Below are 72,089 nucleotides of genomic sequence, written 5' to 3'. Positions count from 1 at the left end.
AAAAAAGAATTTGTTTTAAGAGTACTGATGAGCCAATCAGACAAAAGCTTGTTAAAGTGGAGCATTTTGGGGGGCGTGATAGAAGAATGTTCAAAGACAGAAAAGTATGAAAATGAAGGTTATTTAAAATAGAATAATATGCCTGAAACATAGAAAAAGAATGAAAGTGGTAAGAATGAACATTGGGAAAGCAGGCAGAAATAAGATCTTGAAGGATTTTATGTGATATACTAAAGCATTAGAACTTCATCAAGAAGGTAATGGAAAATTTTAAGGAGAAATAAGACAGTAACTTTTTAGGCAACCTGAATTCCCTTTTGGACACGGATATGGTTTGGCTCCCTGTTCCCACCCAAATCCCATGTCAAATTGTAATCTCCACGTGTTGAAGGAGGGACCTGGTGGGAGGTGATTGGATCATGGGGGTGGATTTCCCCCATGATAGTGAGTGAATTCTTATGGTATCTGATGGTTTAAAAGTGTGGCACTTCCCCAAAAATTCTCTCTCTCTTGCCCCGCCATGGTAAAGACATGCTTGCTTCCCCTTCACTTTCCGCCATGACTGTAAGTTTCCTGAGGCCTCCCAGTCATGCTTCCTGTTAAGCCTGAGGATCTGTGAGTCAATTAAACCTCTGTTCTTCCTAAATTACCCAGTATCAGGTAGTTATTTATAACAGTATGAGAACAGACTAATACAGACCCGTATACAGAAAATCTATATACAGCTACTCAATAAACAGTTTGAGCAGTCTGTAATATGTTGGATGCAATTGAAGACATGATATTGGAAAAAAGTTACTCAAGAAAAGATTCCAGAGTAAGAACAGAAAAACAAATGTGAAACCCTGAAGAACTACAGTACTGAAATGCATAAAGGAGGCGAATGGGAAGATAAATGAGAACAGATATTCAAAATGGTACAGGAAAAACCAAGAGATAATTGTTTTATAATAATACTGAAAAAGAGGTTGATGAATTACGTCAGATGCTGAAGTTAAGCAAGAACTAAGAAAAAGTCACTTCTAGAAAAAAAAAAAAAAAAAAAAAAAGGCCAAAGTACAATGTTGAGTTAAAAATATAAAGCAATAGGCCAGGCGCGGTAGCTCATGTCTGTAATCCCAGCAATTTGGGAGGCCGAGGCGCGCGGATCACGAGGTCAGAAGATTGAGACCATCCTGGCTAACACAGTGAAACCCCGTCTCTACTAAAAATACAAAAAAATAGCCGGAGGTGGTGGCCGGCGCCTGTGGTCCTAGCTACTCGGGAGGCTGAGGCAGGAGAATGACGTGAACCCTGGAGGCAGAGCTTGCAGTGAGCCGAGATTGCGCCACTGCACTCCAGCCTGGGTGACAGAGACTCTGTATCAAAAAAAAAAAAAAAAATCAATATACACACACACACACACACACACACACACATATATACACACACACATATATATACACACATACACACACACACATATATAGCAATAATTACATATACATAGGGTACTGATATGTACTGAAAGTTTGTGTCCCTCCAAAATTTCTGTGTTAAATCCTAAATCCCCAAGATGATGGAATTTGTTGGTGAGTGCTTGGGAAGTGATTGGGTCACCAGGGTAGAGCCCTCATGAATGTTATTAGTGTCATTATAGAGACACAGAAGAGGATTTTTTTTTTCTCTCTACTCCCCTGTAAGGATAAGAAGCGAGGGCCCTCTGCAGACCAGGAAGAGTACTCTGCCCAGATGTAATCTGCTGACAACTTGATCATTCACTTCCCAGTCTCCTTAACTGTAAGAGCAAAAACAATTCTCTTGTTTCAGTCACCCAGTGTATGGTATTCCATTATATTAGCCTACACTAAGACTGCTGCAATTCCTATTTCTTAAAAAAAAAAAATATATATATATATATATATATATAAAGAGTACTGATATATATACACACACACACACAGAGCTGTATAAACAAATGCAATGAACTGGAAAGAAATACCACAGCATATTAATATCTATATGCAGATTATTTTATTTTTTGAAATTGTATACATTTCCCAAAACATTATTTTAGAAAAGAAAAAAAATTCATTAAATTTTCTACTTAAGGCAGCTGTCTGCAAAATTGGAAAGAGCATTTAGTTTAGAATCAAACTTGCCTAAGCCCCAATACCAACTCTTCTGCTTATTAATATTCTAGTGTTTAAAGCCAATTGCAAAAGTATAGCAAATTATAGAATAGTTATATCTTTTTCATGAAATAGAAATTTCACCTTGTCATATTAATACAAATTTTGATATGTAGATTTTTAAAATTATTTTCTTTTTCTATTTTGTTCCATTGCACCATTGTGTAATTCTGAGCAAATAACAAACAATTTAAAACTAAGGGTTAAATGAGCCTAATAAAATATTAGATAGGGATAAATCAGCATCTCAATTAGTTTCTCACAATGTACATTAACAAAAATGTACTGTGTATCATAATCATGTTCTCTTAAAGCAGAGTCTCTAAGAAGTCATTAGAGAAAATTATTAAAAAGTTATAGAAAATTATAGAAAAAAATTAGACTTAATAGAAAAATAATAGATTTCTATAATTCAAATTATTAAACATTTAGAAAATTTATATTTATACATTATATAAAATTGTAGAAAATATAGAATTGTACAAAATACAGACATTTTAATAAAATTATAGGAAATATAATTATGAAAATTACAGAAAAAATTTAAATTATTAAAAAAATAGGGCTGGCATTGGCTTGAATAATTATATTTGCAAGTGAATAAAAATGAAGCTGAGGTCTTAAGCCTTCAGAAAATTGTGATATGTTCAGTTTTTGGTCATGAGAATAAAGTTGTGAGTAGCACAGCATAGCCAATAGCAGGAAATCTAAAGGAAAGCTGCTGCCAAGTGCCACAATAGGCATAATTAAAGGAGAAAAGATAATGAACAAGTAAGCAATTTCAATAAGAGGCAAAAATATTGAGAAAAATATTTTGAAGAAGTATTTTCAATAAGAGGCAAAAATAAAGAGGTGACCATTGGTTTAAAGTTCTTTGAAACCCACTTCACAAACCAAGCCTTCTCTTTTCTTCTTTCCTCCCAACTTCTTGCCTTCTTCCCTTTTCATTCTCCCTTCTCTTGTCTCTATATGTATCTATCAATCATCTGCCTAATTTGCTTTTTTTTTTTTTTTTTTTCTTTTTTTTTCAAGACAGATTCTCCCTCTGTTGCTTAGGCTGGACTGGAGTGTCATAGTCTTGCCTCACTACAACCTCTGCCTTCAAAGTTAAAGTGATTCTAATGCCTCAACCTTCCAACTAGCTGGTATTACAGGCATGCACCACCAGGCCTGACTATTTTTTGTATTTTTAGTAGAGGCTGGGTTTCACCATGTTGGCCAGGCTGGTCTTGAACTCCTTGACTCAAGTGATCAACCCATGGCCTCTTAAAGTGCTGGGGTTATAGTCATGAGGCCGTGTCCAGCCGTTGCCTAATTTCTGTCTAGCTATCCCTCAACTTTTGGACTACGTTTCTGTGTCAAAAAATTACTTCCAGAGGTATCTTTGTTAACAACATTGGTATTTCCTCACGTTCTTACATACACATATTTCTGGGTTTGAGCAGTCCTAGCCTGAATTACTGAGGTTACATTTGTGCTACTTGGGCTAATAACTACAAACGGAAGCCTGGATCTGTCTCAGCCTTTCCATTGCTTGCTGCTAAAGACAGTAATGCTTATAAATTGCCTAACACTTAGGAATGTTGTGGCTTTATATTTCAGAGATATATTCAGAATTTATTTTTAATTCTGAATCCCAATTTGAAGAGTTTGATTTTTGATATGGGAGAAAAGATGTTGTGCCAAAACACAGAAATGCTGCATCTTTTCTATTATATTATATCTGAAGATGGAAACGTCTTCCTTGTGGTGGAATACTTGAACAAATATACAAGAGAAAGATAAACAACCTCAACACCCAGAACCCATAATCAGATTATAGTTCAATGAAAGACATAGAGATGAACAAAGAAATTAACAAGGAGTCAATAAATTTCAAAATCTAGGGAAAAACCAGAAACCAAAAAGTGTTGACAATTAAGTAATATTGTAGATTCAGAAATCCTGTGTAAGCCTAAATTCACTAAAGACTTTCCATCTAAAGGTACTCTGGGAGATGTACTTCTGTGCAATGCCTTTTTCTTTGCCAAGTTTTGAAAGCATTATTTAGCTCTCTAATTAATTCACTTTACAAAGGATTGCAACCAATTTATATTATAATTTGCACACAGTTTTCAAGAACATATCTACTACAGAGAAATGGCCAACAAGGCAATTGGTTAAAATGTACATTTTTCAGAAAAGTGTATATATACATACATACGTATATATAAATATATATACACATACATACATATATACAGACACACACACACACATTTGCTGACTACAAAATAAAATTGGTCCTTTGATTTACTTTAACTTTTCATGAAAGTATTAATAAAAAAATTGATTATTTGGTTTGTTTTTTGGGGGAGGTGGCAGGTGGGGATGGAGTCTCGCTCTGTCGCCCAGGCTGGAGTGCAGTGGCGCAATCTTGGCTCACTGCAAGCTCCGCCTCTTGGGTTCACACAATTCTCCTGCCTCAACCTCCCGAGTAGCTGGGACTACAGGCACCCGCCACCATGCCTGGCTAATTTTTTGTATTTTTGGTAGAGACGAGGTTTCACCGTGGTAAGCCAGGATGCTTTTGATCTCCTGACCTCGTGATCCGCCCACCTCGGCCTCCCAAAGTGCTGGGATTACAGGCGTGAGCCACTGAGCCTGGCAAATTGATTATTTGGAAAAACAGTTCTGCTTGGTTTTTCAACACACATAGAAAATATGATTTAACTTGCATCCTGCTATGAAATGTGGAAAATATAATAATGCAAAGCATATTGAATAAAGCTTTAGAATTCTGGAAAAAGTAAATTATATATTTTATTTCCACTTCATCATTTAGAAAAGATGTTGATTGCAAATACACAATCTATAGCCTTTCTGATACAATTAAGTTTCTAAAATATATTCCAGCTCCTTGAAACCAGCTAAATGTGTACAGGTACTTATCAAGTTAGGCAACCCATTTAATTGCAGGAATTATTTTTGTTGTTCCTGCAATCAGTGTGCAATCAGCTAGGAGGGCTAAATATAACTTTATTGCCCTCAGTCTTTTAAGTTTCTCATTTTGGGTTTTCTTAGGTCTAACATAGAATCAGAAAATAACTTCTTTCTTAAGAAGGCACATTTTAATTAATATAATTTTAAAATATTTGTATTTCAAACATTGATTTCCTTTAATAGTTTGAAACCTAAATTCATCATTTCTTGGGATATGTTTTCACATTATTATTGATATAATGAATTTATTTTATGTTAATGATAAAGACGAAAGCAAGTACTTGAATCAAAAGCAAAATAATATCTACCATTTGAGTGCTTACAGTGAAGAGGCTTTGCATTTATTATCCTTTCACCTAAGAACCATAAATGGTGGCACAATTATTCTAACTCTGTGGAGAACCAGTGATATGAGAATAGCTAATTATACCTAAGATCACAGAAATGGAAGAAATAATTCTGGGTTTGGATATCAGGTTTATTTAGTTCTGAAGCTGTACTAAAAAATCACAGAAATTTATTACATATCCTTTATTTTCTTTAGACAGAAAGTAGTAAGTTCACAACTGTGAAGAGCATTGGTGAAACATTTTCCTTACATGAAATAAATAAATTAAATAACTATAGAAAGACTTCAATGAAAATCAGCACTTTTGAAATCAACTCTACATTTGTGCTCATGATTGTCAAGTGGGTGATTACAAATAAGCAACCGATTTAGATTTTCTGATATTAGGAACTCTGTTATACTTATTGGAAGATAAAATCACAGGGAAGTACAGAATTTGTCTGGCATCCTTTTCTGACAAATCCTTCCTGTACTTGTTCATGAAAACAGGACAAAGGATTTATTTCCAGCAGATTGGCTTGATATATATAATTATACAATCTAAGCTAGGGAAGTTTGATTCTTCATGTTTTAGGAATGGATTCTACACATCAACAAAGGATACAAAAAATGTATTAAATGCCCACTAAATGCATACAATTTGAAAGCTACAAATGCTGATTATACGCAAATACTGGAGAGATGTGTTCATTTCACCAGGACTTCTACTTGGATTTAGGTATGACATACACTTTAAAATATTATATTATAAAAATAATATGTAGTTTATGGGTTTTACTAAACAGTACTGATTAAGCATCTCAATAAGCCTTTTCTATTTTTGTGAACTTTGCCATCCAGTTTTCCTTTTGGACCATTAGTAAAACATGTTTCCTTAAGGAGCTTTCAAAAAAATATTTAAAATATAATATTAATAATTGATATCAAGTATTTTGTATGATATAAAATAGTTATATATAAAATACTTTGTCATTGCAAAAAAGCAAACATCTTAACAATGTCTATTTTTCCATGATAAGGGAAACCTAGAATTTACTTCTAAAATTTGATGGTGTGGTGGTTAATTTAGAGATGATGTGATTTTTTTCTTCATTTGCACCAAAGCAGCTGACAGTACTTCAAAAGAAGCTGTGGGAAAACAAAATGGAAATATCAACGACAAAGTAGCAAACGTAATATATATGCAATCTATACAGAAATCAGAAAAGCTAACAGAATATACATGTAATTGAATATACATGTAATTGAATAATTAAAGTGTTGAATACATGTCAAGTCAGTTAATATTAATTTAATTTTTAAAAACTAATTTTAACCTAAAGTCATCAAATATAACTTATCGTAAATTCTAGGTAATTCATTATTTCAACGATTCAAAGTAAATATATTAATATCTTCAAATTAAATCAATCAGACCAAAATAAAAAAAAATAAAAATAATTTTTTAAAATAAACAAGAACCCTGAGAAATATGGTATCATGTAAGCAGACTGATTCTATAACTCATTGCCATTTCTTAGAGAAAAGGAGAGAGAAGCAAGCAACTTGAAAAGCATATTTGAAGATGTTCACACACAACAAAACCCCTCCCCAATCTCACTAGATGGCTTCACATACAAGTTCAAGAAATACACATAATCTCCTTGAGATACTGTACAAAATGACCATACCCAAGGTGCATAGCCATCAGATTCATCAAGGTCAATGTGAAAAAAAAAAAAATCTTAAATACAGCTAGAGAGAAAGGTTGGGTCACTTTAAAGGAAATCTCATCAGAATAGCAGTGGATCTCTCAGCAAAAACCTTACAAGCAAGAAGAAATTGAGGGCCTATTTTCAACATTTTCAAAGAAAAGAAATTCTAACCAAGAATTTTATATTTTGCCAAACAAAGCTTAATAAGTGAAGGAGAAACAAAATCCTTCTCCAACAAACAAACACAGAAACTAAGGGAATTTATTACCACCAGACCAGATTTACAAGAAATCCTCAAGAGAGTGCTAAACATGGAAACGAAAGGTCAATACCTACTAATGTGTCTGGAATTGGTGGGTTCTTGGTCTCACTGACTTCAAGAATGAAGCCGCAGACCCTCACAGTGAGTGTTACAGTTCTTAAAGATGGTGTGTCTGGAGTTTATTCCTTCTGAAGTTTGGACATATCAGGAGTTTCTTCCTTCTGATGGGTTTGTGGTCTCGCTGATTTCAAGAGTGAAGCTGCAGACTTTCTTGCTGAGTGTTACAGCTCTTAAAGGCGACACATCTGGAGTTCTTCGTTCCTCCTATCTAGAGTTGTTCATCCCTCCTGGTGGGTTCATGGTCTCGCTGGCTTCAGGAGTGAAGCTGCAGAACCTGGCAGTGAGTGTTGCAGCTCATAAAGGCGGTGCAGACCCAAAGAGTGAGCAGCAGCAAGATTTATTGTGAAGAGCGAAAGAACAAAACTTCCACAGCATGGAAGGGGACCCAAGTGGGTTGCCCCATGGGGAGGCGGCTGAGCCCTGAGGAGAACTCGAATGTGGGGCAGGCAAGTTGGCAGTGCTGGGGAACTCAGCACACCTTCTGCAGTTGCTGGCCTGGATACTAAGCCCCTCACTGCCTGGGGCTGGTGGCAGTGGCTGGCCGATCGGAGTGTAGGGCTTGAATACTCACAGGGCCTCAGCTACCTCCCCACAGGGCAGGGCTCGGGACCTGCACCCCTCCATGCCTGAGTCCCCATTCCTGCCACAGGTGGGCTCCTGCATGACCCAAACCTCCCCTATAGGCACCCACCGGTCCCATTGACCCCCGATGGGCTGAGGCGTGCGGGCGCGTGGCACGGGACTGGCGGGCAGCTCCACTCCTGACCCCAGCATGGAATCCACTTGGGGAAGCCAACTGGGCTTCTGAGTCAGGTGGGGACTTGGAGAACTTTTATGTCTAGCTAAAGGATTGTAAATGCACCAATCAGCACTCTGTGTCTAGCTCAAGGTTTGTAAATGCACCAATCAGCATGCTGTCAAAATGGACCAATCAGCTCTCTGTAAAATGGACCTATCAGCCCTCTGTAAAATGGGCCAATCAGCTCTCTGTAAAATGGACCAATCAGCAGGATGTGAGTGGAGTCAGATAAGGGAATAAAAGCAGGCTGCCAGACCCAGCAGCAGCAACCCTCTGGGGCCCCCTGCCACACTGTGGAAGCTTTATTCTTTTGTTCTTCACAATTAATCTCTCTGCTGCTCACTCTTTGGGTCCATGCCACCTTTATGAGCTGTACCACTCACTGAGCAGGTCTGCAGCTTCACTCCTGAAGCCAGCAAGACCACGAACCCAATGGGAGATACGAACAACTCTGGGTTGGAGGAAGGAAGAACTCCAGACGTGTGGCCTTTAAGAGCTGTAACACTCAGCACAAAAGTCTGCAGCTTCACTCCTGAAGTCAGTGAGACCACAAGCCCACCAGAAGGAAGAAACTCCTGACACATCTGAACATCAGAAGGAACAGACTCCAGACACATCATCTTTAAGAACTGTAACACTCACCACAAGGGTCCACGGCTTCATTCTTGAAGTCAGTGAGACCAAGAACCCACAAATTCTGGACACATTTTGGTGACCCAGATGGGACTATTGCCTATCACCAAGTGGAGAGACTATCGCCAAGCAGTGAGATCATCAGCTATCACCAAGCAGTGAGATTATCACCTATCACCAAGTGGTGAGTACCATCGGACCCCTTCCACTTGCTATTCTGTCCTAGTTTTCCTTCGACTTTGGGGCTAAATACCAGGCACCTGTTGCCAGTTAAAAGTGACTAGTGTAGCCACTGGACTAAAGACACGGGTGTCAGGCTTTCTGGGAAATGGCTAACAATCCCCAACTTTCGTAGTTGGGAGCATTAGTTTGCCTGGAACCAGCTTCCTCTTTTCCTGTACTCCTGGGCTGAGCTGAGGGCCGACAGAGAGGAAAGCCATTGTGCTCCAGGGTCCCCAAAACAAGTTGGTTGACCCTGCGGCCCTGAGTGGAACTCTCAAAGGCATGTCACCCAAGCAAGACTCACCCATCTATCCTATCTAACCTGACCTTTGCATCCTATGTCCTATAATGCCTGTCAAACTTCCTCTTGCCTGTCTTCTCTGAGGCTAGTCCCACTTCTAAAAACCACTCTCTATCTCTTGTGCTTTTCTAGTTTCTCCTATAAGAAAGATTTCTAGTATGAACTTCAGGACTCTGTTACCTTCTTTAGACACCCAGGCTAACCAATCAGAAACACATACTTTTGGCCCAAAGCCCCATAGGGGGTACTCTCTGGAATTTTAGGATCACTCCCTCAGACAAGCAGGCCTAACAAAAGCTATTCCTGAAGCTAGGATATGGGGGGCATCATAAATTGTATCCTTCCTATTCATATAAGTGAGGACAAAAGGTGTCACTCGTCCAACTCTGGAGATCCCATACCTCCCTCAGGGTATGGCCCTCCACTTCATTTTTGGGGCATAACATCTTTATGGGGCAGGAGTAAAGTCCCAGTACTAACAGGAGAATGCTTAGGACTCTAGCAGGTTTTTGAGAATGTGTCGGTAAGGGCCACTAAATCCGATTTTTCTCAGTCCTCCTTGTGGTCTAGGAGGACAGGCAAGGGTGTAGGTTTTCAAGAATGCATTGGTAAGAGCCATTAAATCTGAACTTACTTGGTCCTCCTTGTGGTCTGGGAGGAAAACTAGCATTTCTGCTGCTGCTTCGGTGAGTGCAACTATTCCGATCAGCAGGGTCCAAGGACTATTGCGGGCTCTTGGGCAGGGGGAGAAACAAAGCAAAACTGCAGGCAGTTTTGTCTTTCAGGTGGGAAACAGGCATCAAGAGACTCACCCTTGAAATGCATCCTAAGCCATTGGGACCAATTTGACCCACAAACCCTGAAAACGAGGTGGCTCTTTTTTTCTGCACTATGGCTTGACCCTAATATTCTCCCTCTGATGAGGAAAAATTTCCACCTGAGGGAAGTATAAATTGCAATACTATCCTGCAGTTTGACCATTTCTGTAAGAGGGAAGGCAAGTGGAGTGCAATACCTTATGTCCAAGCTTTCTTTTCACTGAAGGACCATACACAACTAAGCAAAGCTTGCAATTTACATCCCACAGGAGGACCTCTCACTTTACCCCCATATCCTAGCCTTGCTATAGCTCCCCTCCCTATTAATGATAATCCTCCTCTAATCTTCCCTGCCCAGAAGGAAATAAGAAATCTCCAAAGGACCACAAACCCCCTAGGCTATCGGTTATGTCCCCTTCAAAGTGTAGGGGGAGGGGAATTTGGCCCAACCCGGGTATATGTCCCCTTTTCCCTCTCTGATTTAAAGCAGATCAAGGAAGACCTTGGGAATTTTTCAGATTATCCTGATAGGTACATAGATGTCCTACAGGGTCTAGGGCAAAACTTTGATCTCACTTGGAGAGATGTCATGCTATTGTTAGATCAAACCCTGGCCTTTAATGAAAATAATGCAACTTTGGCTGCAGCCCAAGAGTTTGGAGATACCTGATATCTTAGTCAAGTAAATGATAGAATGACAGCCAAAGAAAGGGACAAATTCCCTACCAGTCACTAAGCCATCCCCAGTATGGATCTCCAATGGGACCTAGACTCAGATCATGGGGGCTGGAGTCATAAAAATCTGTTAACCTGTGTTCTAGAAGGAGTAAGAAGAATTAGGAAAAAGTCCATGAATTATTCAATGATGTCGACCATAATTCAGGGAAAGAAAGAAAATCCTTCTGCCTTCCTTGAGCAGCTATGGGAGGCCTTAAGAGAATATACTCCCCTGTCATCCAAATCACTCGAGGGTCAATTGATTCAAAAAGATAAGTTTATTACCCATTCAGTCGCAGATATCAGGAGAATGCTTCAAAAGCAGTCCTGGGCCCTGAACAAAATTTGGAGGCATTACTAAACATGGCAACCCCAGTGTTCTATAATAGGGACCAAGAGGAACAGGCCCAAAAGGAAAAGTGAGATTAGAGAAAGGCCACAGCCTTAGTCATGGCTCTCAGACAAAAAACAAAACAAAACAAAACAAAAAAAACTTTGGTGGTTCAGAGAGGACAGAAAGGCCAATCAGCCAGTAGGGCTTGTTATCAGTGTAGTTTACTAGGACACTTTAAAAAAGAATTGTCCAATGAGAAACAAGCCGCATCCACATCCATGTCCATTGTGCCAAGGTAATCACTGGAAGTTGCACTGCCCCAGAGGACAAAGATTTTCTGGGTCAGTAGCCCCCAACCAGATGACCCAACAACAGGACTGAGGGTGCCAGGGGCAAGCGCCAGCTCATGTCATCACCCTCACTGAGCCCAGGGTACATTTAACCAGTGAGGGCCAGGAAATTGACTTCCTCCTAGACACTGGCGCAGCCTTCTCAGTATTAATCTACTGTCCTGAACGACTGTCCTCAAGGTCCATTACCATCGAAGGAATCCCGGGAAACCTATAACCAGGTATTTCTCCCACCTCCTCAGTTGGAATTGGGAGACTTTGCTCTTTTCACATGCCTTTCTTGTCATGCCTGAAAGTCCCACACCCTTATTAGGGAGAGATATATTAGCCAAAGCTGGAGCTATTATCTACATGAGTATGGGAAACAAGTTACCCATTTGTTGTCCCCTACTCAAGGAGGGAATCAACCGTGAAGTCTGGGCATTGGAAAAACAATTTGGAAGGGCAAAAACTGCCCCACCCAGTCCAAATCAGGCTAAAAGATCCCTCCACTTTTCCTTATCAAAGGCAACATTCCTTAAGGCCTGAAGCTCATAAAGCATTACAGGATATCGTTAAACATTTAAAAGCTCAAGGCTTAGTAAGGAAATGCAGCAGTCCCTGAAACACTCCAATTCTAGAAGTACAAAAACGAATTGTCAGTGGAGACTAGTGCAAGATCTTAGACTCATCAATGAGGTAGTAATTCCTCTATATCCAGTTGTCCCCAACCTCTATACCCTGCTCTCTCAAATTCCAGAGGAAGCAGAATGGTTCATACTTCTGGACCTCAAGGATACCCTCTTCTGTATTCCCCTGCACTCTGAGTCCCAGTTTCTCTTTGCCTTTGAGGATCCCACAGACCACACATCCCAACGTACATGGATGGTCTTGCCCCAAGGGTTTAGGGATAATCCTCACCTGTTTTGTCAGGCACTAGCCCAAGATCTAGGCCACTTCTCAAGTCCAGACACACTGGTCCTTCAGTATGTGGATGATTTACTTTTGGCTACGAGTTCAGAAGCCTCATGCCTGCAGGCTAAACTAGATCTCTTGAACTTTCTAACTAATCAAGGTACAAGGTATCTAGGTCAAAGGCCCAGCTTTGCATACAGCAGGTCAAATATCTAAGCCTAATCTTAGCCGGACGGACCAGGGCCCTCAGCAAGGAACAAATACAGCCTACACTGGCTTATCCTCACCATAAAACATTAAAGCAGTTGCAGGTGTTCCTTGGAATCACCGTCTTTTGCCGACTAGGGATCCCTGGATACAGAAAGATAGCCAAGAACCTCTATACTCTAATCAAGGAGATCCAGAGAGCAAATACTTTTCTAGTAGAATGAGAACCGGAGGCAGAAACAGCCTTCAAAACCTTAAAGCTGGCCCTAGGATAAGCTCCAGCTTTAAGCCTTCCGACAGGACAAAACTTCTCTTTATATGTCACGGAGAGAGCAGGGATAGCTCTTGGAGTCCTTACTCAGATTCGTGGGACAACCCCACAGCCAGTGGCATACCTAACTAAGGAAATTGATGTAATAGCAAAAGGCTGGCCTCATTGTTTATGGGTAGTTGTGGCGGTGGCTGTCTTGGTATCATAGGCTATCAAGATAATACAAAGAAAGGATCTCACTGTCTGGACTACTCATGATGTAAATGGCATACTAGGTGCCAAAGGAAGTTTATGGCTATCAGACGACTGCCTACTAAGACACCAGGCACTACTCCTTGAGGGACCGGTGCTTCAAATATGTATGTGGGTCACCCTCAACCCTGCCACTTTTCTCCCAGAGGATGGGGAACCACTCAAGCATGACTGCCAACAATTTATAGTCCAGACTTATACCACCTCAGATGATCGCTTAGAAGTCCCCTTAGCTAATCCTTACCGTAACCTATATATCGATGGAAGTTCATGTGTGGAGAATGGGATACAAAGGGCAGGTTATGCCATAGTTAGTGATGTAACCATTCTTGAAAATAAGCCTCTTCCCCCAGGGACCAGCACCCAGTTAGCACAACTAGTGGCACTTACCTGAGCCTTAGAACTGGGAAAGGGAAAAAGAATAAATGTGTATACAGATATGAAGTATGCTTATCTAATCCTACATGCCCATGCTGCAATATGGAAAGAAAGGGAGTTCGTAACCTCTGGGGGAACCCCCATTAAATACCATAAGGAAATTATGGAGTTACTGCATCCAGTGCAAAAACCCAAAGAGGTGGCAGTCTTACACTGCTGAAGCCATCAAAAAGGGGAAGGAGAGGGGAGAACAGCAGCATAAGCAGCTGGCAGAGGCAGCAGAAAGGAAAGAGAGAAACGGACAAAAAGTCAGAGAGAGGAAGAAACAGAGAGATAAAGAGAAGGAGACAGAGAGAGGAAGAGACAGACAAAGAGGGAGTCAGAAAGAGAGAGACAAAGAAGTCAAAGAGAAAGAGAGATGGAAGTAGTAAAGAAAAACAGTGTTCCCTATTCCTTTAGAAGTCAGGGTAAATTTAAAACCTTTAATTGATAATTGAAGTTCTCCAGTGAGCCTCTAACACTCCCATACCACCTTGTTGTCAGTGTAAACAAGATCGTAGCCCAAAAGCACTGAGGTCACTGACAACCCATAGCCTTCCTATCAAAAATCCTTAACCCAGCAGGTTTCCTAACAGGAGATCTAATTCATAATCAATTACCATGCAAAGGTCTGACCAGACTTAGGAGGAACTCCCTTCAGGACAGGACAATAGATGGTTCCTCCTGGGTGATTAAGGAAAAATACACAATAGGTATTTGGTAAGTGATAATGAAACTCTTATAGAAGCAGAGTTAGGAAAATTGCCTAATAATTTGTCTGCCAAATGTGTGAGTTGTTTGCACTCAGCCAAATCTTAAAAGTGCTTACTGATTCAGGAAGGAGCCATCTATACCAATTTTAAGTTAATACGGACTGAACAAGGTCTTATTAATAGCAAAGAATAATTGAAATCCCAAACTTACAAGGTTTTCAACAAAAGTAAATTTTACTAAAGTTAACAGTATAACATGCATTATCCAACTACCACACACTCTCAAAGGATTTCTCAGACAATTTGCAAGAAATATCAAAATCTATTCTTACTTTGCAATCCCAAATAGACTCTTTGGCAGCAGTGACTCTCCAAAACCCCTGAGGCCTAGACCTTCTCACTTCTGAGAAAGGAGGACTCTGCACCTCCTTAGTGGAAGAGTATTGTTTTTACACTAACTAGTCAGGGATAGTAGGAGATGCTGCACGACATTTACAGGAAAAGGATTCTGAAATCAAACAACATCTTTCAAACTCTTATACCAACCTTTGGAGTTGGGTAACATGGCTTCTCCCATTTCTAGGTCCCATGGCAGCCATCTTACAGTTAACTTGCCTTTGGACTGTGTATTTTTAACCTCCTTGTTAAATTTGTTTCCTCTAGAATCAAGGACATCAAGCTACAGATGGTCTTACAAACGGAATCTCAAATGAGTTCAACTAACAACTTCTACCAAGGTCCCCTGGACCGACCCGCTGGCACTTTCACTGGCCTAGAGTGCTCCCTTCTGGAGGACACTACAACTGCAGGGCCCCTTCATTGCCCCTATCCAGCTGGAAGTAGCTAGAGCGGTCATTGGCCAAATTCCCAACAGCAGTTGGGGTGTCCTGTTTAGAGGGGGATTTGAGAGGTAACAATGTGTTAGCAGCCCTTGCTCACTCTCTGTGCCTCCTCAGCCTCAGCATCCACTCTGGCTGCACTTGAGGAGCCCTTCAGTCCACCTTTGAACTGTGGGAGCTGCTCTCTGGGCTGGCCGAGGCCAGAGCTAGCTCCCTGTGCTTGTGGGGTGGTGTGGAGGGAGAGGCATGGGCAGAAACAGGGGATGTGCATGGTGCTCATGGGCCAGCATGAGTTCCGGGTGGTCACGGGCTTGGTGGGCCCTGCACTCAGAGTGGCCGACTGGCACCACTGGCCCAGGGCAGTGAGGGGCTTAGCACCTGAGCCAGCAGCTGCAGAGGGTGGGCTGAGTCCCCCAGTACTGTCGGCCCACCCGCACCATGATCAAATTCTCGCTGGGCTTCAGCTACTTCCCTGCGGGGCAGGGTTCGGGAGCTGCAGCCTGCCAAGCCTGAGTCCCCCACCCTGGGTGGGCTCCCACATGGCTTGAGCCTCCCCAATGGGCACCACCCCCCGCTCTGAGGTGCCTGGTCCCATCAACTGCCCAAAGGCGTGGAGTGGTGGACAGCTCCACACACGACCCTGGCATGGGATCCACTAGGTGAAGCCAACTGGGCTCCTGAGTTGGGTGGGGACTTGGAGAACTTTTAAATCTAGCTAAAAGATTGTAAGTGCACAAATCAGCACTCTGAGTGTAGTTCAAGGTTTGTAAATGCACCAGTCAGCACTCTCTGTCTAGCTCAAGGTTTGTAAATGTACCAATCAGTGTTCTGTGTCTAGCTAATCTACTGGGGACTTGGAGAACTTTTGTGTCTAGCTAAAGGATTGTAAATGCACCAATCAGCACTCTGTGTTTAGCTCAAGGTTTGTAAATGTGCCAATCAGCATGCAGTCAAAATGGACCAATCAGCTCTCTGTAAAATGGGCTAATCAGCTCTCTGTAAAATGGACCAATAAGCACGATGTGGGTGGGGTCAGATAAGGGAATAAAAGCAGGCTGCTTGAGCCAGCAGCGGCAACCCACTTGGGTCCCCTTCCATGCTGTGGAAGCTTTGTTCTTTTGCTCTTTGCAGTAAATCTTGCTGCTGCTCATTCTTTGGGTCCACTCCACCTTTATAAGCTGTAACATTCACCACGAAGGTCTGCAGCTTCACTCCTGAAGCCAGCAAGACCATGAACCCACCGGGAGGGACGAACATCTCTGGATGGGAGGAAAGAAGAACTCCAGATGTGCCACCTTTAAGAGCTGTAACACTCAGTGCAAAGGTCTACAGCTTCACTCCTGAAGTTAGCGAGACCACGAACCCACTAGAAGGAAGAAACTCTGGACATGTCCCGACACCAGAAGGAACAAACTGCAGACACACCATCTTTAAGAACTATAACATTCACACCAAGTGTTTGCAGCTTCATTCTTGAAGTCAGTGAGACCAAGAACCCACCAATTCCAGACACACTGCCACAAAAATACATGTAAGCATATAGCCCACAGATAACATAAAACAATTACACAATCAAGTCTATAAAACAACCAGCTACCAACATGATGAGAGGATCAGAGTTTTACATATCAATACTAAACTTGAATTTAAATGTTCTAAATGCCACACTTAAAAGGCATAGAGAGGCCAGCAGGATAAAGACAACTTTCTGCTGTCTTCAAGAGATGAATCTCATTTGTAACATCCAAAGGTTCAAAGAAAAAAAAAAAAAAAAAAAAAAGACAAAGAACTACTATGCAAATGGAAAACAGAAAAAAACAACAAAAGAGCAGGATTCATTGTTCTTATACTAGATATAACAGACTTCAAACCAACAACAATCAGGAAAAACCAAATAAGAAATTATATAATGATAAAGGGTTCAATTCAAAAAGAAGACTTACATATCCTAAATATAATTGCACCCAATATTGAAGCATCCAGATTCATAAAACAAGTTCTTTTAAACCTATGACAGTATTTAGACTGCCACGTAATGGGAGTAAGGAAGTTAAAATTCCACTAACAACATGAAATAGATAAGCTAAAACTAGGGAATATATTATGTGTTTAAACTCAACACTTGATCAATTAGACCTAATAAAGTTCTACAGAACACCCAATAATCATAGAATATACATTCTTCTCCTCTACATATGGAACATAATCTAAGATCGACCACATGCTCAACCACAAAGCCAGTCTCAATAAATTCAAAAAAAAAAATCAAAATTATACCAAGCACAATTTGGATCACAGAGCAAGTGCAAGAAAAATAGAAACTGATATCAGGAAGATCTAGCAAAAAAAAAAAAAAAAAAAAAAAAAAAAAAGTTAGAGAACTTGTTCCTGAATAATTCTTGGGTGAAAAACAAAATTAAGGGAGAAATGAAAAAAATAAAATGAAATTAATAAAATTAGAGACATAACTTTCAAAATCTTTGGTATGCAGGTAAAGCAGTGTTAAGTGGAAAGCTTATAGTGCTAAACACCTTTATCAAGAAGCTACAAAGATCTCAGATTAACAATTTAACATAATACCAGGAAGAACTTGATTAAAACAGCAAATTAACTACAAAGGTAGCAGGAAAAAAGGAAGGAAGGAAGCACGGAAGGAAGGAAGGAAGGAAAGAAGGAAGGAAGGAAGGAAGGAAGGAAGGAAGGAAGGAAAGAAAGGGCAAGGAAAGGAAAAGAAAGGAAAGGAAAGGAAGAAAGAAGGAAGGAATTGAAAAGAAGAGAAAGAAACTAAAATCAGAGAAGAACTGAAATAAATTTACATATAAAAATCCAAACAAACAAAATATCAATGAAGGAAAGGGTTTGTTATTTGAAAGAATACACAAGATTGATTGAACTGCAGCTAGATTATCAAAGGATAAACAATAAGATCCAAATAAATGCAATCAGAAATGACAAAAGTGACATTTCAACTGATACCACAGAAATGTAAGAGATCCTCACAGATTTATGAACACTTCTGTGCACACAAATCAGAAAAACAAACTCCTGGAAACACACAACATCTCAAGATTGAAGAAGAAAGAAGGTGACAACCTGTACAGACTGATAAAAAGTTCCAAAATCGAATCAGTAATTAAAAACCAAAGAAAAACAAAAAGCAATAAAAAACTACCAACCAACAAAAACAAAAACAAAAACAAAAAACCCTGAACCAGATGGATTCGTGGCAGAATTCTACTGGATGTGAAAAGAACTGGTATCAATCCTACAAAAAATGTTTCAAAAAACTTGATGATGAGAGTCTCCTCCCTAACTCATTCTGAAAGTCAGCATCATCCAGATACAAAAATCTGTCAGAGACACAATGAAAAAAGAAACCTTCAAGTCAGTATCCTTGATGAACATGGATGTAAAAATCCTCATGAAAATATTAGCAAGCTGAATCTAATTACATATTAAAAAGTCAATTTACTACAAACAAGTAAGATTTATTCCTGGAATGTAAGTTGGGTTTTAATATACTCAAATAAATACATGTGATTTATCATATAGAATAAAAACCAAAAAGCATATGATCATCACGATAGATGCAGAAAAAAATCATAAAATTCATTGTCCACCTATAAGAGAAACCCTCAACAGACTAGGTCCATAAGGAACATACCTCCAAAATCGCAAGAGCCATCGATGACAAATCCACAGTCGATATCATACCAAACAAGAAAAAGCTGAGACCATTTCCCTTGAGAACTAGAAGGACAAGAAAGCCTGCTCACACCACTGCTATTCAACATGGTACTAGAAGTCCTAGCCAGAACAATCAAAGGTGGGGGGAAAAAAGGCATCTAAATAGGAAAAGAAGAGGAGAAAATATCTCTCTTAATTGTTGACATAATTATAGGCCTAGAAAGCCCCATAGTCTTTGCCCAACTGCTCCTCAAACTGATAAATAATTTCAGTAAATTTACAGGATACAAAATCAATCTACAAAACCCAGTAACATTTATATATACCAATAAAGTTCTCAGTGACAGCCGAATGAAGAACACAAGCCCATTTACAATATCCACAAAAAAACCCAGAAGTATCTAATAAGACATCTAACCAAGGGTTTGGAAGATCTCTACAAGGAAAACTCAAAAAAAAAAAAAAAAAAAAAAAAAAAAAAAAACCATGCTGAAAAACAATACAAAAAAAAAAAAAAAAAAAAAATAGTCGATGTTCATGGATTGGAAGAATCAATATTGTTACAATGGCTATAACTGTCCAAAGCAATTTACAGATTTAATGCTATTTCTATCAAAAATACCAATGTCATTTTTCACAGATATGGAAAAAAAACTATACTAAAATTTATATGGAATCATAAAAATAGCCAGAATAACCAAAGCATTTTAAGCTAAAAACCAAGCTTCAGGCATCACATTACTGAACTTCGAACTGTATTATAAGGCTACAGTAACTAAATAACGTGGTACAAAAATTAAAAATATAAGCTAATGGAACATAATAGGGAGAGCAGAAGAAACCTGCATACCTACCATGATATGATCCTTGACAAAATCAACAAAAACAAACAACAGGGAAAGGACACCATAATTAATAAATAGTGTAGAGATGACTAGCTAGCCATATGCAGAAGAATGAAACTGGAACCCTACCTTTTGTCTTGTACAAAACTTAACTCCAGATGGACTAAAAGTTTAAATGTAAGATCACAAACTATAAGAATCCTAGAAGACAACCTAGGAAATGCCCTTCTTGATACTAACTTTAGCAAAGAATTTATGGCTAAGTCCCCAAAAGCAATTGTAACAAAAACAAAAATTTAGAAGTGAGACCTAATTAAATGAAAGAGCTTCTGTACAGCAAAAGAAATGATCAACAGAGTAAACTGACAATTAGCAGACAGGAGAAAATATTTGCAAACTGTGCATCCTTCAAAGGTCTAGTATCTAAAATGAATAAGGAACTTAAACAAATCAACAAGTAAAAAACAAATAATTCTATTCAAAAGTGTGCAAAGAACATGCAAAGACACTTCTTAAAAGAACTACCAGTGGCCAAAAAATATATTTGATATAATACTCATCATCAGTAATCTTCAGAGAAACACAAATGAAAACCAGAATAAGATACAATTTCACGTCAGAATGGGAATTGTTAAAAAATCAAAAGTAACAGACGCTGACAAAGAAAAGAATGCTTATATGCTGTTGAAATACAAATATTGCATGTACCCACTTACAAATGGGAGATAAACCTTGAGTGCACAGGGATATAGAGATGGAAACAATAGACACTAAGGAGGAGGGTGAGAGAGAAGGAGGCACAGACTGTGAAACTAACTATTGGGTGGTATTCTCATTAACTGAGTGACAGGATTATCCATACTCCAAATCTACGCATTACACAATATATCAATGTTACAAACATGCATATTTATCCTCTGAAACCAAAATAAAAGTCAAAAAAAATAATTAGAAGTTAATGTCAATAAAGACGAATAGCTCAGTTTTAACAAAGCAGAGGGGCAGTCATGTAACTTTGAGAAACAAATAAATCGAATGTTTGTAAAGTTGGTATTAACAGTCAAATCACTATTTGATTCACTGTTCTGACACATGCAACAACTGAATGGACCCTAGAGATTAATTAACTATCTCCAATAAACCATATTATATAAGGGATTCTCCTTCATGTAAAAACCATCTTTCCCCCAATTGTGCCAAATCCAAATAATAACTTTATATGAGAGAAAAAAAATGACAGAATAATAGAAATGGTGCATGAAACTAAAGAACTTCAGTTTAAAATAAAGCTCACAGTCCTTTAGAAATGTTTTTACAGGGTGTGACATTTTGGAATCAGCACTTTGCCTAAGTGTTCTCAATAAGTCTGCAACAGCTCTTGAAATGTTTACTGTGTGTTTCCAATACTCTTAACGATGAATGCAATGTGTTCTTCTTAAAGCAAATTATAATCCAGCATGTAATTTCTAAATGTCTGTGTGACCATATACAATCGTGAATAAGAAGTTATGTGTTTAATATTGGTGAACAAACATACACCCTGATTTGATGTAAATCATTAATAGAGTTGTGTGTGTGTGTGTGTGTGTGTATCTGAGTGTGCATGTGTGTGGAGGCTTCATATAAACCACTATATATTATACAAATGGTTTACTTCATCTTATAATAGAGTCTGGTTAATTGCTAGAAGAAAATAAAATGTGCTTTCTTTTTCTTTTTCTTTTCTTTTCTTTTTTTTTTGAGAAAGGCTCTTAACCTGTTGGCTCATGGCAGTCTCAGCCTCCTAGCTCAATCAATCCTCCCACCTCTGCCTCCCGAGTAGCTGAGCTACAGTCATGTGCCACCACATCTGAACATTTTTTTTTTTAAATGATTTTTGTAGAGACAGGGTCTCCTTGTATTGCCAAGGTTGGTCTCAAACTCCTGGGCTTAAGCAATTCTCCTGCCTGCCTCCAAAAGTGCTGAGATTACAAGTGTGAGCCACCATACTCAGCTGTCTTTCTGTATAAAGTTATGCAGGGTATAATTTAACTTACACTAAAATGTACAGTTTACTAATGTTAGAATAACTTTATATAGTTTTGCGTTTTAAATTATTCTTAAAATTTTTGATTTGTCACTTTTATTTCACTGATCATATATGAAAAGTGGTCATCTAAGAGCTTTGTCAATATAAATTTATTCAATTTTCATACACTTTCTATGAAGTAGTTATCATTACCTGAAGTAATGTATGAATAAACAGGCATGCAGAGAAAGGTTAAGTAACTTGTTCAGTGTTATACTGGTTGTTAACAGCTGAGATAAGATATGAATAAAGAAAGTGTAAATTCAAGAATTTGCCCTCTGGCAAGTGAATTCATTCATTTGTTTATTCTCAATCCACTATACTCATAAAAGTGACCCATAAATGAAATACTAAAGGAAGTGGAAAGGAGAGTGTATAATTGAAATATAATTTTCAAGTGTTTGCAGAATATAGAAAATAGATGTGATTGGGGAAGAAATTATCAACTCTAGATAAACGCAGTAAATAAGTATTTTCTTTCATGAGAAAACAGAAACAACTCTATTTTTTAAAAATAAAAGCTAAAAGTAGGTGGAAGATCCAAAAAGGAAAAATAAAGAAATGTAATTTAAAAAGAAATAGGATGCTCATCAGCTATAGCACTTGATTTCCCAGCCTGCCAATCTCATCCCCACTAATCCACTGACTGAGCAGGAAATGCTACCCATCAAAACACACACTTTCTACAGGACCCTTGGAGTATGTATGCGCTGAAGATGTCTGTCAAACATGCAACCTAACACAACTTACAATGAGTGTTGTCAATTTGTAAGATACTACTTTTTGATCCTGTATATTGAAGTTAGTCATGACAGGGGCAGATGGCTTTAAGGTAAGAGAATCTGAGGGTTTTTGTTGTTTGCTTAAGTGGCATTAAAGGTTTCAAGAATAAAAAGGCAACATTATTTTTCAGAGCTTTTGACATATTCATATACTAGGAAAAAAGAAAAATTACTCTGTTGAAGAAAGCATTGCATATAAACAAATAAAAAAGGATGCTTTAGTCATTCAGTTACCTGTTAATCCTAAAAAACACTACTTTTCAAGTTCTACATTAAAAGTATAAAATAAATGAATAAATAAATCATATTCATCTTAGGATTTTAGACCCAATCACATTTCAAGGATGAGTACAAAGAGAGATATCAGATATCTTGATGTATGCAATCTCAAAAAGGTTTCCCACTTAGGTATAATCACAGAGATGGGTTTGGGGAGAATTCAAGATACAATATTCTACTGACAAAATTGGAAAGTAGAGAGTACAATTAACTTAAAAAATAAATTCAGAAATAAATGAGAAGGGGGTTTACAAGACTGAATACTTGAAATATTTTTATTTTAACAACAAATTTGAGTTGTTTAAGGATAGTTTTTAAATGTAACTCCATAATGTACCACAGTAAATAATATTTACATAAGCACAAACAGTAAAACCTAGTTCTTTAAAAATACTTGTATAATCAAAACATAGAGGACTTTCACAATACTCTCATTGCAGCCTTAAATTTATTATTAACAATACCGTTGACAAAGGTGTCAAGAAGGTAGTGGGAATGTTACGTGTTCTAATTTTCTGGTATTTCATGGTAGATGATAAATGATAACATGTATAAATTTGCTAAATAAAAAAAGAGCTGATTATTCAAATCTTGTAACCACTGAAATACAAAATAATAATATAGCTAAGAAATCATATGGTAAGATAGGAAATAGAAGCAGAATAGTTTAAGTGTGCAAGATTCCTCTTTATTCATATTGTGGAGACCACAGATGTTGCCTAAGTATGACAAAGATTAATTGTTGTAAAACAAGAGGTTAGGCTACCCTCCTTGACAGACTATAAAAAGACTCTATGAAGAAAGGAAGAGGTCCAGAGACTACATGAAAGAGAAGAGAATAAATTAGTTAACAAAGAAAACTAAGAATCTAGAAATATGGTCCCAGTTAAGTCATTCCAGCTAGTCTCCATTGATTAGAGCCATCCTAGATCAGAAGATAAAGACAAGAATGAATAAACCATCTTGGATATTCCAACCTTAGTAGATACCATGTCAAACAGAGAGAGAAGTTATCATATAGAATTATGAGAGATAATTTTTTTAACCTACCAAATTTGGAGGAGTTTGTTAGGTAGTAATTGGTACCCAACGTGGCTGCTACTAAAAAGCCTATAAACATTGGCTTTAGGATTGCTTAGTGAAAATGTCCAGTGGTTCCTTGAGAAAACTATCAGTTAAGACCTGTAGAGCAGAGATGAGATGTGTTATTCAGTAAAATAATATTTGGCAGCACTTGGGACTGAAATGTGGAAAATAATACACACACACACACACACCCCTAAAGTTGTGGAATTGGCCAAGGACATTGTCAAGCAGGATATTGAAAGTTCAATATAATAAGAGGAAAGATAATATGTAAATAGAAAGATATTAAGTATAGAAGAACTGTTTAGTTTTTAATCATACCTAAATGAAACATTTTCAACACAGGATTTGCAAAGTTGCGAAATACAAATATCTGTAATTGCAAACTTTTCTAAAGAACAAAAGATCATCAAAAGAAATACAAACTTGGGGCAAGGCACATTACAAGGTGATACAAGCAAAACAGCTTTATGGTCAAGATTATATATGTGGTGTAAATGAAAGACCCTTTTTCCAGGGAACGCTTCATAGATTTTTCTAAGCTAGTAGCAGTACTTCTAAGAATCTTAAAGTCTTGCCTTGTAAACCCTCTAAGAGAGAGGAGACCTCTACAGTCTCAAAGATTTTGTCCCACAGCATCCTGACTCATGAGTAGAGATAGAGAAGGGTCTGTCTGGAAGAGATTTGGAAGTGTGGCACTTTTTTTTTTTCTCATGTAAAACTGTAAATTGATATACAGGAACCCATAACGTTTCTAAGGAAATTACATTAGCATGGACTAAAAATGTCAGTAACTTATAAAACAAAAAAGAGGCCTTTGAACTCTCAACTTCCAATGGGCAGTAATCCTGGTTTCTGAGAAATCTGAGTAAGCTACTCAAATATAAAAAATAAATTTTGTCTAATGGGAAAGAAATGATTATTCAGAGGATGTAGCCAAAATACCAGAAGAATGAACATAAGAGACACCTAGAATTATTTCTAGGAAGCAGGAGAAAGCCTTAATCCAGAAACTGGAGATATATTTCAAACTGTGTTTCTAGATCTTCAATAGTCCAGTGACTGAAATGTGCATTCATTTTCACCCTTTATGATTGGACTTATTTTCAAGTCCTTGCCTAAAAATTATATATTCAAGGAGAAGAGTATGTCCAAATAACTTGTATTTTAATTCATAGGTCTTCAAATAATGAGAAGCCTCATCTGTATCTGACCATAATTTATGTAACAAGACCTAGGAATTTTAGTATGAGCTTCATGTCATAAAATCCTGAGATCTTTGAAGTTTTGGGAAGGGTGATTATATTTTGCATATAAGAGAAATAAAAATACTTTGTGACCAATGGTTAGAATGTGTTTGAGTTAAAAATGTCATTATTGCATTGTCATTTTACTCATTTAGACATGGTGTTTATTCATTCACATTTTTTAATCTGGTATGCCTGGACTCTGCCTTTGACAAATCAAATATTTCAATTTCAGGTCTAGCTTGTAATAGCATAAAACATTTCAACTTTCTTATGAAACTTGAGCTTCTGTGGAAAATATGTGGCTACTGTATTGGTCCATTTTCTATTGCTGTAACAGAATACGACAAGCTGGACAATTTATAAAGAAAATAAGTTTATTTAGCTCACAGTTCTGGAGTCTAGGGAATCCAAGAGCATGGCACTGGAGCGTTCCTGCTGCATTATGACATGGCAGGAGATAACACATTGCAAGACAAAGCAAGTGTGCTAGATCAGATCCCTTTTTCTCTTCATATAAAGCCACAATCCCATCATAAGGTTCCACATTGATGATTATAGACAATCCTAATTATCTCCTAAGCTCTTAGAGAAACTATGTGAAGAAACTTCTTGGAAATAAAAAGATCTGTATACTATATGGAGAAAACTGAGTAATTCAGCCACTAGTGAGAACTAAAAATCAAAATATGATCCTAACTGAGTCATCTTATCCAGCCCCCAGCAAGTAGAGTCACCCTAGCTAAAGTGCCATATATATGATTGAAGACATCATATTGGACTTTCAGCCCTAGCAGATATTATACAGCAGAGAAGAGCTCTCTTCTATGTGGCCCGTCCAAATCCTCAATCAAGACATTTATAAAAAACAAGTCAATGGTTGCTATTCAAACCTAAGTTTGAGTTAACCTAGCATCAGTAAATAACCAAAACTTACACAGTACTTAAATATATAAGTCATTTTAAAAATACTAAAATTTCTGAAATTTGAGAATGTTTGTTATGAGGAGAGGTTAGCAGAAAGGGTAAGACACAAAGATTATTATTTTTATTTTATATATACTTTGACTTTTTTATGCCAATGTGCTTTATTTTTGATAAAAATGAAATAAATTTACCTGTATTTGTACAGAGATATGCCAATAACAAAGTGAAGATAATTAACAAAAGTAGACTAAAATGTGTTGTTCCTTTTCCTCCACTCAAAATACTGGAAAAAATTAAAAAAAAAAAAGAAGTAGAAGGAAACAAGTGCTAACCAGTGAAGTCTAGTCTTGTAATATGCACTTACAGACTTCTCAATGTAGCCTACTGAAATAAAAATTATCAATAGGGAATTTATTTTACTCAACAGGCAGAAAATATGACAAATAATAATATTAACTGTTAATATGCTGCAGAAGAACTGGTGGTCATTATTTAAATGGGCACATACTTTGACTGAGTAATTCCCACTTCAGTGTATCTGATGTTGTTATTCACCATTCACAAATATTCTGTTTCTCCCCTTTAAAGGCATATGGCAAAATTTATTTTCATCACCCCTTTTAATGATAGACATTACCAAATAAATTTCACTTATAAGTGAAGTTTCAAGAGCTTGGGTATAATGTATTACATTCTTTGTTTCTCAGATCAATTTCCATCATTGCCTCAGATGGTGACTTTTGCAATACCTGACGGAATACTGAAGTTATTTATGAGAATAAGAAGCCATGCTTCATGCTGACAAAAGAGTGTGAGCTACAAAGTAATCCTTATGGTTTACCTAGGGAATTTCAAATTTCTTTCTTATTGTAGCATAACCTAATCAAACCTGACTTAGAAATTCTTATTTTATAAATAATTAAAATTTGAGAATAGACATACAATTCTTTATTTCTGTTTATAATTAACAGGAAAAAAATAATCGAAATGTCCTCCCATTGGAAAATGTTAAAGCCCAATATGTTATATAAGTGTCTAGTACATATGTAACTATTAAATTACAGCTTAGAAAATAATGTACTGAGATTTAGAAGACGATGTGCATGCATTAAATTATGTGTAAAGTATATAAATACTTAAAACTAAACAAAAATACTAGTTGTTATATGTACCCAGACATATGTATTTAAAACCAGAAAGCAAGGTTTGTAAGAAATACAATTTTAGGAAGAAATAAAAGACATATTTATCTCAATTATTGATCATTGAACCTACTGTTTGTATTGATCCCGTGTAATTAAAATAAAAAAGTAGATGCATTAGCACATATCAAAACCTACCATTTTAAATTAATCAATACATACATAAAAATTACACAGGTTTATGTTATGTAGTTTCAAAGAGAGAAAGAATTGGAAAGCATTTAATAGAAGTGCATCTAGAATAATCAAATAAATGTAATGCTGGAGGTAGGAAAAGGATGTTTGCATTTAAGGTACAAAGTGAACAATAAATACACAGTAATATTTAGAAATTATTGTATAGTCTATATTGAGTGGGATACAGTGTCTGTAAAGATGAATTTCAAAAACTTGTGTAACACTGTAAAAGATTTATAGTGAAAACTTTTTTCTAAGTTGATGAAGGATTTTACATAGAGCTATTTTCAGAAAATCTGTTAATACTGTTGAAGGTTAATCAAAATAAAGAAATACAAAAGGTAAAAAGGCATACTATGAGATTAATTATAATGGTTCTGGTGAAAGTTAAAGAGATTTGAACCATAGGTTTGTCTATGCAAATTCACTCTATCCAAAGAATATCAAAGATACCAATCCCATTTAAAAATTTGTTTGATCTAGAATTTTTTCAGAAGAGAAGCTAAGATTCATAGGAGAAATGAAAAATGCTGATTTATACTAATTGTAGTTTGCATTCAAACATTAAGCTATCTTAACATTTCTGAAACAGATTTATTTTTATTTATATTATGATGAGAAAATATCTTACTAGTGACATATCAGAAATATGATATAACTATATGAAACTTTAGGAATACTACAGAAAAACTTGTTTGTGTTGTAGCAGAAAGAATTAATGGCTAACTCTATGTTTCTTCTTCTAAATCAAAGGCAATTTATTTCCTCTATATGAAAATGGTATCAGGAGAATATGGTCTCTTTTTGAACCGCTAACTATGTTTTAAAATATTTTTGAATGGACTCATCTACTTGTATTAAACCATATACTTAGATTTGGCTGTGGTATTTTCTCCACTAGTATTTTAACTTACATCGGAGATATTGCACAGAACTATCAATATTTCTTTGATTCAATCTGTCAGCTTTACATTTATGAAATGGATCACAAATTCAATTCCATCTCATTCCATATTTTTTTCTTAGGTATTCATTCATGTTCAATTATTCTGCTATATGTGTCTTTCTAATAACTTTTGTTTTTTGAGATGGAGTTTTGCTTCACTCCTATTGCCCAGGATGGAGTGCAATGGCATGATCTTTGCTCATGGCAACCTCTGCCTCCCAGGTTCAAGTGATTCTCCTGCCTCAGTCTCCCAAGTAGGCGAAATTATAGGCCTGTGCCACCACACGTGGCTAATTTTGTATTTTTTAGTAAAGATAGGGTTTCTCCATGTTGGTCAGGCTGGTCTCGAACTCCCAACCTCAGGTGATCTGTCCACCTCAGCTTCCCAAAGTGCTAGGATTACAGGTGTAAGCAACCGTGCCCTTTCCTACTAATAACTTCTATAGAAATGTTCCATTCTTCAAATCCTTCGCTGGTTAAAAAAAATAAGACAGTGCTATTCTATTGAGCATTTCAAATGTATCCACAGTATGCATGTTACTTGATTCATATTCAAAAGCTCATATTTTCAAAAATGAAAGAAAAAATATGTTCTAGTAAAATAATATATTTTACATAACTCTTTCCAGCTAAAAGGCATATTCTATGTTACAAGTACAATCTTTAGTTAAAATCTAGTTGCATATTTCTTCACAGCATTGTGAAAGCAGTATTAACTTATTTTGCATGTGCTTCTAGTACTATGAAAGGAGGTGTGGGCATTAGACACTATTTGCTCACACACACAAAGAAAGAAAGAAAGTGACATTACTTTTTGTCTCTTCCTACAATAAATTATTAACTGTGTCTCTCACTGGTGTGAGAATGGTGACAGAGAATAAAGTAATTTTAACATAGGTTTTGGTTTGCAAAACTCTCTGGGCCTTCCCAAATATTCTGCAATTAAGATCTCTACACAGTACTTCATTCAGCCAATTAAAAAGTGACCTACATAAAAAATGCATTGGGGACAAATCAACCATCAAATCATCAAACTAAACTTTCTTGTCATTCAATAAGTAGGAAGTAAAGGAATCAGAATATATCTGCAGAGTAAAAGATAACTTTTATGAATTTCTATTTCACCACTAGATATTAGTATTTCACCACTAGATATTAGTGATTTAATTTTAATTCTCAGAAACAATACTTTAGCTTTTTTTTTTTTTTTTTTTTGATAGTGTCTCTGTCACTCAGGCTGTGTTCCAGTGGTGTGAATATGGTTCATTGCATCCTTCAGCCTCCCAGGCTCAAGTGATCCCCCTACCTCAGCCTTCCAAGTAGCTGAGACAACAGGCATACATCACCACACCAGGCTAAATGTTTTTTAAATTTTTGGTAGAGATGAGGAATCATCATGTTTCTCAGGCTCGTCTCGAACTCCTGAGCTCAACTGATCCCCCTGACTTTGGTCTCTCAAGGTGCTAGGATTACAGGCATCAGCCACCACACCTGGCATGTTGTTCTTTATTTTTTATTTTTTATTGGAAAAATTATTGGAATCTAGGATGCATTTCTGAATGAGTCACTGTGACTTCTTTGACAGTTGGGTCATATATTATATCATCTGATTATAACCTTTTTCTAGTAATATTAATAATTCATTATTTTTTGTATAGGTTTTAAATAAAATGGCTAACAGTAAAAATTTTCTTAAGTAAAAGTGTTTCTTATTATTTTGTAAGAACATTCTTGTTATCTCAAATATATGATCAATGTTTTCAAAATAATACTGAGCCCCCAATTTTCTATGGTTATAATATTCAAAGGCCAATTATTTGTTGTTTAGTAATTGATTAAAGGTCATTTTCTAAAAGAGATGAGAAATCACTGCTAAATTTGCTGCAAAACAATAAAACAGAGGTTTTGTTTTTGACATTTGAAATCTTAGGCACTTAGGTGAAAATAAACACATGTAACACTATTTTGTAAAATAATTATTTAAACCATTTTACTCTGTATTAATTTGATAAACTAACACTTGATAAATAATTAAACAAAAGAAAAATGATGTCACTAAAATGGCAGAGGAGAAGCAATGTGATTTCACTCCTCTCCATAGAAAACCAGAAACAAATATCCAGCACTGAGATTATCATCAGCTGTGATGGTTAATAATGAGTCAAACTGATTAGATTGAAGGATACAAAGTATTGTTCCTGGGTGTGTCTGTGAGGGTGTTGCCAAAGGAGATTAACATATGAATCAGTGGGCTGGGAAAGGCAGACCCACCCTTAATCTGGGTGGGAATAATCTAATCAGCTGCCAGCACAGCTTGAATATAAACAGGAGGAAAAATGTAAAAAGAGAGACTGTTCTAGTCTCCCAGCCTACATCCTCCTCCCATGCAGATGCTTCCTGCCTTCAAACATTGGACTCTAAGTTCTTCAGTTTTGGAACTGAGACTGGCTCTCCTTACTCCTCAGCCTGCAGATGGCTTATTGTGGGACCTTGTGATCATGTGAGTTAATATTTAATAAACTTCTTTTCATATATATATATGTGTGTGTGTGTGTGTGTGTGTGTATGTTCAATTAGGTCTGTCCCTCTAGAAAACCCTGGCTAACACACCAGCAATATCCTAGAAGTTAAATTTGAGGCTGAGACAATCCCTATGGCCAAAGAGAAGTAAAAAAAAAAAAAAAAAAAAAAAAAAACTCTGAGCAGACAGTAAGAAAGTAAGACTTTTTAATGCATAAAGTTCCTCCAACAATATACCAGGCACTACATGTGGAAAACTTCCATCAGACTCATGGTGTCCACACTGGAAAAAATAACATAAAGCCAGACAGTCAGCTTTCCCACCATGTTGTGTTTTCTTGCCAGAAAATCATTCCTGCCTCAACCCATGGGAAGCATCACAACTGCCTGTAGGAGAAAAAACTACTGGGAGGCAGAGTGAGAGACAGAGCAGGTGAGCTAGCAATCCCAGCCTGCAAAGTTCTGCTCTTTTTCTCAGCCAAAGAAGATACCAAATCTGAGTAGCTATTTATTAGCACCACATTGTAGAAGGCATATTCCATGAATCTTTTGAACACAAACTTTTAGACATGATTGCCACACAGTTTGGGTATCCTCTTTGGGACCGTCACATCAAATATAAGCAGTGCTCTAAACCTATGCAAAAGCTGAGACAAATCCCATCTTAATACACCAGAAAGAAGGCAGCAATCTAGAATAAAGTGTACTCAACAGGCACATTACAAAGAACCTCCAAGCAAACATACCCTGGAAAGACCAAAGACAATCAGCAAAGACTGGAATAATCTTTAAATGCAAAACCATACATGTATGCTCACCAGAAACAGCAGCAATCAGGGAAACATAATCTCAAACAGACAAAGCAAGGAGCCAATGACTGGCCCTAATGAGATGAAGATGTTTAAACTCGAAAAATATAGCAAACAACAGTTCTGAGGAAACTCACTGAAGTTCAAGATAACACAGAAATACAGAAGCTTATCAAAAAATGTATAAGAGATCGAAATAATTTTTAAAAACAATTTTTAAATTCTTAACATTTTATTTTAAAGTTATAAAATTAAAAAAAAAATTCTGGAACTGAGAAATACATTTCCAAACTGCAAAATGTATGAGATACTCTCAAGAGCAGAAAGGATCAAGCAGAACAATAATCAGCTCAACAACAGTTTCTTTAAAAATACACAGTCCAGGAAAATAAAATAAAATAAAATAAATAAAAAGTGTTGAGGAACACCTATGAAATCTAGAAAATAACTTCACAAAAGTCAATCTAAGAGTCATTGCAATTTAAGAGAGAGTTGAAAAAGAGTAAGAAGTACAAAGTTTATTAAAAGAAATACTAACAAGAAGCTTTTCGAAAATACAGAAAGATAGAAATATCCAAGAAAAGGAAGGTCAGAGATCACTAAGCAGATACAATCCACATAAGACTGCTACTCCCGGAGGGCGGAGCAAGACACGAATAGGAACAGCCTGGTCTCCAACTCCCAGCGCCAGCGACACAGAAGACCGGGTGATTTCTGTATTTCAACGAGTCAGTTCATCTCACTGGGGAGGCCGGATCTATCAGTGCTGGTCAGCTGCTGCAGCCCACCAGCGAGAGTTTGTTGTAAGCAGTACCACTGGGAAGCGCAAGGGGAAGGACTTTCAGCCAGGAACTGGAGACACACAACACCTGGAAAATCGGGTAATTCCCACCTATTGCGCTTTAAGCAAACAAACAACAGAGACTCATCCCACACCCGGCCGAGGTCCCACGCCCACGAGAGCCCCCACTGCTGCAGCTGCGATCTCACCCGCCGCTAAGTCCTGACTGTTAGAAGAAAACTCTCAAAACAGGAAGGACACTCTACACCAAAACCCCATCAGTACATCACCATCATCATCAAAGACCAGAGAGGGGCAGATAAAACCACAAAGATGGGAAGCAGGGCAGAAAAGCTGGAAATTCAAAAATAAGATCACATCTCCCTCAAGCAAAGGAGCCGAGCTCATCGGCAACGGATCAAAGCTGGATGAGAATGACTTTGACGATGAGCCAAGAAGGCTTCAGTCCATCAAATTTCGCTACAGAGCTAAAAGGAGGAATTAATACGACGCGAGCTAGAAAGAAACTAAAATCTTGGAAAAAGTGGAAGAATTTATTCTGCTAGAGTAATTAATGCAGAGAAGGTCATAAACGAAATGAAAGAGATGTGAAAAACTATGACAAGAGAAATACGACAAATGCACAAGCTTTCAGTAACCGACTGATCAACTGGAAGAAAGAGTATCATGATTGAGGATCAAATGAATGAAATGAAGCGAGAAGAGAAACCACAAAAAGAAAAAGAAGAAAAGAAATGAACAAAGCCTGCAAGAAGTGATTATGTAAAAAGACCAAATCTACGTCTGATTGGGGTGCCTGAGTGAGGGGGGGAAAATGGAACCAAGTTGGAAAAATACTCTTCAGGATATCATCCAGAGAACTTCCCAACCTAGTAGGGCAGGCCAACATTCAACCAGGAAATACAGAGAACGCCACACAAAGATACTCCTCGAGAAGAGCAACTCCAAGACACATAATTGCCAGATTCACCAAAGCGAAATGAAGGAAAAATTTAAGGGCAGCCAGAGAGAAAGGTCGGGTTACCTGAAGCTCATCAGACCCCGGCTGCTAAGAGATCTCAAGAAACCCGTCAGTAAGAAGAGAAAGTGGGGCCAACATTCAACATCTCCCAAAGAAAACACCTTCAACCAAGTAAATCATTGAACTGTCAAACTAAGTTTTACAAGTGAAGGAGAACAAAATCCTTTACAGATAAGCAAATGCTTAGAGATTTTGTCACCACCAGGCCTGCTCTTAAAGAGACCCTGAAGGAAGCACTCAACATGGAAAGGAACAACTGGTACCAGCCACTGCAAAACATGCCAAATGTAAAGACCATCGGGAGGCTAGGAAGAAACTGCATCAACTAACGAGCAAAATAACCACAGTTAATATCATAATGGCAGGATCAAGTTCACACACATAACAATCTTAACCTTAAATGTAATGGACTAAATGCTCCAATTGGTGGGAAGACACAGACTGGCAACTGGATAAAGAGTCAAGACTCCATCAGTCTGTTGTATCTATATCTGTCTCACGCAGACATACATAGGCTGGAAAATAAAGGATGGAGGAAGATTTACCAAGCAAATGGAGAACAAAAAGCAGGTTGCAATCCTAGCTCCTGATAAAACAGACTTTAAACCATCAAAGATCAAAAGAGACAAAGAAGGCTATTACATAATGGTCAAGGATCAATTCAACAGGGAAGAGCTAACTCTCCTAAATACATATGCACCCAATACAGGAGCACCTAGATTCATAAAGCAAGTCCTTAGAGACTTACAAAGAGACTTACACAATAACAATGGGAGACTTCAACACTCCACTGTCAACATTAGACAGATCAACAAGACAGAAAAGTTAACAAGGATATCCAGAATTGAACTCATCTCTGCAGCAAGCAGACCTACTAGATATCTATAGAACTCTCCACCCCAAATCAACAGAATATACATCTTTCCTCAGCACCACACGTACTTACCTTAAAATTGACCATCTAATTAACAAAGCACTCCTCAGCAAATGTACAAGAACAGAAATATAACAACTGCTCCTCAGACCACAGTGCACCAAACGAACTCAGGACTAAGAAACTCAATCAACGCCAACATACCAGAATCTCTGGGACACATTTAAAGCCGTGCGTGGAGGGAAATTTATACACCAAATGCCCACAAGAGAAAGCAGGAAAGATCTAAAATTGACACTCTAACATCTAATTAAAAGAACTAGAGAAGCAAGAGCAAACACATTCGAAAGCTAGCAGAAGCCGCAAGAAATAACTAAGATCAGAGCAGAACTGAAGGAGATAGACACAAAACCTCCAAAAAATCATCAATGAACCAGGAGCTGGTTTTAGAAAAGATCAACAAAATTGACAGACCACTAGCAAGACTACTAAGCAAAGAAAAGAGAGAAGAATCAAATCGATCTAACTAAAATGATAAAGGGACATCACCAATGACCCCACAGAAATACAAACCACCATCAGAGAATACTACAAACACTCATACTAAATAAACCGGGAAACCTGAAGAAATGGATACTTTGACACTTTACATTTCTTCTTAAGACTAAACTAGGAAGAAGTTGAATTTGAATAGACTAATAGTAGGTTTCTGAATGAGGTAATAATTAACAGTTTACTAACTAAAAGTCTATAGGGACTAGATGGATTCATAGCTGAATTTCTGTCAGGAGCAGGAGGAGTTGGTACCATTCCTTCTGAAACTATTCCAATCAATAGAAAAGAGGAATCCTCCCTAACTCATTTTATGAGGCCAACATCATCCTGATACCAAAGCCTGGCAGAGACATTAACAAAAAGAGAATGCAATTAATATCCCTGATGAACATCGATGCAAAAATCCTCACAAAATACTGCAAACCGGATTCAACAACACATCAAAAGTTATCTACAATGATCATGGGCTTCATCCCTGATGCAAGGCTGGTTCAACATTCTAAATCAATAAAATATAATCCAGCATGGCAAACAGAACCAAGACAAGAACTACACATTATTTCAATAGATGCAGAAAAGGTTTTTGACAAACAACAGTCTTCGCTAAAACGCTCAATACCCGGTATTGATAAACGTACCAGCAAGGTGAGCTATTTATGATTGAAAACCCACAGCCAATATCATACCGGAATACCGGGCAAAACTGGAAAAAATTCCCTTTGAAAAACTGGCATTAAGATAGGATGCCCTCTTCTCACCACTCCTATTCAACATAGTGTTGGGTTCTATAGGTAATTAGGGTAGTAAGAGAAAGAAATCGGGGTATTCAGTTATGTGAAAAGAAGAAGTCAAATTGTCCCTATTTGCAGATGACATGATTGTATATTTAGAAAACCCCATTGTCTCAGCCCAAAAATCTCCTCTTAAATGATAGGCACCCCAGCAAAGTCTCAGGATACAAAATTAATGTGCAAAAATCACAAGCATCTCTTATACACCAACAGTAACAGACAAACAGAGCCAAATCAAGAATGAACTTCCATTCACAAATGCTTCAAAGAGAATAAAAATTAGAACTAACTTACAAGGGGATGTAAAGGACCCTCTTCAAGGAGAACTACAAACCACTGTTCAGTGAAATAAAAGAGGACAAACAAATGGGAAGAACATACCATGCTCATGGATAGAAGAATCAATATCGAAAATGGCCATACTGCCCAAGGTAATTTATAGATTCAATGCCATCCCCATCAAGTTACCAATGAGTTTCTTCACAGAATTAAAACCGCTTTAAAGTTCATATGGAACCAAAAAAAAGAGCCCTCCGCATCTCCAAGACAACTTAAGTCAAAAGAACAAAGCTGAGGCATCACGCTACCTGACTTCAAACTACACTACAAGGCCACAGCACCAAACAGCATGGTACTGGTACCAAAACAGAGATATAGACCAATGAACAGAACAGAGTCCTCAGAAATAATACCAAGGATCTACAGCCATCTGATCTTTGACAAACCTGAGAAAACAAGAAATGGGAAAGGATTCCTCATTTAATAAGTGGTGCTGGAAATTGGCTAGCCATAAGTAGAAAGCTGAAACTGATCCTTTCCTTTACTCCTTATATAATGAAAAATTAATTCAAGATGGATTACAGACTTAAATGTTAGACCCAATACCATAAAAAATCCTAGAGGAAAACCTAGGTAGTACCATTCAGGACATAGGCATGTTAAAGACTTACAGTCTAAAAACACCAAAAGAACGGCAGCAAAGCTAAAATTGACAAATGGGATCTAATTAAACTAAAGAGCTTCTGCACAGCAAAAAGAAACTACCATCAGAGTGAACAGGCAACCCACAGAATGGGAGAAAAATTTTGCAATCTACTCATCTGACAAAGGGCTAATATCCAGAACCTACAAAGAACTCAAACAAATTTACCAGAAAACAAAACAACCCCATCAAAAGTGGGCAAAGGATATGAACAGACATTTCAAAAGAAGACATTCATGGCAGCCAACAGACATATGAAAAATGCCACTTGGCCATCAGGAGAGAAATGCAAATCAAAACCACAATGATACCATCTCACACCAGTTGTCTTGGATCATTAAAAGTCAGAAAACAACAGGTGCTGAGGATGTGGGAGAAATAGAACACTTTGCACTGTTGGTGTGGGATTAAACTAGTTCAACCATTATGGAAAACAGTATGGCGATCTCATGATTCAGAATCTGATAAATATGGAGGACGAAGCGTCCTATTATTGGGATATACCTAAAGGATATAATTATGTTGCTATAAAAGACACATGCACACTTATGTTTATTGCAAGCACTATTCGCATTGAAGCAAAGACTTGAATCAACCCAAATGTCCATCAGTGACAGATTGGATATGAAAATGTGGCACATATACACCATGGAATACTATGCAGCCATAAAAAGGATGAGTTTGGTAGTCCTTTGTAGGGACATGGATGCAGCTGAAACCATCATTCTTAGCAAACTATCACAAGAACAGAAAACTAAACACCGCAGACAAGTTCTCACTCATAGGTGGGAACTGGAACAATGATCACTTGGACTCCAGGAAGGAAACATCACACCGGGGCCTATCATGGGAGGGGGGAGTGGGGAGGGATTGCATTGGGAGTTATACCTGATGTAAAATGACGAGTTGATGGGTGCAGCAGACCAACATGGCAATAAGTATACATATGTAAACAAACCTGCACGTTATGCACATGTAACCTACAACTTAAAGTATAATAATAATAAATAAATTTAAAAAAAAAAGACTGCTACTCCCAGTTGTATAATAATCAAGCTCTCAAAGATCAAGGACAAAAATAGGATCCTAAAATCAACAAGAGAAAAGAGGAAAACAACGTTAAAGGACTGCTGATGCTTCTGGCAACAGACTTCTCAGTAGAAACAATACAGGCCAGGATGAATTAAATATATTCAAAGTGATAAAGAAAAGTGACTTCCAAATGAGAAAACAGTACAAAAAAAAGCTATCCTTTAAACATGATAAACAAAAATTTTCCCAGACCCCGGAAAAAAATAAAATTCTGACGAAATTTATCACCAGTAGACTCGACTCATCTTACAAGAAATGCTAAAGGGATTTCTTCAATCTGAAAAACAACAACAACAAAAACTAATATGCAAAAAACAAAAAATGTACTAGTAAAAGTTAAGACATAGACAACTTCAGAATAATCTATAACATTACATGTGGTATACAATCCACTAACATACCTAGTATGAAGACTAAGAGACAAATAAAAACAATAATAAATATATCAACTTGTTAAGAGATAGGCAATATAAAAATCTAAAAAAAAAAAAAAGACAACAAAACATCAAAATGTGTGCTTTTAGTAAGACTCATAGTTGAAACAAAGGTAAAAATTATAACAGATACACAAAAATATAAAAGCAATAACTTAAAACATACCACAGAGAAAATAACTTAACCACAAAGGAATATAAGAAAAAAATAAAAGAGATGAGTTACAAAACAACCAGAAAACAAGCAACAAAATGAGAGTAGTAAGTTTTTACATATCAATAATAACATTAAATGGAAATGGCCTAAATTCTCCAATTAGAAGAGAGACATTAAAAAAAAAAAAAAAATGACACAGTTGTATTTTGCCTGTAATGAATTTACTTCACTTATACAGATACACACAGACTAAAACTTAAGAGGTAAAAAATGATATTAAATGCAAATACACCCAAATATTCAAAACAAACATTAATAGATCTAAAAGGAAAGATATACTGCAATAAAATAAAAGTAGGGAATTTCAACACCCCACTTTCAGTAATAGAAAGCTCATCTAGATAGAAAGTCAGCAACAAATATTGTAGTTAAGCCACACTCTACACCAAATGCATGTAACTAAGATTTATAGAACATTTAATTAAACTGCTACAGAATACAAAAATACTTTTCATAAGCACATGGAACACTCTTCAGGATAGACTATAAGATCACACAACAAATTTCAATTAATTCAAAGAGCTCAAAGTAATATGAAATAATTTATCTAACAACAATGGGATGAAATCAACAATCAATAGTAAGAGAAGCTTTAGAAACTACACAAACACATGCAAATTAAACAACATGCACCTGAATAATGAATGGGTCAATCAAGAAATTAAGAGAGAAACTTAAAAATGTCTTAAAAAAATGAAAATGGAAATACAACATACCAAAAATGTATGGGATACCACAAAAGGAGTACTAATAGGGAAATTTATAGCAATAAATGCCTCCATCATAAAAGTAGAAAACTTTCAAATAAACAACTTAATGTTGCACCTCAAGGAACTATAAAAGCAAGAACAAAATAATGCTAAAATTAATTGAAGGAAAGAAATAATAAAGATCAGAGTAAACATATATAATATCAAGACTAAAAAATTAAAAGATCATTAAAACAAAGTTTATTGCTTGAAAGATAAACAAAATGAAGAAACCTTTGAATAAAAGAGAAGACACAATAAAATCAGAAAGGTAAAAGTACAAATTAATTATCAGAATAAATTATCAGACTTAATAAAAGACACAAAATTAGAAAGACACAAATTAATAAAAACCTAAGAATAAAAGAGAAGACACAAATTAATAAAATTAGTAAGATAAAAAGAGACATAGAAACTGATACCCCAGAAATACAAAGAAAATAAAATCACAGATACTATGATGAACAAATGTATTCAACAAATTGTGAAATCTTGAAGAAATGGATAAAGTTTATTTATTTATTTTTTATTTATTTTTATTATACTTTAAGTTCTAGGGTACATGTGCATAACGTGCAGGTTTGTTACATATGTATACTTGTGCCATGTTGCTGTGCTGCATCAACTCGTCAGCACCCATCAACTCGTCATTTACATCAGGTATAATTCCCAATGCAATCCCTCCCCCCTCCCCCCTCCCCATGATAGGCCCTGGTGGTGTACAAATCCAAGTGATCTCAATTTGTTCAGTTCTCACCCCTTGGTAGGAACATGCGGTGTTGGTTTTCTGTTCTGCGTGGTTTTGCTGAGAATGATGGTTTCCAACTGCATCCATGTCCCTACAAGGACACAAACTCATCCTTTTATGGCTTATGTATTCCATGGTGTATATGTGTCATATTTTTCTTAATCCAGTCTACCACTGATGGACATTTGGGTTGATTCCAAATCTTTGCTATTGTGAATAGTGCAGCAATAAACATATGTGTGCATGTCTTTCTTGGTGATTTATAATTTGGGTATATACCCAGTAATGGATAGCTGGATCATATGGGTACATCTAGTTCTAGATCCTTGAGGAATCGCCATACTATTTTTCCATAATGGTTGAACTAGTTTACAATCCCACCAACAGTGCAAAGTGCTCCTATTTCTCCCACATCCTCTCCAGCACTGTTGTTTCCTGACTTTTTAAGGATTGCCCATTCTAACTGGTGTGAGATGTTTATCTCATTGTGGTTTGTTTGATGGCCAGTGATGATGAACATTTTCATGTGTCTGTTACGTATGAATGTCTTCTTTTGAGTTGTCTGTTCATCCTTTGGGGTTGTTGTTTTTTTTCTTATGCAAATTTGTTTGGAGTTCTTCATAGGTTCTGAATATTAGCCCATGCGTCAGATGAGTAGATTGCCAAAAATTTTCTCTCCCATTCTGTAGGTTGCCTGTTCACTCTGATGGTAGTTTCTTTTGCTGTGCAGAAGCTCTTTAGTTAGATCCCATTTGTCAATTTTGGCTTTTGTTGCCACTTTGGTGTTTTATGAAGTCCTTGCCCATGCCTATGTCCTGAATGATATTACTTAGGTTTTTCTTATAGAGTTCTATGGTATTAGGTCTAAGAGTTAAGTCTCTAATCCATCTTGATTAATATTCATTTAAGGAGTAGGAAAGGATCAGTTCTGGCTTTCTACTTATGGCTAGCCAATTTTCCCAGCACCATTTATTAAATAGGAATCCTTTTCCCATTTCTTATTTTCTCAGGTTTGTCAAAGATCAGATGGCTGTAGATGTGTGGTATTATTTCTGAGGACTCTGTTCTGTTAGTCTATCTCTGTTTTGTTTACCAGTACCATGCTATTTTGGATTTTCTGTAGCCTTGTAATTATATAGTTTGAAGTCAGGTGGCGTGATGCCTTTGGCTTTGTTCTTTTGGCTTAGGATTATCTTGGAGATGCAGGCTCTTTTTGGTTCCACATATATGAACTTTAAAGCAGTTTTTCCATGAAGAAACTCATTGGCTTGATGGGGATGGCATTGAATCTATAAATTACCTTGGGCAGTATGGCCATTTTCTACGATATTGATTTTAACCTATCCACCAGGCATGGTATGTTTCTTCCATTTGTTTGTGTCCTCTTTTTATTTCACTGAGCAGTGGTTTGTAGTTCTCCTTGAAGAGGTCGTTTATAATCCCTTGTAAGTTGGATTCCTAGGTAATTTATTCTCTTTTAGGAAGCAATTGTGAATGGAAGTTGTTCATGGTTGAAATCTCTGTCATTACTGGTGTATAAGAATGCTTGTGATTTTACACATTAATTTTGTATCCACGGTTTGCTGCAGTTTCTTATCTTTTAAGGAGATTTTGGAGCGTTGTTAGGGTTTTCTAAATATACAGGTATGTCATCTGCAAATAGGGACAATTTGACTTCTTCTTTTCCTAACTGAATACCCTTGATTTCTTTCTCTTGCCTGATTGCCTAATGAACTGTACTGAATAGAGTAGTGAGAGGGCATCCCTGTACAATGCCGTTTCAAAGGGAATTTTTCCAATTCTTGCCATTCAGTGTGATGAAAACATTGGGTTTTGTCATCAATAGCTCTTATTGTTTTTGAGATACATTCATCAATACCGAATTTGTGGGCGTTTTTAGCATGAAGGGGCTGTTGAATTTTTGTCAAGGCCTTTTCTGCATCAGTAGAATGTCATGGTTCTTGCTTAGCACTGGTTCTGTTTTATATGCTGGATTACATTTTATTGATTTGGTAATACATATTTAGACCAGCCTTGTACATCCCAGGATGAAGCCCATGATCATGGTGGATAAGCTTTGATGTGCTGCTGGTTGCTTGATGTTTTACTGGGGATTTTTTGCATCGATGTTCATCAGGGATATTGATTTTAAAATTCTCTTTTTTTCATTGTATCTGCCAGGCTTTGGTATCAGGATGATGTTGGCCTCATAAAATGAGTGAGGGAGGATTCCCTCTTTTTCCTGAGATTGGAATAGTTTCAGAGGATGGTACCACCTCCTTCTTACTAGCTGGTAGAATTCAGCTGTGAATCCATCTGGTCCTGGACTTTTTGGTTGGTAGGCTGTGAGTGTGCCTCAATTTCAGAACCTGCTATTATTGGTCTATTCAGGGATAGCTTCTTCCTGGTTTAGTCTTGAGTAATGAGGAGTGTCAGGAAATTATCCATTTCTTCTAGATTTTCTGGATTTTATTTGCATAGAGGTGTTTATAGTATTTTCTGATGGTAGTTTGTATTTCTGTGGGGTCGGTGGTGATATCCTTTATCCAGTTTTATTCGTCTATTTGATTCTTCTCTTTTCTTCTTTATTAGTCTCTTGCTAGCCCGGTCTATCAATTTTGTTGATCTGTAGAAAAACCAACTCTGGATTCACTGATTCTTTTGAGTTTTGTGTGCTCCAGTTCTGCTCTGATCTTAGTTATTTCTTGCCTTCTGCTAGTTTTTGAATGTGTTTGCTCTTGGCTTCTCTAGTCTTTTTAATTGTGATGTTAAATTATCATTTTAGATCTTTCAGCTTTCTCTTGTGGGCGTTTAGTGCTATAAATTTCCCTCTACACGCAAATGTGTCCCAGAGATTCTGCGATGTTGTATCTTTGTTCTGTTGGTTTCAAGGAACATCTTTATTCTGCCTTCATTTCATTATGTACCCAGTAGTCATTCAGAACCCAGGTTGTTCAGTTTCCATGTAGTTGAGCAGTTTTGATTGAATTTCTTAGTCCTGAGTTCTAGTTTGATTGCATGTGGTCTGAGAGACCGTTTGTTATAATTTCTGTTCTTGTACATTTATGAAATTTCCACTTCCAATTATGTGGTCCAATTTTGGAATAAGTGTGATGGTGCTGAAGAATGTATATTCTGTTGATTTGGGAATTAAGAGTTCTGTAGATGTCCTTCTTAGCAGGACGGTTGCCTTGTTAACTTTCTGTCTTGTTGATCTGTCTAATGTTGACAATTGGGGGTGGTGAAGTCCCATTATTGTGTATGGAAGTCTAAGTCTCTTTGTAAAGTCTCCTGGACTTGCTTTATGAATCTGGGTACTCCTGTATTGGGTGCATATATATTTAGGATAGTTAGCTCTTCTGTTGAATTGATCCCTTTACCATTTTTGAATGGCCTTCTTTGTCTTTTGATCTTTGGAGGTTTAAAGTCTGTTTTATCAGAGAGACTAGCGACCCCTGCTTTTTTGGTCTCAAAACTTGGTAGATCTTCCTCCATCCCTTTATTTTTGAGCCTGTGTATACATGTGAATGTCTCCTGAATACAGCAGATGGGTCTTGACTCTTTATCCAGTTGCCAGTCTGTGTCTTTTAATTAGACATTTGAGTCCATTTACATTTAAGGTTAAGATTATTGTGTGTGAACTTCATCCTGCCATTATGATATTAACTGGTTATTTTGCTCGTTAATTGATGCAATTTCTTCTGAACTCGGTGGTCTTTACATTTTGGCATGTTTTTCAATGGCTGATACTGGTTGTTCCTTTCCGTATTTGGGTACTTCCTTCGGGACTCTTGTAAAGGCAGGCCTGGTGGTGACAAAGCTCGAAGCATTTGTTTATCTGTAAAGGATTTTATTTCTCCTTCACTTATGAAACTTAGTATGGCTGGATATGAAATTCTGGGTTTAAAATTGTTTCTTTAAGAATGTTGAATATTATTTACTCTTCCTACAGCTTGTAAGTTTCTTGCCGAGATCTGCTGTAGTCTGATGGGCTTCCCTTTGTGGAGTAACCCGACCTTTCTCTGGCTGCCCCTTAAGATTTTTTTTAGCATTTCAACTTTGGTAAAGATCGGCAATTATGTATCTTGCGGGTGCTTGAGGAATATAACGTGATGCTCTGTATTTCGTGAATTTGAATGTTGGCCTGCCCTACTAGGTTGGGATGTTCTCCTGGATGATATCCTGAAGAGTGTTTTCCAACTTGGTTTCCCGTCCCCTTGGGCTCCCCAAATCAGACATGGAGTTGGTCTTTTTACACTTAATCCCATACTTCCCTGCAGACTTTGTTTCACATTTCTTTTTCCTTTTCTTTTTCTTCAGATTTCTCCTTCTCTCTTCATTTTGATCCTCAATGCTGATACTCTTTCTTCTTCCAGTCAGTAGGTTGCACTGAAGCTTGTGCATTTGTCATGTAATTTCGTGTCGCTGGTTTTCACATCTCTATCCAGTTCGTTTATGGCCTTCTCTGCATTAGTTATTCTAGTTATCAATTCTTCCACTTCTTTTTCAAGATTTTTAGTTTCTTTGCGCTGGGTACGTAATTTCTCCTTTAGCTCTGAGAAGTTTGATGGACTGAAGCCTTCTTCTCTAGTCTCGTCAAAGTCATTCTCCATCCAGCTTTGATCCGTTGCTGGCGATGAGCTGAGTTCCTTTGCAGGGGGCAATGTGCTCTTATTTTTTGAATTTCCAGCTTTTCTGCTCTGCTTTTTCCCCATCTTTGTGGTTTTATCTGCCTCTGGTGTTTGATGATGGTGACATACTGATGGGGTTTTGGTGTGGGTGTCCTTCCTGTTTGTTAGCTTCCCTTCTAACAGTCAGGACCTCAGCTTTAGTTCTGTTGGAGATTGCTTGAGGTCCACTCCAGACCCTGTTTGCCTGGGTATCAGCAGCAGAGGCTGCAGAAGATAGAATATTGCTGAACAGCAAATGTACCTGTCTGATTCTTGCTTTGGAAGCTTCCTCTCAGGGGTGTACTCCGCCCTGTGAGGTGTCGGGTGTCAGTCTGCCCCTGTTGGGGGATGTCTCCCAGTTAGGCTACTCAGGCATCAGGGACCCACTTGAGCAGGCAGTGTTTCCATTCTCAGATCTCAACCTCCGTGTTGGGAGATCCACTGCTCTCTTCAAAGCTGTCAGAGTCGTTTGGGTCTGCAGAGGTTTCTGCTGCTTTGTTGTTGTTGTTGTTGTTGTTTAGCTCTGCTCTGCCCTTAGAGGTGGAGTCTACAGAGACAGGCAGGCCTCCTTGAGCTGCTGTGAGCTCCACCCAGTTCAAGCTTCCCAGTGGCTTTGTTTACCTACTTAAGTCTCAGCAATGGTGGGCACCCCTCCCCCAGCCTCACTGCTGCCTTGCAGTTAGATTGCAGACTGCTGTGCTAGCAATGAGGGAGGCTCCGTGGGTGTGGGGCCCTCCCAGCCAGGTGTGGGATATAATCTCCTGGTGTGCCCGTTTGCTAAGACCCTTGGTAAAGCACAGTATTGGGGTGGGAGTTACCCGATTTTCCAGGTGTTGTGTGTCTCATTTCCCCTGGCTAGGAAAAGGGATTCCCTTCCCCTTTGCGCTTCCCATGTGAGGCGATGCCTTTCCCTGCTTCAGCTCTCGCTGGTTGGGTTGCAGCAGCTGACCAGCACCGATTGTCCGGCACTCCCTAGTGAGATGAACACAGTACTTCAGTTGAAAATGCAGAAATCACCTGTCTTCTGTGTCACTTGCACTCGGAGTTAGAGACTGAGCTGTTCCTATTCGGCCATCTTGCTCCCTCTGGATAAAGTTTTAGACACATAAAACATACTAAGATAAAACCATGGAGAAATAGAAAACTCAAACAGAACAATGAGTTACAAAATAGAAGCAGTAATAAAAGTTTCCTAACAACATGAAAAAAATAGAACCTGATGGCTTCAATGCTGAATTCTATCAAACATTTAAAAAGAACTAATACTAATTGTACCCAAACTCTTCAAAAACATTAAAAGACCATTTAACAAGATTGAGATTCACCCAAAGGAAGCAACGATGATTTAACATATGCAAATCAATAAATGTAATACATCACATTAATAGAACCAAGGGACCAAACTACATGATTTCAATAGATGCTGTAAAAGCATTTAATAGAATTAAACATTTCTTCATGATTAAAAGAGCTGTAATATACAAGGAACACACCTCAAAATGATAAACGCAAAATACCTGCTGCTACCATCTTACTGAATGGAGAAAAAAATTAAAGCATTTCCTCTTATATCTTAAAAAAGAAAAAGAAAAATGAAATGAATTCCCACTTTCAGCACTTTAATTCAACATAATCTTGGAAGTCCTGGCCAGGACAGTGAGGCAAGTGAAAGAAATAAAGGGCATTCAAATTATAAAGAAAAAATTAAGATTATTTCTGTTTACTCATAACACCATATTATATTTGGAAAAACCTAGACTCCACCAAAAATCTCTTAGAACTGATAAATGAATTTTGTAAATTTTACAATACAAAATCAAAATACAAAAGATAGTAACATTTGTATATGCTATCTGTGAATAATCTGAAAAAAATTTAAAACACAATCATATTTACAATGTCTAAAAAAATATGATCTATGAATAAATTTAAACAAACAAGCAAAATATTTGTAAAAGGAAACTGTAAAACACTGATAAGATTAATTGAAACACACACACTCACACACAAAAGATAGCCCATGCTAATGAATTGGAAAGTTAATACTATTAAAGTCTCTATTCTGTCCAAAGAAATCTACAGAGTCAATGAAATCTCTCTCAAAATACCAGTGACATATTTTATAGAAATAGAAAAAAACAATCCAAAAATTTCTATGGAACCTTAAAGGAATCCAAATGGCCAAGGTAATAATGTGCAAAAAGAACAAAGCTTGAGGTATTGCATTACCTGACTTCAAAATATGTTACAAAGCCATACTAACCAAAACAGCATGGTACTTGCATAAAAATGGACAAATAGATCAATGGAACAAAATGGAAACTCCAGAAATAAATCTACATATACATATTCAACTCATTTTCAACAAAAGTATCAAAAACATACTGATTGAAAGGATAGTTTCATCAATAAATGGTGCCAAGGAAACCAGACATTAATTTTCAGAAGAATGAAGCTAGACCCTATTTCTTACTTTACACAAAAAATCAAATCAAAATGGATTACAGACTTAAATATTGGACCTGCAAATATGAAACTACTATAAGAAAATACTGGGAAAATACTTCAGGACACTCGGGTGAGTGAATATTTTTTGGGTAAATTACATGCAACAAATGTAAAAATAGACAAATAGGATTAAGTTAAAAAGTGTCTGCATAGCCAAACAAACAAACAAACAAAAAACTGCAAAATGTAGAGTCATCCTACATAGTGAGTGCACATACTTACAGACTATTCATCAAATGAAAGATTAATAACCAGAGTATATAAAAATCTCCAACAACATATAGCAAAAAAAAATTCAATTAAAATGGGCAAAATATCTAGGCATTTCTCAAAAGAAGACATAAAGATGACCAGAGCATGCAAGAAAAAATGTCCATCACTAACATCAGGGAAATAGAAATAAAACCTATGGTGAATATCACCTCACCTCAATTAGAATGGTTATTACCAAACAAACAAAACAACAACAGCATCAAAAAAAAAAAAAAAAAACATAATAGATGCTGGAGAGGATGGGGAGAAAATAGAACTCTTGTATACTATCAATAGAAATGTAAACTAGTACAGCCACTTTGGAAAACAGTATAAAAGTTCCCCCAAAAAACTAAAAATAGAACTATGATGTTGTGTAGCAATTCCACTGCTGAGTATATACTCAAAGAAAAGAAATCAGTGTACCAATGGAATGTTTGCACTCCCGTGTTTATTGTTGCAATATTCACAATAGCCACGCTATGGAATCAACCTAAGTGTCTGCTGAGTCTGTCCCACAGACTCGGCCAAGCAATGTATGAAAGAACTATGCTGACACAGCTATTTTGCCTGACAGCGTGGTTAGGGTCCCACAATGGCTTTGCACTGCCAACAAGAGTGCCACCCCCATAACCGAGTCCCACTAGCATTTATTTAGTACAGATTCAATGACAAAGGCTTGAAGTAAACACAATTTGTGGGTAATAAACATTGTCGACCCCCCAAATAGAGAGAGCACAGGAATGATCAAAGTTGGTTTCTGGAGACAGGAGTAAACACATTTATCTAGATAAGTTCCTTTACATTCCCTTGTTATCTGACCTTTGCCCTCAGCCTCCAGATAAGAGAATTTGGCTGCCTTCAGCCACAATTCTCTCCCGAAGCTTTTGCCAAACCTCCTGGCCTCCCAATAAGATTTGCCTCTTTCCCTATAACTTTTTCTTATAACTTTTCCCACCACCCTAACCAATCTCCTAATCTCCCCCTTTTCTGTTTTTTGCATCAAGTCTTATTGATTGAAGAGTACAGATGTGTGCAGCAACAGGTTTGTCAGCCACTGCGGTTACAACTCATGTTCCGGCTTTGCATCCTAGAATTACTAAATAACATAAGACAAACATGAGTATAACCAGTAACATTCTTTTTCAATCAAGGAATGACCCCCAGGAGTAGGGGTCTATCCAGGAGAGACATCCTCCCACATTCTTCCATATGGTTGTTCGTGGGGCATTAGATCTATTTAGGGATTTTAAAATTTTAAGTTGCTTTATGTCTGTGATTAAGGTTCCCTAAAGGTGTTGTTTCACCTCATCCCAACTACGTATTGATTGATTCCAAGGTAGAGAGGTGACACAGATATGCTTATGTTCCCGGTCACAGTTTAATTGCTGATGGAATGCCAGTGCACCTTGCTGCTCCCCTACATATCCTAAGGCAGCCTCAAGGACTTGTAGGCATGCAATAATTTTTTATCTATACCCTGCTATAAGAGAAGTTCACTAGACACCTCTCTAGCCAAGTTATCTACAAAGGTAGCTGTTTGTACTGATTCAGTAGTAGAGGCCCAGCAACACTAGCAGTTGCTATGATGACTATGGCTGAGACTATTAAGGCTATTAGTATGCCTATGAATCTTTTGTGTCTGACCTGGAACAGGGCATGTTCTAAGGTGCAAGAGCAGAGGAGCCTTGCCAATCGCATGTCAAATTGACTGATAGGAATGCCTCAGATTGTCTCCTTAATACCATGACACTAGCAATACTTAAATTAGATATATCGTAACTAGGGATACATGAGGCAAACCAAGCTTGTCCTTGCACTCGGGTCACAAATGTGGAGTTGTGGGGTGTACTTGGAAATATTTGTTCCCATAAGGAAAATATATGGATGGGTAGTGCAAATCAGGCACTGAACTATGTGATTATGAATAACGGTCATAGTATAGTTGTCACTGGCTGGAATTATGATATGTCCCATGCCAGGTGCTGAGGGAGGTGCTAAGATGTCCCAGGTACCATAAAGTGTCTCGGGGTAGCATGGACTCTACTTGGGGTCTGGGATATCCCATTCCCCCATCAGCCCAAATTATAGGGAATGGGGCATGGCTATGAAACTGTGATTGATGTCACAATGGATGCAGACATGAGTATGGTTGCCCTGTAAATGGCAGTGGGGTCTCCAGTCTAAGATATTATAATTGCCTAACTGGAGGCTATGAGCTTGTCCCTCATGACAGACCTCCCAGCCAAAGTGGAATCCATTACTTTCCCTGCTACACTCTTTAGCAGAGGAAGGAATGTTGGGGAAAGTGGTGTTGGTTGTGTTGACCGGTTTGAGGCTACCTACAATCAAGAATGTTAAGGGATTTCCTTTTTAATGATGTAGCCACAGTTTTGTTTAGGCAGGTACACATAAGTGTTAGAACTTTTATAACTTATACACAGTAGGAGATTAGTGGAATGACATATAATGTTAACTGACACCTTAGTCGAATGTGTGCCATTAATGAGGGACCCCACTGGGGGTAAGTCAATCCTTCCTAACCAAGCAGTTACGTTATTATAGGCTGGGAAGGGGATGTCTGCTCAAGTAACAGGGCAAAAGAAGGGCAGATCTAACAGATGAGCCCAATAGAGTGTAGCAGGTATGTGTTGCAGGCAAAACCACAGCATCAAAAGGATCAATACCCTATGTGAGTAGCAACATACAGCAGAGAGCATAGCAAGGAACAAATTATCTGGAGTGAATGCTGTCTGTGTCTGGAGCAGAATGCTCTCAGTCTCCTGAGTTGTCTTCTTCAACATCCCCCAGGTAACGTGCGGGGCTTGTGTTGTCCGAGGAAGATGCATCGTTCAGGGCTGTGGGTTCTCCAGGGTAATTTCCTACATTTCTGGTACCGGGTTGGATCCTAGTCATGCCATGGTATGGTTTGATGCATCATGCTGGAATCCAGAGAAGACCTAAGGTGGTATGAACACAAACATATCCTCTTCCCCATGTTAGCAATTCATTCGGACTTCACCATACATTATTATTTACATCTTTTCATAAAACTGTGGGTTTTATGTCTTGAAAGATTTTAGCAAAGTGCTTTTCCTATAACCGATTGAAATTTATTATTTAAATTTAAGAAATTAATAGTAAATAAGGCTTGTGCTAGTAATATTGCAGGGTCCTTACTCATATTCCCCCCTTTTTGGTTTCTGAGCATATTTTTAAGAGTGGAACAGACATGTTCTACAATGGCCTGTCCTTGGGGGTTATCTGGGATGCCTGTGGAATGTTGGATGTTCCACATGTGACAAAATTGTTGAAATTGTGAGCTGGCATAAGGCAGATCATTATCAGTTTTAATTTTTGTGGGCCACGCCATAAACGCAAAAGAGAAGATGTTTAATAACATATCAGTTGGACTCTCCAGAAAGAACGTGTGTGCTAATTAGGTGAGAATTGGCATCAATGGATACAGGTACATATCTCAGTTTTCCAAATTCACAGACATGTGTAACATCTGTTTGCCATAACTGATTAGGTTCTAGTCCTCTAGGGTTTAACAGCTGTTGAAGGAGGGGACGTGTCTGTGAGCTGGCAATCTGGACATTGCAGATAATTTGTTTAGCTAGTCTTTGGGTCAGTTTAAATTGTTAAGTTTCTCCAATTTTGATGGAAAAATTGATGCAATTAGGTTGCTTGGTAAAGTAGTGACATCATAACTTGCAGGTCTGCTTGATGATTGCCATAAGCCAATGGGACAGGCAATGAACTGTGGGCTTGAATATGTGTGATGAAAATAGAATGTGTACATTGACCCAGAAATTGCTGAAGTTGAAGAAAAAGCGCACACAGGGTGGACTCGAGAGTAGATTTAATGAGGGCTGTTTCAAGGTTCTGCAATAAACAAACAGAGTAAGCATAGTCAGTAACAATGTTGATAGGTTGAGTGGGAAAGGTCTCCAGGGCCAATATTAAGGCTCCAATATTAAGGCTCCAATATTAAGGCTCCAATATTAAGCTCTCTGAGTGCTAGTAAATCCAGAATGAGTGAGGGAATTATGTATTCTCTACCAAATAGCCTCTTTTCCATTTTTACCAGAGCTCTCAGCAAAAAGCATTAAAGCATTAGGTATGGGAGAGTGAACTAGTTTTGTAGGCACAACTACACCAATATGAGATAAGAACTGAAGTACTTTGTCAGCAGGATGGGCATGCTCTATATGGCCTGCATAATCAGAGGGTGTTTTCTGAAAGTCTAGAGATAGGGGCAGTACTGCTTCAAATTGCTTTTTACTCAAAGGAATTCTTAAGACCTCAGGGTCATAACCCAGCAACTGATTGCATCATCTGCAGACTGATTACTTCATCTGCGGATGACTTTACTAACTAGCTGAATATAAGGAGATAGTGTTTTAGTCCTGGTGTGTGAGAAAAATACCCATTCTAGAAAGCGCATCCCTGGGGCCATCTGTCCTATTAATCCTGTTGGGGAATGTTTAGTAGGAAAAACAAATAATTGTACTGAATATTGTGGGTCTGTGCCATTTAGTTGCCTCTGAGACACAGCATGCTCTATTTTCTCAATTTCCTTTTTTTTTTTTTTTTTTTTTTTTTGCTGCAGGAGTTAAACACCTGGGATAGTCTAGGGTTGTATTGCACGTTAGGATAGAAAACTGATTTTGCAACCTATCAGTAGTTATGCCAAGGATGGAGCAAAGCCAATTAATATCACCCAGTAATTTTTGATAATCATGATAATCATTTAAGGTGTATAAGTTTCTAGTACTTAATTAAAACTTTTGAGGTCTCACTGACCAGGAAGTTAGAATGTATCCAAGATATTTACAAGGAGAGGACAATTGTTCTTTTTCAGGTACTATGGTTAAACCTCTTAACTGTGTATTCTTTATGACAGAGACATATAAACTTAAAAGTACTGGCTCCATTGGGGTTGCTAGTAAAATATCATCCATAAAATGAATAATCTTGCAATTAGGAAATTCTTTTCTACTGGGGAGCAAAGCCTGATTTACATGAGACTGACACATGGTAGAACAGTTCAGCATTCCTTGAGGAAGTACTTTCTAATGAAATTGGTGAGCTGACCTTTCATTATTGATAGCTGGTATTGTGAAGGCAAACTTTTCTCTGTCCTGTTCTGCAAGGGGAATAGTATAAAAGCAGTCTCTTAACTCAAAAATGACTATAGGCCAATCTTGTGGAATCACCATGGGGAAGGGAGCTCCTGTTGGACGGGCCCCATAGGTTGCAAATAGCATTGATAACCTGGAATTTCCTGTGATTGTTGGGAGAAACAGCGGGAAGTGTCTGGCATAAAGTGAAGGTTCATCTGCACAAATCTTCCTCTTTTCAAGTGTAAGTGGAGCATCACTATGTTCAAATAATAGGAAAATCATAGTGTTCCTCAAAACTATATTCTTATTACTGGATATTTTTCTCTTCATAGTTGAAAAGAATTGAGGGTCATCAGTGTCTTACAGAGAAAAAATTTTCTCCTCTCCATATTCTTCCTTCTCCTGCTCCTCCTCCTCCTGATCCTACTCTTGCTCTTGATCCTCTTCTTCCTCTTCTGCATCAGCATCAGCATAGTTTGAATATATATGAGTTGGCATGCAGTTGATTGACTTACATATACAGCTAAGAAAAATTTCATTCATTTATGCTAAATACTGGGACCTACCAATTCCAAAGAAATATAACTGGTGTTTCATCTTAACTCACTGAATGAAATTGTATTAAGAGGCTAATATCAGTGCAAAATGATCAAATGAATTATTAGATGCTTTATTCTAAGGCTAGATTTATAGAGTTATTGAAATCTTCTTTCTATTCTTACTAAGTCCAAATGATACTCCATATGGTGCTATGGAATAATCATTATACACTTAGTGATAGACTTAACCCCAGATTTGCATGATAAACCATGATGGAGAGAGAAAGGAGGAGGTAAGTCATGTAAGTTGGGGCCTACAAGGTGATGACAAATTAGAAGAGAGGAAAAACAGAAAATATAAGAAAGGGTGTCTAGGGGCAATGGCTGCTACTTTCAGTGTAGAAAAACCACATACTGAAGTCCCACATCTGTTGACAAAGCTAGACAAGAAACTTGAATTGATTAGAAAAGTAAGTCTGAAAATTCCAATGTGTTTTAATATTGATGGAGTGGAATAAAATATATAAACCTAAAAACAAGGACCTTGGAAACTTGAGGATGCTGATTAACTAAAAGTAAGATCATCTTGAGGGTGGAAAAATGGAATAATGCATTTTATTCAACCTCTTTTAATCCACACAATCTATGAATTAGTGATTATCATTCTTACTATTCAAATTAGAAAGTCTATCCCGAGAAAGTTCCATGACCTTACCTAAAGGACCATAGCTGATAAATTTCAAGGCTCTGATGTGAAATCAAGCCTTAATAGCAAAGGCCAAGCATTTAATCACTAAGCTTCTTTTCCTTTAAGGTTCAAATTATGAGATCTGTGTGACTGCAGTAACTGTAGAATAATCAGCCTAAGTGTCTAATCCTATTTATTTTCCTAAAGGTTTTTGGTGGAAAAGATGTTGGTTTTTCTAAGAGTATCTAGTTTGGAAATACAATATAAAATTTGGTGATTCTTTTATGTAATATAAATCATTTAATATAAATTTTGTAAATTCTAACTGTGGGTATTTTGTTTGTTGTTTCTTGGGAATATACTCCCTCATTTACACTTTTTTCTACACATACATATATATATATAGAAGTCAATTTACGGAAGCTTTACATGAACTTTTCTATTTGATTAATGTGAAGTATTTCTATTTGATTAATATCAAATAGATGTATTTGATATTGAGGATATTCAAAATATTAGAAATAATAGAGATATAGATTGAAATCTCATCTTCATTCTTATTCTTACTAGTCTCCTTCCCTCCCCCTTTTCTTCCTTCTCCCATCCCCATACCTTCCTCTCTTCCTCCCTCTCTCCTTCTCTCCCTTCCCCCTACTCCACCACCTCCTTTACTTCTATCTCTCTGATTTAAAACTTCTTCTTTTTCCCTCTGGGTCAAGGTAAAGAAAGGATTCGGTGGTGCCAATCGATTCTGAAACATTCTTTTTTTTAAAGTGAGTGTCTGTGTTTCTAGTGACTGAGTATATGCATACATTTTCTTTTGTAGAGCCTGCATATGAAATGCCTTCTTAAAAAATTAAAGTACATACTTGAAATAAAGCAATTATTTTCCTTCATCCCAGAGAAAGAAAGAGGTGTACAAATAACGTTTTCTCTATTTTCTAGTAGCCTGCCACAGATGAAGTTTACACTAATTAGAAATCGTCTGGAGGCATAAGAGCAGATTGAGCCTTCGGCTGGAAGTACTTCCTGACAGGTGGTTCACCACAAAGCAACATTACAATTACCTAACACACTGTTTGATTTGTGTAAACCTCATTACTACTCACATTATTTAATGAACTATGAGCATTTCTTCACCTCCCTGCAGATTGCAGTGCTCCATTTCCATTTCAATTCAGAGATGAAGATTGCAGGGCTTAAAACCATTTGTTTTTTTAAGAGCAAATATTGCCTTGAATTCAAAATTCTGAATTTGAATAGCTTTAGAACATCTGTCTAAAACTTATCAATAAAACATGCAGATTAAATTGTATTCATAATGCTAATAATAAGATTTTACCGTTTAGTTTATTTTTCCCCCATGAATAAAAAAGAAAAACTATTTTTTTCCAGTGTGTGAGGATGTGTGTGTTCAGTGTGTGTTCCCATGTGTAGTGAGGTGGAAAATTGAAGCAATTATCCAGATAATTCAAGCCTCAAACCACAAAATTGCCTCAATTCTTAAGTTCTCTTTGTATGTCTCTGCATATTCTGAAAGTCCATTTAAACAAAACTAAAATACTGTATTTTTTTTTCTAAAAAAGTCTAAACGTTTTTCTGTTTTAGCCTAAAACTTCATGTTTTAATATCTCATGCATTTCTGTTCTTAAAAGAGAACAAAAGTTTATTCACAATTTTCCAGAGAAGTGATTCTAACAGATCCTAGATATTAGTCACCATCTATTTTGATAGATAATTTTATCTATTCCAGATAAAATAATATAACATTCTGTAATTTATGCTATTCAGATTGTTTTTCTAGGTGACCTAGTATGTGCCTACCTTGTGTTAGATCTGTGGAGAATAAAAAGAAGTCCAAGGCAATGCACATTTTGAAAGTATATGTAAATATGCACAGAAGATAAAACTGTGAGTAGAAACAAACATGCATTAAATGATAAATAATTCTCTATGTGTTTATTGGTTATCGAAAGGAGAGAAAGGAGGCATTTTCTATTGCACGTGTAATTGCCACGCAAATAACTGAGTTACTTGTCTTTAGTCTTCACCCTGTAAGTTACTTAGCTGATGGTCAACTAGAACATTACTTCAAGTCCTCTTACATTCCTATAATGAATAGACTAATGAATTATTTATTGTTTGGAGCTAAAGTTTGATGTTTTCAAATTGAAAAAAACTGACCTCATTTTGCATTCCAGATATTTATCACTAATTATCAACTTTCAGAAGCTTCTATTTCTGTCAATGGTTTACTTAATATCCTGTTTCCTCCTAAAGACACCCTCTATTATTTTCTTCCAGTGCTCACTCACCAAAGGTCATTCAGTAAAGATGTGACTGAGCCCAGCTCTGAGTGACTTCAAAGCCTGACCTTTTTTTTTACTGTCTAGCTGTCCAGATCCATTAACAGTACTCACTAGCATTTACGATGACCTAACTATACTGCAGTTGCCAATTACCTCTCAAATTTGTGACTTAACAACATGGAAGTTTCTCATTCATAGTACATTTCCAATCTCAGTCGCTACAGCTATCTTCTCAACGTAGACACTCAGGAACCTAGGCAAATGAAAGCTTACTCTTAGCATGTGCTTTCATTATTGCAAGAGCTGAATAAATGAAATATGATGATTCATGCAATCACTCTGTGGCAGATTAAAGATAGTTGAAATCTTTTTCTTATTACTTTAATTAAAAGATGGAGTTTAGCTGCCCTTCTTTGAATTTGGGTTGGCTTTAGTCACTTACCTGATAAACAGAATATTGCAAAACTGAACATGTATGAGTTCCAAGTCCAGATTAGAAGATGTCCTAAAGCTTGATATCTTAGAACCATCCCTCAGGAACCTCTGATACACCATATAAGAATTCCAGCTGTTGTGATAATGCTATGCTGTAAAGGTCATCTATAGGAGCTTTGAGTAACAGCTTTGCCATGTATTACATTTGAGCCCTTCAACCATCTCTGCCAAGTAGCCAGATATGTAAATGAAGCCATGTTGCACCCTCCAACCATACCTATTGCCAGCTAAAAGCTACTGAAGGATTTCCCACCCGATCTCTGTTTGAATTCTTGACCTGCAAATTGGGAATTATAATAAAAGCTTTTAAGCTGATACATTTTGGAGTAGTTTATTACAGAAATACCTAAGCAGAACAAAGTCTTGAAGCCTTCACTAAGTGACATATGCTCATTCCCACTCATGATTAACTAGCCCCTCCCCCCAAAAAATGCCCATTGGGCCAAGAAGTGCTAAATCAAGGACTGTATCACCCATGATTGTAAAAAATGACACCTTCTTTTTTGGGGGGGCCGGGGAGGCGGAAAGTAACCTCTCCCTGTCCTGAATCATTTAGAAATTACTGAGTTGGCAGTTATTGTGTGCTTCTGTTGATGTATTTTCTATTATCTTGAATCGTTAGTCAAATATGTTCTTTTAATATTTTAATGATTTGTCATAGAATGTGTTCTCAGCCTTGAAACATAAATATATCGTAAAATAGTGAAAAAGAAGCAAGAACTCATAAATAGTGTAGGCATTTGAGGTTAGTTGACAAGACAGAAATGATCACTGTAGATAAGTGTAATAATGAGTACAATTAGAATAAAAATTAAGAATTAGATACAACAGAAGAAAAATGTTACAGAGACAATAGAGAGAGTAGGGTGGTACGGTAGCACTAAATAACAATAGATAGGAAAACCAGAGGGTTTTGTGTATATTTGGTGCAATATTTATTTCAAAAATATTAGAGCATAATGAATGTAGATTTGGGGACAGATTTCTTTTCAGTGAGTTAGAAAATAATAGAACTTGAGAGAACTAATAGAATAGGCTTTATAATTCATATGTTCTAGACAATAGTAGCCATACTGGTAATTTAAAAAAATCAATCTGAAAGACATTTCAAAATGCCAGGTGTCCATGATGCTTGTAAGATTTGTAAATGAATCCATGTTACCCAGAAAAATAAAGCCTACTATGGAACTTTTAAAAAATAAACTTTGTCTATATATTGTCAAATATTTCTTATGTTTCACAATATCTAATTTATCTGGAAAGAAATATCTGATATTTCTTCATACTTAGCACAATACTGGACAAATAACATATTCACATTATAATCTTAAAAACAATAAAATGTTTCCACAAATGTTACTCTAACCACCGTGCATGTCCTTTAAAATAACATTGGCATATAGTCATATCTATATATAATTAGGGCCAGTGTTTCTGTGTGTCATTTTGAAGAATCCAACACCAAAAGTAGTGTATAGGGAATGTATTTTAAAATGTATTTTCAAATAGAATATAATTTTTTTGAAATAGGCACAATGTAACCAGGAAAGCAGATGGAGCTCTTAGTGAGTTGATGAAAACTAAATTGCAAAAATTATTTTTTAAAGATACAAAATATCTGTCAGGAAGGGGTAACTGAAGTTATAATAATAAATATTCATATTTTATGTTACAAAGAAGGAATCTATACAAATGTCACATTAATAATCTGAGAAAAAGTGGTGGGAAAATATAAGCAATTTGTAAAGCTTTTTTTTTTTTAATTTTTTATTTTTATTTTTATTTTTAGAATGGGATGTATTTGATAAAAGAAAAACTTTAGGCCAGGCACGGTGGTGGCTCACACCTGTAATCCCAGCACTTTGGGAGGCTGAAGCTGGCAGATCACCTGAGGTCAGGAATTCAAGACCAGCCTGGCTAACATAGTGAAACCTACTAAAAATACAAAATTATCTAGGCATGGTGGCAGATGCCTATAATCCCAGCCACTCAGGAGGCTGAGGCAGGAGAATCGCTAGAACCCGTGAGGTAGAGGTTACAGTGAGCAGAGATAGCTCCACTGCACTCCAGCCTGGGTGACAAGAGTGAGACTCCATCTCAAAAAAAAAAAAAAAGAAAAAGAAAAAAGAAAAACTTCAGATGAACTAAATTTAAAGAAGTTGAATTGAGCAATGAATGAATTGTGAATCGGGCAGCCTCCTGAGCCAGAATAGACTCTAAGACTCCAGGGCAGTCACGTGGTGGAAGAAGATTTATGGACAGAAAAAGGAAAGTGACATACAGAAAACAGAAGTCAGGTAAAGAAACAGCTGGATTGGTTACAGATAAATGTTTGCCTTATTTGTATGCAAACCATTTGCTACATTTGATTGGCCAAAACTTGGTGACTGGCACAAGTATAGTTTACAGTCTGTTTAGACCTCCACTTGTTACAGTTCAGGATGTATAAAAAACTTTTAGGATGAACTTAAAACATTTAAGAAGGCAGCTTTAAGCTAAACTTGATTTAAAAATTCCCCACTTTTGATCATCTTGTCAATTTTGAGAGAGTGACAAAAACTTTAGTCATTGATGTCCATATCACCATCATAAGTACTTATTTGGTCTTGACACCCATTGGCAAACAATAGAACACTGCATTTTGCAAATTGGGAATAAGGACTTTAAGTTATTTTTATTATTATTATTTTAAGGGTTACAGTAAAGTGTCCCTCCTTATACTGGAATGTCTTGTTTATAAGAGAAAAAACAAAATCTGGTCTGTTTTAGGATCTATGTTTCCTTAAAGTCTTAGTTTGATTATGTCACATTTAGTATGAGTGACTCCATTTCGGTTTGATCTGGTCTGCTGGGACCTCAACCCTAAAACAGATTTTAACATACATTGAAAGATCACAATATCTAGAAAGCAAATTATTAGTTGTATCAACAGACATAAATGGTATAAAATCCTAATAAAGGGGAGAAAAGACTATTACATGGAATTAAAGACTTTAAAGTGGAATGATTTATTTTGAAAGGAGGTAAACAATTTAATCTGAAATACAAATGCACAAATTCTTACTCATTACTTAAGTAAGAATCCTAGTAACTAGGTAAAAACAGCAAAGTCTGTCACATTCAACTAGATTATTAGGTTTATGAGTGGAAAACCTTTATTTTGCTGTTCATTGTTGTCCTATCATACATGATTGTCCTATAATATTTGGCAAACAATTACTTGTCAAATAAATTTCATCTCAAAATTGAAAGATAAGAGAACATTTCAAGATAAAGATGCTTTCTAGGTAATATAAGCCTTGTTTTTACGGAGAAAACAATATTGCTAAAACTTCTAGTAAATTATCTTTAAGGCAAAAATGTAATTTTTTACACAATTTGAGTCTGCTAAATATTTTCTGATATAGATTGCCATTATCAGCGATTAACCAGTAGATTCATTTTATGAATCATTAAGTCAGCCAATGTTCCAGTCACAGTGGAATGGTAGCCTAATGAAATTTTGAGGCCAAAAGGGAATTGATCATTTTAAAAGGAGAAGCAGATAGATGATAGAGAAGCAGAAAACATGGATAACACTGAAATTTAGTGAAAGAAGTAAAAGATGAGTTAAATAATAATTTAACATATCAGGGGACATTAATTATGGCTAACTATATGAATAAGAATCATTAAGCAAAATTAAGTCCAAAATCAAGTAATTATTAAGTATGATATGGCTAGTTTAATTCATAGGGTTCTTTGATCTAATAGATGAATTGCAGGGGCTCAGAGAACATGATGTGGTATGTTCAGTGTATTTTGTTGGTATATGAGATTTGCAAACTAATAGGAGACTCGAAGAGGTTATGAAACATAGTTATAGATCAATTTTCAAGGATAATAACTTTTTTCAGAGATTATTTTAAAAATTACAATGACCAGTATCCACAATTGTAAAAGTACAGTCCTGTTAAAATTCAATTTCAACAAAAATAAAGTGTCAAAAATAGATCTGTTATACTAAGATATACTAAGATGTTAAGTAGTTCTATAAATTATTGTATATTTAAAATATCTCATATATTTTACATCCTTTCCATTCTTGTTTTAGTATAATGATATAGATTCCCCATCATCCTACACATTTGGTTTTAAAATATTGGAGTAACACCGGAAAATAAATATCTGGGCAATGTAGCAGTGCTATTGTGCCATAAGATATGTTAAGGATTAACGGGTATTTTGCGTTGTATTATAATACATACATATGCATATATATGTAAATTAGTTCTGTCACTGTGGAAAATAGCTGGAAGATTTCTCAAAGAACCAAAAACAAAACTATCATTTGACCCAACAATCCTATTACTGTGTATATACCCAAAGGAAAATAAATCATTCAAAAAAGACATAAGCACTCATATGCTTATCACAGCACTGTTCACAATAGCAAAGAGATGGAATCAACCCAGGTGCCCATCAGCAGTGGATGGGATAAAGAAAAAAAAGTGTGGTGAATATACAGTATGGAATACTACACAGCCATAAAAAAGAATGAAATTGACCAGGTGCAGTGGCTCACGCCTGTAATCCCAGCACTTTGGGAGGCCAAGGTGGGTGGATCACCTGAGGTCAGGAGTTCAAGACCAACCTGGCCAACATGGTGAAACCTTGTCTCTAATAAAAATACACAAATTAGCTGGGCATAGTGGTGGAGGCCTGTAATCCCAGCTACTCAGGAGACTGAGGCGAGAGAATAACTTGAACCTGGGAGATGGAGGTTGCAGTGAGCCAAGATTGCACCACTGCGCTCCAGCCTGGGCAACAAGAGCAAAACTCCATCTCAATTAAAATAAAATAAAATAAAATAAAACAAAACAAAAAGAAATTATGTCCTTTGTAGCTACATAGATGCAAGTTGGAGGCTGAATTGACACAGAAATGGAAAACTAAATGCCATATGCTCTCATTCAAAAATGATAGCTAAACATTCTGTATTACAGACAACTACAGAAACAAAAGTGGGAAAAATAAACACTAGCAATTCCAAAAGTGGGATAGAGAGTGGGGGAAAAGGCTTGAAAAACTACCAATCTGGCTACTTGGGTGATGGGGTCCTTAGAAACCCAAACCTCAACATCACACAATATACACATATAACGAACCTGTAAATGTATCCTCTGAGTCTAATTTTTTTTATTCATTTTCACTTTTAAAGGATGTTTTTACTGACTAGAAAATTAGAAGTTTGTGCAGACTTCCTGTCACTGCTGTAAAGATTACTTACGTTGCCTCCTGGCTTCCAGTGTTTCTGTTTAGTAATCAGTGATCTATCATATTTTTGGCTCTTTGTATGTCTTGTTCCAGCATCTTTTGAACCCTTTCCCTAGATTGCTAACAGGTTGACTATTATGTGCCTAGGTGTGACTTTTATTGAGTTTGGGTTTTGCTAATTTCTTGAATCTGAGTGTTGATACATTTCATCCGTTTTAAAAATTCTCAACCATTATCTCTTCAAATATTGTTTTTGACAAATCATTTCTCTTGTCTTATTCCAAATCAAACACAAGTTACATCATTTGGTGTAACCCACATATCTCTTACGGTCTATTCTTTTCATTTATTAAAATACTTTTGTGTTTTATTTTTTTATTGTCCTGTTTTAGACCTTACTAATCTTACATTTGTTGTTAAATCAATCCACTGAGTTCTTAATTTTACATTTTTTCAGTCTGAAATGTTCATTTTCTTATTTTTAAAATAATTTCTATTATCTTTTGTAAGTCTATATCCTGGTGTCTACTTTTGTCCTAAATATTTCCTCTACTTTCTTTAATACATTTATCATAGTTACTTCAAATATATTATTTGTTGATTTCAGTAACTGGACTATCTGTATGTTCTACAACCACTATCTGCTTTTGCTTTTGGTTGTTAGGTATTGTTTTTCTTTTTTCATATGCCATATCATTTAAAAATTATTATATGTTGAAAATAGTGAAAAAAAATTCCAGAAGATCTAATCTTTCACCAGACATAGTGTCTTTTTAATCTTATTATCTAAAGCAATCAGAAAGTGTGTTGGATTAGGCGATATTGCACTTTTAGTGAAAGTCAGCCCATCTCAATTTTACCCTTATTGTTAAGGCATTACTCTCCCAGCGAAATGAGTCACTATCTCCCTATCCCTAAAATATCATGACAGATATAGCTCTGTCCTTCACAGGTTACAAACCAAGATCTCCTTCTGTTCCAAGAAGTTCAAAATCTAGCATATATCTCAAGGGAAAGAAAATTGTTGTGCTTGAGACAAATACTCTCCAAAACAAGTCTTACTTTCCTAAGCCCTATTAAGATGTGAGAGATCTACTGTACTTTTACAAACTTTCAATCTAGTTCCCCAGTCTCCTGAACATCAGAGCTCAACAAATGTTCAATGGAAAAAACTGACTATGATGAGTTAGTTCCTTTCTTTCTAGTTTCCAATTGTTCCCATCAGGCTCACATGACCATTAAGTTCTGTGTTAATGATTCATCTCTTCTTCTCCTAACACATATTTTCTGTCTGAAAAATTCCAATGTTTAGCCTATGCTGAGAATTAATGAACACCCAGAGAAGTACATTAACTTCTTTTAGAAAAGTTCTATTGTCTGGAACATTTACTCATCTAATCCTCATAGCATACACAGCTCTCTGATATCATTAAAATAGAATTTTATAACTGATATGAAAAAGTTCTGTTGTCTGGAACATTTACTTATCTAATCCTCATAGCATTCACAGCTCACTGATATCATTAAAAGAGAATTTTATAATTGTTTTTTTTTTTTTTTTTTTTTAACGGCTGAACCATATGAAACTGCCATTTTTAGGGTCAAAAACAAATTGTCATAGGAGTTTGAGCTAGCCATGACCTATTGTATCTTATTTATAAGCAGAATCATCACACAAAAGGATTTTTTACATATTTTTAGTGAATTAAGCAGTTCATCAATACTTAAATTTGAAATCCAATAAAATGATGTATGCATTTATAACAAAATAGTTAATACATACCTATTATTATTGTAAGACTCAATGTTACATATTGAGTATGCAATAATTGGCAAAACTGATTCAGTTCCTACCCTGATGAACTTAAGTGTTTAATCAAGGAGGCAAACATTAATCACACATTTACATTAATACATAATCATAAATTGTATTTTGAGAATAAATTCTGATATCTATGAAAGTATTTACAAAATGAATCTGGTATAGTCTGAGGAGATTAGAGAAGGCTTCTAAAATGTGTTTTTAAACTGGAGAGCTAAAGAATGCATTAAGTAAAATGAAACTATATTTTAATATGTGAATAAATGAAGATTAAAAGAAAAATATAACTACCCAAAATAGAGTACCTTAGTGTAAAAATTATTTATAGTTTCTATAATAAAATAAGACACATAGGTTTATAAGAACATCTGAGTGTCATTTATTCTAGCGTTAGTAAGCTAGAGTATGTTCTCATATAATTTTCCATCTAAGCTCACACAGGAAAGCTAAGTTCATATTAATCATGAAACAATAAGGAAATCTTATGTTTTGATAAAGGAAATTAAAATAAAAAAAAATGACAGTCATTTAAGATATTTAAAAATAATTTAGACAAAGATAATGGATAGCTATCCAAGGGTTTTAATCAGAGAGCTGCCACTATTAGCTTAGCATTTTACAGATGACTGAACTCAAAGCGGTGAAAGATTTGGAGAAGAAAAGACTATAATCAAGATGTGACTGTTCTGGGAATGGAAGTGAATAATCAAAATTCCAGGGAGTATTGTAAAGAGAGGCTGTTTGAGGGATTTTAGAAGACGGGTATGACAGGACTTTTCATTTGATTGACTCTAGGGTTTAGGGGAGAAGGAAGTGAGTATAGGATATAAGGGTAGAAAACAGCAACTTGTTATCTAAGAGAGATTATAATTTGATACTGATGATGTCTATTTCTAATGAGACTGAAGTTTAAAACATGGACTATGTAACATTGGTTGTCATCCTGCTGAAATAAGTTCAGAGTTCAGAAGAATGAAATGAATGAGTTCAGAAGAATGAAACAACTAAGAGGTTAATCTATATAAAATTAATCAAAGTGGATGTTGAAGTCTCCAACCTGGATAGGCATTGGAAAGATATGGTAGGTAAAATGACATTAAGAAAGCTTAGAGAATGTAAAGCTTATAATATCAGATGTGGGTGACAGAGATGGGAGAATGCATGAAATATTCATTAGTTAGAAGAACGACATCAGACATGATGTTAATTTCACTTCTAGTTACTTATGTTTTATTTCTTTTAATTTTATTTTTACATGTATATGCTGCCACTTTTGTTTTGGTATTAGTATAAAGAAAAAATGTGCCAGCCACAAAAGTAAATAACAAGAGCACAAGAGAGTAAATCATGTGGGAAGCAGGATTAGCTTCAATGACAATATATTTACCTAAAGGGTAAAATTCAATTTATATGAATACAGCAAACTCCTTTGTAAAATAGAGAATTCAGTGCAACCATGAAAAAAAGAACATTTGTGTGTTATCTGGACAAAGTAAATTGATGGGATTGACAAAAATGTTCCTCATTGTGCTTATAAGAGATTTTTACTAAAGAAGTCAAAAAATATGTCAGGTTTTTTTTTGTTTTGTTTTGTTTTTTTGTTGTTTTTTTTTTAGATGGAACCTTGCTCTGTCATTCAGGCTGGAGTGCAGTGGTGCAATCTCAACTCACTGCAACTTCCGCCTCCTAGGTTCAAGCAATTCCCTGCCTCAGCCTCTCAAGTAGCTGGGATTACAGGCGCCTAACACCACACTCAGCTAATTTTTGTATTTTTAGTATAGATGTGGTTTTACCATCTTGGCCAGACTGCTCTTGAGCTCCTAACCTCAGATGATCCAACTGCCTCGGCCTCCCAAAGTGTTGGGATTACAGGCATGAGCTACCGCGCCTGGCCAAATATGTCAGTTTTAATCAAAAGCTGTTACATGCAAGAAACTTGGACTTTAAAATGATGTAGAAAACCAAAGGGCAATCATGACAATATTTTAAGTCAGTCCTAACTCATGAACTAACTCATGACTGAGCATATTGGGGGAAGAGAAATTACTGGAAAGTTATTTTATCTTTTTTCAATGTTTAAATAAAAGTATACCATTATAGAAAAGATACATTCTTTCCTGAAAGAATATTGCTGGAATTAAAAAATCAGAAAGTACTATTTGATTTGCTTACTGGCTCTTTTATAAATCATATTCAGATAAACAATCCAGGAAAACATTTTCCTGAGTATATAAGAGGCTAAGGAGACAGTGACATCTACAGCAGCAACAGTTATAAGTGATATCCATCATAAACCAAATACATCATTTCACCTTCAGCCTGGAGAGCAGGAGCCTAGCTGCCACATCTGTGTGTGTATGCCATCTAAATGGTGAGAGATGAATCATTCAAATCCTCTTTGCTTTAATAAGAATACAGAAACCTGCTGTAGCAAGCTTAGAAAAAAAACCAAAATGATTGTCCCGTATTTGAGTGATGTATAAAATATAGATTGTATAAAACTGTTTCCTTTGTGAGGACATGAAGAAGCTTCTGCATGTAGAGATTGATTTTGGAGTATTGTGTCTCAAAACAAATCAGAACTGTAGGCCCATATATTTCTTCTCCAGCTCAATCTTCTTAAAAAAAATCAAGGCAAAGAAAATAAGTAAGAAAAAGAAAAGATTGAAATGTCATCTGAAGTCTTTTTCTCCCCTGGCAATTAAATCTCTATATCATTTCCTATACATGACTCATTAAGTTCCACCTCTATGTCTTGCACATACCATTACCTTCTGTCTCCTCACTGAATATAGCTATCTACCTCTTTCCTAAAATCAGATTATTTCTCAATTACCTTCAAGAGCTAGGCTCGCGGTCACCTTTTTCAAAGAGCATCTCTACTTTCATTGCTGGATCCAGACTACTGTCAAACAGGTATCAGTAGCTAGTATTTCTAGTGGTTGTTGAAATTATGTAAAACAGGTTGGGAAAGGCAGTTTGTATAGGACATAATTGGATCAGGCAAGACATGGAATACTGCATAAACCAGAGGTATTCAAAGTAAGAGAGGCAAAATTCAAAGACAGAAAATATAAGACTTTACAAAGACTCCAGTTCTCTGAGTCAGAGATGGCAAAACTACCTGTGCCAGCTCTGTAAAAGGCACATGGAATTGACAAATCTCAGCATAAATTAAGGAATTATATTCTCTGCTTTCAACCAATACTTCCCAAACTTGGACCATTGGTTTGTAAATAAGCTTTCACTAGTTTACAGAGAAAACATTGTGAAAAAACACACACAATGTGAATAATTGTTTCTATGGCATTTAATTCAAGTTAAAAGACTATCCTGTGTTGGAGATTATGTCCTTCCTACATTTTTGGTAATAACAAATAATAAATGGAACTTATTTTGTTTGTTTTTATGTCTTTATTCTGCAAATTAAATATTGGAAACTATAGGTTTATTACTATCTTTTATTCTCTTGGTCTGTAAAAATCAGAAGGCTTGATTACTACTTGATTGCCCTCTAGGTAAAATTCTTCTTTGGATAGGATATATCATAGAATTTTATAATTATGAAAAATCTCCTCCATTCCTCAAAAGACTTTAATCTTTGTTCATTTCTTCAACAAATATTAAGTTTCACTGTATACCAGCCACTATGCTACTTACCTATGATATATGTAAAAAAAGCCAGACAAATTTCTTTTGTTAGTGGAGCTTGAATTCTACTTCAGAGATGCAGACAAGCAAATAATTTAATCATTTATATACACATATACATAAAACATACAGTATATGCATAAAATTAAAATTCTGTACAATTATGTTATTGTCACTGTGAAGGTATTTATATTTGGATGATCATGAAAAGTCTGATATAGTAACAATTTAGCTCAGATCTGATTGACAGGTATAAGCCAGCTTTAACAAAAACCTCTTTTAAGAAGATGCAAGAGCAGCTGTCAAAAAGACTGAAAGGTGCATTTTAAGTAGGATGACTGATGCCCCCTGGAGTTGTGCAGTGCAGCAGGACTGTTCGTAAACAGAAAGGATGATTTGCTGAAATACATTGATCAAGACTAAGAAAAAGAAGTAGGTAATGGCCAGAGAGATAGCAAATATGTGAACACATTTATTAGCAAAGGGATAAGCTTAGCTTTATTTTAAATACTACAAAGAAACACTGAAATGTTTTAGGTAGGAAAATTACAAATTCGTATTTACATTTTCAAAAATTACTCTGGTTTGATTCTGGAAAATGGATTATAAAGAAATAGGAATAGAAGCACAGAGCCAGGTAAAGAAATTTGCATCAGTTTATAAGGGATATTTCAGGCAAAGATAGTGGTAAGAAAAGAAGAGACATGGGTTTCTACAGGTCATATTTTGGAATCACAGTTCATAGAAAGTAGTGATGATTATAGGTGAGAAGTAAAGCAAAAAACGACTCAAGGATAATTCAGATTCTTGGCTTGAGCAACTCGGTATAGCAGTATCTGTTTTAAGATAGGAGCAACTTGGAAGGGAGCAAGTGCGGAGGGAAAATATCAGATGTTCTCTTTTGGCAAAGTCAAATTTCAGGATACATTATGTAAAGAGATGGCTATATGACTCTGCAGTTCAGAAAAGGCATCGGTTTTGGAGACAAAGATTTTCCGGCCGTCACTGAAGTAAAAAAATATATTTAGTTCATGTGTAGATTACGTAAGTTAATTCTCACACTAAGTGTTTGATATATTTACTTTTTAAATCTCCATTTTACCAAGAAAAAAATTGAGGTACAGTAATCTGTGCCCTGTCACAGAGATAATAAATAAGAAACAGTGTTTGTGCTCAAGCAGTATAATTCTAAACCCTTAAGAAGATGTTACATTTATTAATTTATTGGCTTGCACTTATTTCATGACCATGTCATAAAATGATGGATGCCCTTAACTGATGAAGTTTAAATTCTACTTGAACATAATTGGATTGGGTTAAAAACTATACAACCGATGTGAGTATTAAAATAGGTTTACATGTATGTACTGTGGACTGGGATTACATGTTATATCCTCCATGATGTCTGTTATGGTGAAGCTGAGCTGGTGAACATCACTTTATAGCATCAGTTCTTAACTGAGACAATTTAGTCCTCCCAAACGACATTTGTCAATAAATAGAAATATTTTTGGCTGTCTCATCTGAGAGGGACAGGGAACTGTTACTGGCCAGAGATGCTTCTCAACATTCTAAAATGAACAAGACAGTGCTCACAATAACGAATTATCTGGTGCAAAATATCGATATTGCTGAGATTGACAAACTCAGGTTTATAAACACGCACGTGGAAAGAAAAAACGTTCTGTGACAGTTTCTTTTTGAAAATCTAGATGGTGTCTGTGTCATGAATACAGCTTATAGTAAAGATTTGTTATTCTTTCTGGTTGCCTAGAAAATGAACACCTTTTCTGTCTTTGGGAAAATCCTTACATTATGATTCTCAGAGAGATAGCTTCCAATTATTGAAGCTTAAAAATGTTGATTATTACTTTTCTTTTTTTGCAATTGGTACATGGTTTTGGGGTGTACATAAAATGAAATAATAGCACCAATAAAATAATCCACCCAGTCCTTAAGTTAAAAGTTGATGAAACAAGTGAAATGGCTAACATCTGCCTCTGGCAACAACTACAGGAAGGCAAATTTCTGGAGTGATGAGGCACAGTGATAAGGGATGATCTTGTTGGCCATTCAAGCTATTTGGGGCTTGGCAGCTGTATTATGATTTGGAAGGTGGTTCCTGGATGCACAACTTGGTGCTATGACCCATCAGAAATTATGAAAGTTGCCCAGTATTCCTTAATAAAATTGTATACAATTTTAACTAGCAAAAATGGGATTCAGTTGATTTTAAACCAAAAAAAGTTTTGATGGGTTGCTTTTTAATCTTGATGTCTTGATAGCTATGTCTTGTGACTACTACTGTCTTGAAAACATACAGATCAGTGTATATATTCAGTTAGGTTTTCCTTTAATTTAATTATGTACAAAAGCATAAAAATATTACTTTTTTAAATAGCAAATAAAATTAAAAAAATACTTTCTAGGGAATGAAGTGTTCTCTATGTGCCCCTACACATTTGCCCCACCTGTCTCCAGAGGCAACCACTGCGCTGAAACAGACGCCCTGTGGGGAAAAATATATATATACACACATATATATGTATGTGTGTGTATATATGTGTGTGCATATATATGTGTATATATGTATATATGTATATGTGTATATATGTATATATATAAACATACACACACACATACACTTATATGTGTGTATGTGTATAGTATATATACAAACACAATATGTATACTGATTTTTAGTATATCTGGAATATGTATTCATGACTTTTAAAAGTTGTTGAGAGATACAAGGCTTCCTGACTGCCTTTGATAATGAAAATTAAATTAGATATCACGGTTATATTCTATTTTCAAACACTGATATTCACTTGATTCTCAAATGTAAATTTTTTAAGCACAATTCAGAATTCATAAAATAGAATCTCTTTGATTGGTAACTGACATTTTAAACAAGTTCTGGAGATAGTTGTTATACATTCTTAAAGCTGGAAAAGCTCTATTCTCTCATCTGCCATGGCATTCAAAACAATACCACTACTCATGGAAACTTAAAAGCAATCTCAGCCGGGCGCGGTGGCTCACGCTTGTAATCTCAGCACTCTAGAAGGCCAAGGCAGGTAAATCAGGAGGTCAGGAATTCCAGACCAGCTTGGCCAAGATGGCGAAACCCTAACTCTACTAAAAAAATACAAAAAATTAGCCAGGTGTGGTTGCGGGCACTTGTAATCCTAGCTATTCGGGAGGTTGAGGCCGAGAATTGCTTGAACCCGGGAGGTGGAGGTTGCAGTGAGCCCAAGATCATGCCAGGCTGGGCAAAAAAGGAGACTCCGTCTCCAAAAAAAAAAATAAATAAATAAAAGGATCTCAAGAGGAACAGTCTTAAGACATGCGCTAGGACTTGAATTGCTGAACAGTATAAGTATATTAGGGTACTTTATCTGCCCCAAATAACCTTTGTTAGCTATATGTACTCTACAAAGTGGCTTTTAACTTCAATGACATTTTCATTAAGAAAGAAATTTTCCCCATGTTTTGCATATTTGGCTATTTTATAAACATTCTTCTCTAGCTGATGATCTTTAATTTTTTATATTTTTTACTGTAAATAATTTACCTTCTTCACGTTTAAGTTTTGCATATATCTGAAACTGATTTTTAATATGCTATCATTTGGGCATCTAATTTTATCTTAGTATTATCATGCATTTATTATCATTTTTGTCATTTATGTAGAATTTATTCATACTTCACCCAACATTTCTCAAAACGTAGATGGTGACTGATATTATATTCTTCTCATTAATAGGTGATATGGAATTTACTAATTTTCCATTAACTTAGATCAAATCCTGTTTCTAACATTAAACCAAATTAAGTATCATATCTATTGCTTCCATGAAACCGAACTATGATTAAACTAATGAAACTTATTTTCCATAATCTCCAAAATTCAAGTCTCTTAACAACAGTTTGCTCACAGTGTTCTCTCACTAACTGACACATTTTGATCTAATTGGCACTTCAGTCATTTAACTCATCTCTATTGTTCTGGTCAATATTCCTGCTTCTAATTGTTATTTTCTTCATGATCACATTTAAATTACATAGTCTGCCAAATCAGCTAATCAAAACTACATCCCTCACATTCCAGTGTACCATGCAAGTATCTCTTCTGGATTATTCTACCTGTCTATATTCTCTGCTCCTATAACATTCTAAGCAGTATGTATTTGTGGAGGAAAATAAAAACGATGAAGCTCAGCATCATTTAAATTTGTCATTTTCAATATCTGAATTCTTAGTGCAAACTGTTTTAACCCATAACTTTTTTCCTATTATTTTTATATATTAGAAGTTATCACTTAAAATAAAAATCATAACGCTAAAATTCCTGAAGATATTATTCAGCTAAAACATTTCTTCTTAAGCACAGACTCTTAATTAGTTTCTTTATTCCTAAGAAGAAGAGGGAATTTTTTTTTGCTTTTGTTTTATTATTTTTTTAGTGGATGTTAGCTCTTTTATCTATATCCTGGAGCCAATCTTCTCATGTCTTTTTAGACAATATAAATGTCTTTCTCTAGAGCAGTAGATTTTAAATGTCAATACACATACTTTCAGC

This window comes from Papio anubis, chromosome 2 (assembly GCF_008728515.1).
Source record: "Papio anubis isolate 15944 chromosome 2, Panubis1.0, whole genome shotgun sequence".
Lineage (NCBI taxonomy): Eukaryota > Metazoa > Chordata > Mammalia > Primates > Cercopithecidae > Papio > Papio anubis.
Note: the sequence above shows the minus strand (reverse complement) of the source record.